The 70,727-nt window shown below is 33.9% G+C and overlaps 1 long non-coding RNA gene across 1 annotated transcript; it reads right to left on the bottom strand.

Annotated features, from left to right (window-relative positions):
* Positions 1-10,107: 10,107 nt before the first annotated feature.
* LOC134853037 (uncharacterized) lies at positions 10,108-37,461 on the bottom strand. The gene is made up of 3 exons (XR_010164310.1): positions 37,325-37,461; positions 35,397-35,805; positions 10,108-10,415 (listed from the first exon to the last, which is right to left on the bottom strand). It is a non-coding gene; the product is annotated as an uncharacterized LOC134853037 (long non-coding RNA).
* Between the last annotated feature and the right edge of the window lie 33,266 nt (positions 37,462-70,727).

The raw sequence follows: 70,727 nt of genomic DNA, 5'->3' as shown, positions 1-70,727 counted from the left end.
CTCCTTCCCTACCTCTACGCTATAGATCCATTACACCTTGAAGCTAAAGTGCTATTTGTAATATAATAGTCTGTGTTAATATGCTTAGCATTGGCAGTACTTAATAGCTAGTTATTGATCAAAATGAAGACTTCCAAAATTAAGACATTTTGTCGCAACAATATTTGCGACTTAGATTAGAAAAAAAGAGTTTACACTAATACAAAACAGGTAGCTTGAACAAAGTATTACAACATTTTTTTGGTGAAAGTTACTTTTTATGAACAATTTTTGGCCGTAAAAAGCGAATTCCAAGGTTATGGGTGCCAGCTGAGCGAGATTTATTTAGCCTACGCTGCTTTTTTCAACTGGGTGGAAAAATCTTTGAACTGAAACTGGAAGATTGGGGAAAAAATCTTAACCATTGCAATATACGATATAGTTTAAATGTGAAAAATTCTTTCGTTAATTATGAAAAAATATTACGTTAAAAAATAAAGATAACAAGCCTTTCAATCGCTAATGAAATCAATAAAAATTTAAATGCCATTTAGAATGATATAAGAAATCCAAATAGAGAATGTCAGAAAATCTATGGATTCAACATAATATCTACTAACATCTCAAATTCAAACGTTATATCTCTAATAACACAGGGAACCAGTAAGGGATTTAGGGGTGGGGGGGGGGGCGAACGCTCTCTTACTCTAACCCCCCTCAGGGCCTCGACATTATCGTGCATTAAAGAAGCCTAATTGTGCAAATTGATTGATCCACATTACTGGTGCAAGGTGGTCTGTGTATTAGTGGTAACGTTGAAATTCTGAAAACTATAAATTCAAATTCAAATTTAAATTTTGATTAAGTACGTCTGTTTTTTTTCTCAAATCGCTGGTGTTTTAGCTTTTAAATTACAGACTGCGTTACGGTCTTGTAAGGAACATTAAGTTCTATGATTGTTTATCGATTGAAAGTCTAACTCCTGAAATATTAACAAAATTCAGGTTTTGAAGGTACCTTATAACTCATACCAGAGGTCACCTGGCTGCACTGATAGAACTTCAAGTCATACCAACCCTTCATTTTTCATGGACTGATAGGTGTGATTTTTGATGAACAATGAATAGTATGGCTGACTTGAAGTTCAATATATGCAGCCAGGTGACCTCCAACATGAATACCATGGTCACCTCAAAAGTTACAAATTCGCTCAGGAACTCGAGTTTCACAAATTGTATATATATGGTACTGTCAGAAAGAAATTTCTTAGTTTTACAAATAAGTTCACAATTTAAAAAAAAAAACAAAATGTTTTAAAATTCAATTTTAATTTTTTCAAATATTGATAAAATTCATTATCATCTTTCGTATTCCTCCCCCCCTTATGTTGCCCAATGCCCAATTACCCACCCCCCCATAATGCTGCCCAAGTAACCCCTCCTTACTGAAAGTGGGGGTTTGCCTAGTTTCCTGGTTTCCTTTAACTTTTTAATTATTGGCTTCAATTTCTAAAACCAATACAATTTTTTCAGAATTGGTTGAACACTGTTTGAAGAAGAAGAGAAGAGAAACATACATACAAACATACATACAGACATACATACAAACATACATACAAACATACATATAAATAAACATGCAAACTTACATACATATAAACTATTTTAAACAGTAGCATTATTTTAAACTGAATAGTCGAAACGTATCATAATGAAGCAATGTAAAAAAAACCTTAGCGGCGCGATTGATTCTGAGAAAATCTAGGAAGTAGTCAACCGGAACAAAAAACACCTGAAAATGGGAAACTGAAAATGGGAAACTGAAAATAAGGAGGATTGTGCGAGGCCAAATATTCAATCAAGGAGCGGGGCTAAGTTCGGACTGGAGGAAAAATCGAAGGACTAGATATGACGGTACTCAAAAAATATGACAGTCTAGAAAATCCGCCCCTACCCCTCGAGAAAACCACTTCTAACGACTCTTATGATTAAACATAGGCAACAGAAAGTTGGAAAAGAAACAATGACGTACTGAAGCATGTTAAAAACCTTAGCGGCGCGATTTTTTCCGCAATCTAGGAAGTAGGCAACCTGAAGGGAAAAGTCAACCCCCAGGTCGTGGCCCCCTGAACTATGACTCAGAAGCAATCACAGGGTGGGATATTATTATCTATAAAAGGAATCATTGGAGCAAAATCAGTAAAAACTGCGAGTTAGAATTACTGTCAACCAATCAGGAAATAAGTAGTTGGCAAATAGCAAAAGTGGTTACGTCACTATAAAAGATGAATGAAAAAAAAAGAAAAGTCGGGAAAAAATTCTGAAAAATTATGTTGGGAAAATCATAGGGTGTGATATTATTATCTAAACAGGCATCATCGGAGCAAACTCACTGCGGAATAGAATTAGGCTCAACCAGCTAGAAAATTGATAGACGGCAATTCGTAAAAGTAGTTACAAAAGAGTTTTAAAAAATTCAAAAAAGTTTAGATGTCGGAAAAAATTTCTTAAAAATCTATCTTAGAAATGATTACCAAAAAAATGCTTCTAAAACTGTCAAATTGCTGCCAAAATGCGTTTGCAAAAAAACGACAATCTACTTAAGCTTTTCAGTGAGAAAATTGCAGCTTGAACTTAAAAACGGAAAGAAAAACTTTGAACTTAACACATGGTGAAATTCAAATTATTGTGAGCCATTTTTTCCTTAGAACTAAGACTGGTTAGAACATGAACGACAACTGCGCTTCATTCGCTGTGATGTTCACCTTAACGAGGTGCTCTAGATGGATTATACATCCGCCTGAAATCTTGGAGCATGATATGAGCGACAAGAAAGCTCCTGCATATCAATCGTCAATGCAAAAAAAATATTCTTGCCATCCATTCTGAAAATTGAAGGTATGCTTGCCTTCCCTCAAAACTTCCTTTGCACGTGATCTGAGATACAAAGGGGTGTTTAAGCTTACATGTAGTGGGTGTAACTCCACCTATGTCGGCCAGGCAGTCCGACATTTAGCCGCGAGGGTCGACGAACATCGCAAAGGTGACTCCCCCGTAGGGCAAGACTTGTTAGAATTCAATAAGGAGGTAGACGGTACTGCTAAGTTGAAGTCAGAGATTATATACCAAACAGCCAACAATCATAAGCTACTAACACTAGAGGCTTTGTATATTTTGAGGGAGAGGCCGAGGATCAACACACGCGATGAAATAAGGAGCTAATTATTTTAGATGATTAACATTAAAATTATATTTTTATGTATAGCATGGCTAAAAACTCAAAAACTGACATTTCAGAATCAAAAATAATCCCAAGTCGAAACTTTATAGTCATGAACGAACAAAAAAACTAAAAATTCACAGAAATTTACAGGAAAATGTTATTAAGTATTACGTTATTTTTTAAATTACGTTTGTTTAAATTTGTTGGTCAGAAAGTTTCAGAGCATTTTTAGACATGTTTCCCAGATCTTTTATCGTTTTGTAAATATTGTAAAAAAAATTTAATCCTGATGATGCACAAAATGTGCGAAAACGTTTGTATTAACATTTTAAATTTCTTATAAAACTATTCCTGTTAGCTCCAACAAAACTGCTGCTATTGTCCGGCCAAAATTTTTAACGAAGTTCTTCGCCCAGAGAAAAAACTGTTAAAAGCCATCACCCATTAACTTGTCATCACAGCTGGAACCAATTCAATGCGCGGTGCAATGCCTTAAGCAATAAATTGAAACCCGCAGCTTTTCTTGTAAGGTTGTCATAAAGCTTAGTGAAAATCTTCAGAAAAGCCAAACCAACCCGCAGTTCGAGAACGACAGTTGGCGTGATCGAAGCGTTGTACTGGAAAAACAGATATCATTGACTCTCAATTTTCGGCTGTGCGCTTTCTACGTTCTCTATTTCAATCACAGTTAGTGCAGGTATCAACCGTAGTCGACGAATAAATGACCAAATGGAATGAAAGTATTGACGCAGTTATAGCCTAGCTTTACACGAGGAAAGCAGAGAATCAACCGGGTTTGTCATTAAATATATTATAAATTAATGTATGTTGAATTTCGAAAAGAGCCGCAAAAAAACGTTTTTTTACTCAAAAAATAGAACAACTAGCAGAAGCATTGAAAGTCATATAAACGCCCTAGTGTTAGTTAAATTGCCCTTTAGGTTCCTCTAAGAAAAATATATCACAGTTAGGACAAAAAACATAACAGTTTTCCTCAAAAAATGAACAAAAAACAAAAAAAGGAAAAAACTTCATCGGAAAACATTTGAAAGCAAATATGGAAAAAATACTTCTGTTTTTCTAGGTTATTTTTAAATGTTCTTTTAAAAATGATTGTCACCCAATTGTTCTTTGAAGCTTCAAAATTATGTCTTTTTGGTATAAAAACTTGCTTTTCGGTGTTTGAAAAAAAATTTAGGCTACTTTCTAGCAGGTAAAGCGAGCGAGCAACCCCTTTAAGACCTACTCATTAGAAAACAGACTCAACCTGAGAATTTCCGGCTCAGTTTTTTCTCTATAGGGACAGGTTCTTAATTTTCGAGCTGGTTTGAATCACGTCCCAGAATTGTTCAAAAAGAATGTTCCCCGAACCATCCTAATGATTATTCGTGATACAAGATTTTTCCTGAAAAAAATTTAGAGTACATCCAGAGACAACACTACTCCTTAATTTAAATGGTCGCAGACAAACCGCATTGTCTTTCAATCCTTGCTAAATTAAAACCAAGAACGCCTTCTAGAAGTAGAACCTATCAAGATTTGTCATTAATTCTCGGAAAAACACCCGTGTTTTTTCTGACAATTTTGATTCCTGACAAAGTCTATTTTAAACAAACGAGTCATTGCAAACAGTTCACATCAAGTTCAAAAAAATGATGTGCTGATTTACCTACCTACGATCTGGAGTTTTTGATTCTTTTTTTCAAATTTGTTTTTTTTTCTAAAAAAAACGCTAGTCATGCAATTTTCATATATGGAAATTGTATGACTAGTGTTTTTTTTTTCAAAAAACAAAAATAAAAAAAGTCAAAGTTTTCAGTTGTAGCAGCCCAAAAAACGCTTAAATGCTTTGCCAGCAGTCGAATTGATTGTTCAAAGCGTTTTTTTTACAAAAAAATTTTTTTAAAAAATGCTAATCATACAATTTTTATATATGGAAATTGTATGATTAGCATTTTTTAATGATTTTTTTTCCTTTTTTTTTATGAAGAGATACCAATTTCGATACCAAAACAACAATAAAATACCTTTGAAATTCGATTAAACTAATTTTGCAAAAAAGTATGAAAATTCTATGATTAGCATTTTTCCATAGACTAAGTGTATGAAATTGTATGATTAGCATTTTCGGTCTATGGAGGTCATCCCGGGAGACCACTACATTGTTTAGTGTAATTTAAAAGGAAGGACGCGTCGTCAGTGTTAGCAATTTGAACCCCCGAACTGGTTTTGGCCAAACTTAAGTAGGTTGACCTGAATCCGTTATAATTAATGAAACCAAATTGTATATCTAAATGAAAGACTGACGATAAAAAATGAAAAATCAATATGGCTTTGAACTTTTTTACTATCTTTTATTAGCAAAAGCTAAGCCGTGAATTACATTGTAATTATAGATGATTATCAGCTGAAATAAGCTGTGACTGACTTCAGTTATGCACTAACCTAATCGCTAATCTGCTGGCAAAAACAAGAAGTAAAAAGGTTGATAGCATTGCTGATAGCTTCAAGATAACAACCCCAAACCAGCCTATGCCTTTGGTAAGGGGAGACTTAAGTTCAACTGACTTGGAGAATTGTCAACCGTGGAAATGATCTAGGTCAATCGGATGGACGCGACAGAACTTGATTTACTGGTAACAGAGCAGGGGAGTGCAAATGTCAACAGAGAACTGTATTGCCTTTTTGTAACTCAGTTTGACTTTTATTGGGAACATCCTGACTTAGTTTCGAAATGTAGCAAGCTCCAGTTAAATTCAAACTTGATTAAGACTTCAAATTTTAAATTATCAAGCTACTTCTTAAGAGTTTGCCTGATTGCTCACAGAGATGCTCTTTATTTTTTCAAAACATAATCTCCAACTAATTGAGTAAGTATACGAAACTTTATCAAAATTTACCAGATATCTGAATAATATAAAAGTTTGTCATCTAGATTTCACAAAAAGAATTAGGTGCAAGATAATTTGAGATAAAAAAAGATAGTTTTTTCATTTGTCGCTAATTGTCAGTTGAAGTAGACACTAATATAGATCATGTTTTTTCGCTTTTGAATTCTCCCAACACTAAGCAATTTAATTTTCTTCTTTTTCAGGTGCTTTCTCATAAATTTAACTGAATTTTTTCGCTCCTGTTCGTTATGAGGCTTAAGACTGCAAATTTTCATATTTGATTCAGCTTTTCCATTTTTGACTTTTTCACTATCTTTTTTGGTTTAGGAGGGTTAAGAGCATCAAATCTCATTTCTTTGTCAACTCTAGACTAAAATTATTGCGACAGAATATTTTATGTTGTTGGCGTGTTTAAGCAGAAGAATTTGAATAATTGCAAAGTGTAGTTCACTTCTGCGAATAGTTGAGCTACACTAACACAATTGTCGGTGAACTTTTCTATAACCTAAACATCATAAGAAATCCATCCTTAAATCTCAGCGGTGTCAATTTTGTCTTAAGGAGATAAGCCGAAGATTTAACCAAACGAAACGTAAGGTCCGAAAAAATTGGATTCAGCAGGAATCATGTATCGTGTCCTTTGTTATCAAGCTGAGGTGAGCAAAATCCTAAGTAGGGTGGTTTCCTCTACTTTGCAGGTGACTAATTACGTTTCTCTAGAAAATCCAAGGTTAAGAGCCTTTCGAAAATTTTCTAGGTTTGCGCTGCACCTGGGGAACCCGCTTAGAATGCTCTAATTCAGATTCGAAATAATCTTTTTCAGAACTGAAATGGGGTGTGAAATGTTAAAATAACGCTTGGATTATTTATGAATGGATTATTTCAGATCTAATTTCAGATCTGAAGTTTTATTTTTCTTGGCTATTTCAGATCTAGTTTCAGATCTGAAATTTAGTTTTTCTTGGTTATTTCAGATCTAAAGAGTCATTGATTTTGACAAAATTTTTGCTATTTACGATACTTTCGTATTTGATAGCTTCTGCTAGCTACCAGCAGTTAATCAGCAAAGTCTCAACTTGGAGGCTGCTAAAAAATGTTTCCTCAAGCATGAGAATAACGTTGGAATTGAAAGATAAGAAGCAAATTAAAATTCAGTTTGACTTTTATTGGGAACATCCTGACTTAGTTTCGAAATGTAGCAAGCTCCAGTTAAATTCAAACTTGATTAAGACTTCAAATACTAAATTATCAAGCTACTTCTTAAGAGTTTGCCTGATTGCTCACAGAGATGCTCTCTATTTTTTCAAAACATAATCTCCAACTAATTGAGTAAGTATACGAAACTTTATCAAAATTTACCAGATATCTAAATAATATAAACGTTTGTCATCTAGATTTCACAAAAAGAATTAGGTGCAAGATAATTTGAGATAAAGAAAGATAGTTTATTCATTTGTCGCTAATTGTAAGTTGAAGTAGACACTAATATAGATCATATTTTTTCGCTTTTGAATTCTCCCAACACTTAACAATTTAATTTTCTTCTTTTTCAGGTGCTTTCTCATAAATTTAACTAAACTTTTTCGCTCCTGTTTGTTATGAGGCTTAAGACTTTGCAAATTTTCATATTTGATTCAGCTTTTTATTTTTGACTTTTTCACTATCTTTATAAGTTTAGGAGGGTTAAGAGCATCAAATCTCAATTCTTTTACAACTCTAGACTAAAAGTATTGCGACAAAATATTTTATGTAGTTAGCGTGTTTAACCAGAAGAACTTGAATAATCGCATAAGTGTAGTTCACTTCTGCGAATAGTTGAGCTACACTAACACAATTGTCGGTGAATTTTTCTATAGCCTAAACTTCATAAGAAATCCATCCATAAATCTCAGCGGTGTCAATTTTTGTCTTAAGGAGATAAGCCGAAGATTTAAACGAAAGATTTGACCAAACGAAACGTAAGGTCCGAAAAAAATTGATTAAGCAGGAATCATGTATCGTGTCCTTTGTTATCAAGCTGAGGTGAGCAATATCCTAAGTAGGGTGGTTTCCTCTACTTTGCAGGTGAGTAATTACGTTTCTCAAGAAAATCCAAGGTTACGAGCCTTTCGAAAATTTTCTAGGTTTGCGCTGCACCTGGGGAACCCGCTTAGAATGCTCTAATTCAGATTCGAAATAATCTTTTTCAGAACTGAAATGGGGTGTGAAATGTTAAAATAACGCTTGGATTATTCATGAATGGATTATTTCAGATCTAATTTCAGATCTGAAGTTTTATTTTTCTTGGCTATTTCAGATCTAGTTTCAGATCTGAAATTTAGTTTTTCTTGGTTATTTCAGATCTAAAGAGTCATTGATTTTGACAAAACTTTTGCTATTTTCGTTACTTTCGTATTTGATAGCTTCTGCTAGCTACCAGCAGGTAATCAGCAAAGTCTGGACTTGGAGGCTGCTAAAAAATGTTTCCTCAAGCATGAGATTAACGTTGGAGTTGAAAGATAAAAAGCAAATGAAAATTCAGTTTGACTTTTTTTGGGAACATCCTGACTTAGTTTCGAAATGTAGCAAGCTCCAGTTAAATTCAAACTTGATTAAGACTTCAAATATTAAATTATCAAGCTACTTCTTAAGAGTTTGCCTGATTGCTCACAGAGATGCTCTTTATTTTTTCAAAACATAAACTGCAACTAATTGAGTAAGTATACGAAACTTTATCAAATATTACCAGATATCTAAATAATATAAAAGTTTGTCTAAAATTATTGCGACAAAATATTTTATGTTGTTGGCGTGTTTAACCAGAAGAACTTGAATAATTGCATAAGTGTAGTTCACTTCTGCGAATAGTTTAGCTACACTATCACAATTGTCGGTGAAGTTTTCTATAACCTAAATTTCATAAGAAATCCATCCAATTTTAAAAACATTTTCTGAAACTTTCATTTTTGAGCATTGCTTAAAAATTGAAATAAAAACTGAAACCTAGACACACCAAGATTGGACAAAATTGCAAAAATCATTACGGTCAAAATGCTAACTTTCGCTGAGATGCGTTTCAATATTTCAAAAATGAAATATCAAATCTTCAACATGTAAGATTTCTACATAAAAGGATTACAACCTCAAAAAGTGGAGGAAGGTTTTTTAAAAACAAAATTTTTTTTTGAAATCACTTAAACCAAAGAAACTATGAAGACACTTTTAGCTTTTGCACCTATTTTTTTTCAATTTTCTTAGAAAAAAAACCTTTTGGTTTCAATACTATTCTAAAAAAAATGAAGTGGTAATTGACGATTTCAGCGTTCATACTTTGAGCAGATTTATATATAACTCATTATTTTGTTTAATAACCATGGTTGTTTCTCTAAAAGGTCCCGAAAGATTTATCTTAATTTTTTGTACAAGCTCAAACTTTTCTTTGATCTTGAGGGCTTCCAATGACTCTGATGTTTACCCTCATTTCAAAAAAAAACGATTTTTTTATTTTCAAACTTAATGCATTTCGAGAACAACTTCGTGATCATCAAAATTTTTGAAGTAAAGTTATACCACAAAACAGAGTCACTTCAAAAGTTTTCATGATCTGCAATTCTGATTTTCCAAACAAAAAAACTATTGAACTTTAAAGTAGCTCAATTTGCCGCTTGAACTAGCTCAATCAGTGTTTTGAATTTCTCAGAGAAAAGGACAACTTGTACTCAGAGGAAATATTTATCGTTTGTTGACTTCATAGTATTATTATCACTCTCCTCAATTCTGGATGCCAGATTTTTCCCCTTTTGGTTCAATTTACAACAACCAATTCTTTTTTTGCATTGTTTAAAAATTGCCCGTGATATAATGAATCGATAATAGTGATCTTACAGTAAATTGATGAAAAAACATTCTGTGGTCCACTAATTTGCTCATAAATTAGTACTGTTAAATAACTCCATTGTGTAGCTGATGTCACTCACACTTTCAACATCTCGCATAACCATTGCGAAAACACTCATCTTCAAAAAATATCAACAACCGCAGAATAAACGATTAAATTCCTTGATTTAATTATTAAAATTTAGCAGCAAAACTTTCCGCAATTTCAAGCGGGACGTCCGAAAGTCGTTTTGTTAATGATTGGTTCGACTTATTAGTCCATCGGTTCTGATGCCTCTGCGGCCGATTACTGTGTGGTCCAGGAACTCAAGAATGGACTGTTGATCTGAACTTTGAACTTTCTCCGAATGTCTGGGAAGCCCCAATAGAACCTCTTCCTCATTGTGGAGCTAGTGTCCGGCGACATCTCTGGCGACAAGCCTTCCAATGATTGTCTCGTGTAATGTCCTAAATGCGCAATCGTAAATTGAAAACTTTAGTGAGTGGAAACTCTATAGTTAGATAATCTTTCTCTGTGTAAATTAATTTTTATGGTCAGGGGCGGATTTAGGGGTGGGGGTGACGCCTCCTTCTCAGAAATTAGACCCTGTGCCGACCCAAAGGGTTTTGTACTACTTTGAGGTATTCAATTTTTATGACGGACCCGAAAAAATTTTCTAAAGGCGCCTTTGGCACAAATATTTAATAATTTTGAGGGGAGCGCACGCCTACAAAAACGCGATTTTTGGCCTGTTTCCTCAAAATTTTGCCTGCGGCGCAGAAAATTTGGAAAAAAACAGGGGTTTTTTAGTGCTTCAGGGAAGCTCGAAAATTCAATTTGGTCGACCTAAGAAAGAGTTCGACAAAATTTTCGAAATTGTTTTGAAAATTCACCCCCCCTCGAGAAAATCCTAGATCTGCCCCTGATTATGGTGGTCAATATTAGTTATTTCAATGATTCTATTTTGGGCTCTTTTCCAGCTCCCCCGCTTTGATATTTTCCGAAACTTAACATAAAAAATCCTATTCAAAATTAATTTTTCATATTATAAACTGCGTTAAAACATGTCAGCGTGAACAAGTGAACAAATTTGTTCGATTTATAACATTCAAAAAGCCGTGTGAACAATTTTAGAAAAATTTTATTTTGCAATTTTACGAGGAAGGTGGAAAACTGGAAAAGAGCCCTATTTTGATTTAAAAACATAACCAAAACAATGTTTTGATATAGTTTTTTTTCTGTTATTTTTTGACTGCTTACTCTAAGAATCATAGGTCAAAGCAGTAGTGGATTTAGGATGGAGGGTTGTTCGCCCCTTTCTCAGGGATTTGACTCCCTGACTACCCAGAGGCTGCTTTAAATACTATTTTAAGAACTCCATTTTTGGCTAGCTGACATTAAAACTTTTCTAAAAGCGCCTTCGGCGCCAATAAACAATAATTTTGAAGGGGGAGCGCGCGCCGAAAAAAAAACGAGATTTTTTTGTCCAAAAGGCCCAAAACGGCCTGAAGAGCTTTTTTTGGCCTGATTTTCCAAAATTTACTAGCGGCTCAAAACATTTAGCCAAAACAGGGATTTTGTAGAGCCTTGGGAAAGCTCGGAGAGTCAATTTGGTCGGCCTTAGACTAAAAAACCGCAAACCCCTAGAAAAAATCCTAGATCCTCCCCTGAATCAAAGTATTTCAGTACTGAAAATGGAATTGATTTCAAAAACATATTAATCGGGTTTTAAAAGGTTGACTTATTTTAGATGATTTTGAAAGTACTTTAGAAAATTCATTACTTTTTTGGGCATCTCGGAATACAATTTATGTTTCTGAATTTCGATTTCCAGAAAAAAATTCAACTGGAATTGATGCCATTCTCAATAATTCTGTGGAAATGAAAATGAGTTATAAAGACGTTCTCCATTTATGAATACTTTTATCATTTTTTTTTCAAAAAAAAAATGTCTAGTTTCATTACAAGTCCAAACTGTTCATTTTTTTTCAGCGGATTCCGCAACAAGGCAGCTCCTTTTGTTCTTTTTGAGTTCTTTCATACTCTTTAATCATTCCGACAAAAATTTAACATGTTTAGAGATTTGTTTCTGAAATCCTGGAACATACACACAAAAAATTGTTTGCCTATCTAGTGCACAGTTTGGCCTCAAAATATTTTGAACTCAAAAAATGGTTGATTGAATGGTTTCATGGAAGTCAATCCATTTTCTGATTACTATTTCAACTGAAGTGAAAACCTTAAGATCTATAAACAAGCAAACCAACAAACAAACAGCATCTTGGAAAAAAGGAAGGGGTTGGGTTGTCTTTATCCTCAAGCTCTCCTATGCAATAATTTCCTCAAAAAAATCCGTTTGAGGAGATTAAGTATCTAACGATCTACTGGTGTTTTATTTATACCTGAACCTTGTGGATTGATTTACTATTCTTCAACCCTTGATCTCAAATCAAAACACCAACTAAGTAAGATAAAATTTTACTTAAATGTAAGTATACACACTCGAGAGCAGTATAAAATCATTTTAACGATTTGATATACTCTCTCCCCAACCCCCCGTCTATTCAAAATTAACGACAATCTACCCCGAGGATTAAGATAATCTCACAAAAACTGTAAGATCTACAATTTAGAAAATAAAAAGTAACACCCGGATTTAGCATCAAACTGAGGATAATTCGTCTTTCAAAGTTCTTTGTGTGCTTAGCTCGGGTGGACAGATGGAATAAAGACATATCACAAAGCTCATTCAAATGGTCTCCTCGCATTTAACAATTGCATTCAGTTTATAGATAATGCTATTTATCGAGAATGAACAAATAATATTACATTTATCATTTGTACAATAGCTTATCTATAAAACACCAGCACTTTTATTTCCTACGCAAAACTGTTGTGTTTAGTAATAAATTTTTTCGAGTTCATTCGCTACTTACAAAATGAATTCAACTGTTTATACATGTAATACAAATAACCTCAGATTGTATTTTGACCCAGATGCAGAATCTCGATTACCCCGACGGTGCAGTGTCTTAAACTTTCGCCAAGATTTCCTCAATGAGGTGAAACGCCACACTAGATTCAATGAAAATATTGTGGAAGTTACACTCTACAAAAGTCGTGAAAATTGTGTTGGTAACTCAGTGCAGAACGCGACGAAAACGTTTGCAATAATTGCATCAGATGGTCCCTGGAAGTTCTGGTCCCTGGAAATTAACTCCGAAGATGGGATTACGATTCAAAGAAGCACTAACGAAAAAACCCTTGCATTGACTTATCGCGGTAAAAGGCGACAGGATGAAATTTCGGGAATTGAAGTCATTCTATTGGGCTCCAATTGGCTGCAACCTTTCTACCTTGGAAACATGTTTACTGTCTTGGACTGGCGGAAAACAGTTTGCAATGAATCATCTTTACAACTTTCAAACGACTACCTAAACCTTGCAGAATATATGGAAAATTGGATAGATAAACAAACTTCACCGATTAGTGAAACTCACTCTAAAACTCATTCGCATATCAAAAGTTATCTGATTGAAAAAACAACCATAGCTCTATTAGATGAAACAAATCGTCAAGAAAAGATAACTGAAGCTTGCCATCAGTATTACTGTGAACTAGTCAGGTTGAAAAATGAACAAAAAGAGTTGATAGGTAACCTGCAGAAGATATTATTTGCCGTAGGTATATGTTGTTTTGGGCTTTTTTGCTTTGCTGTTCGTTTTGGAATTTGTTGTGCGTTTCAATAATCTGTAAAAACACTGTATGGCATGTGAGGCGGGCTCTTAATGATGAACTGTAATCTAACATATTCTCATTTTTTAATATTAAAATTAATTTAGTCTTATTATGTCCATTTCAACGTCAAATGTTCGCTTTTTTTATTAACCAGATAAACTAGAAATTTCTAGATAACAATTTTGACAAACTTTTTTCTACCATTTGAGAAACGTCGATAAGTTAAACTCAGAATGAAAGCAAATTTGTATCCACTTCTTTCGTAAAGTTATGGTGGCGTAAAAACTGTCATAAAACGTTATTCATTGGATAAATGAATCGCGCATTAATAGCCCTTTGTCTCTTATTGAATAATGAAACCCTCAAATTTTTGAGTGCGGAAAGTTTTTAAAGGGTGAAAATCTAATTGATTCCATTAAAATTATAATAAAATATACCTATTCCTTCCACAAACATTAAAATTATTTTGTCAAAAACTTTATCCACTTAGTTTTAAACTGATGCTGACTGTGTAAACCAAAAATTATCAAAAAAAAACAATAGTCAATATTAGATGAGCGAGAAGAGCTGCGGGTGCGAGGCAGACCCCATGCATTAGGTTTTTAGGTCAGCCTCGCTATGTATTAACATCAGGAAAAGAGTTTCCAATGTATTGAGATAGGGAACAAAAGTGGATAGGTTTCAGTGTTTGTGTAATGGCAAGATAATACAGAAATGATTTTTACCAATTAGATAACGAGTCCGAGATGTTTTGCGGAAAAACTAAAAATTTCTACACAAAACCACAAAATTACCATTTTTCTCACCATTCTCTTACCATTACACAAACACTGAAAACTTACCATTTCTATTCACTATCTTGATGCATTGGAAACTCTTTTTCTAATGTTAAAACATAGCGAGGCAGACCGGAAATTTATAACGTATGTTAAAACATGGGGTCTGCCTTGCAACCCCCCCCCCGCGCGCTCTCTTCACTCATCTACTTCTGTAGTCTTTGCTATGACAAAAAAAGTCTTGTAATGATGAATGTGAGACAAAATATTTCTGATCGTTTGAGTTTTTTTCCTGCGCTCAATTGTAAAAAAATATCTCGTCTGTCAATGATAATCCCAATTTTGCTCAGATGATGATTGTGCTCTTCTTGTATTCTGTAAACGTTGTCTATTGTTTTCCTGTCGACGAATTAACCTTTCAAAACATAATTGAAAAGAGTTATTTGGTTCTCACAATGAGATATTTGATTATGCATCGAATGTGGGCTGTTGAGTTAGGTTCGAGGTGTAACTCATAGAGTAACGTCACGCTATCTTATTTTCGGCCGGATAGATTCGTGCAACCTCTTAGTCTAATACCGATCCTAATCTTACTCTTATATCTACTAGTCTCAGGGTGTTTAACTAGTCTCTGCTAAGCTCAATAGATCTAGAGTACACTGGCTTATTGCGATTGCTAAAGGTCTCTTGGAGAGATAATTAATTTCTAAGTTAATTTCAAATCTCTCTGGTGCTGAAATTACAAGTAATTTCAGCAGTTACAAATAAGTAGGTTGTTGGTTAGGTGGATCGTGATTGGTTAATAATAAATTTTTATAAAGATAAAATATCCAATTTATAATCAATAATAAATATAGTTTATATCTGGTTCCACCCATCCGGGGTTTACAGAGTTTTTTAATCTTATATCTTCTTTCTGTAATGGAGGATGGATGATGACCGTTGATATTTGGCGAGCATCATTTCTTGTTTTGTTCTTGGAGAAGAGAGCTCCAGGAAGTTGGAGTCGTCGATATGAAGTTGTTAGTTATCGTTTGACAAAGACTGTGACAAATTTTACTGCTTTCGGGGTTGAAAAGTATAAATTGATTTTCATCTTATTTAAATTTACTACATTTGGGGAAATAATTTAGAAATGATTTTACTACTTTGAATTGACTTTTACTGCATCATTTAGTGCTGTTGGTTTAATAGAGTTTAATATGAAAAACAGAGTTTATATTTTTATTTGTCTTTTCTTGTTTTGAAGGTGATCGTGGTGTGAAGACTAAAGAAAATGCAAATTACTAAATAAAATGGTTAGTTCTATTTTAATTAGTTAGTTTGAAAATTATTAAATTCATAGTTACCTTAACCGTCGGGGAAAAAACCGTGAGGGAAAACATCGTGAATAGCGTTTGATGTAGTTAGTAATTTTGCTAGTATGCGTATGATATTTTTAGTTTGGAGCAGTGGCCACAGCAATTGTAGTGCTTGTATGGTTTTTAGTTCTTCGGTGCCTATTGCAAATTCATGAGGTGTATTCTGGATTAGATTGTAAATTTTATTATTGTACTTAGTGTTGTGGATGAATTCTGAAATGGCTAATTCTATTGGTTGAATATATTCATGCGGAATGATCAGGGGTCGGGATTCTTCGTCGTTGAAGGTCTTCGTGAGGGGACAAAATATAAACATTTGAGTGATTGGGTCATAACTCCGGAGGAGGCCTTGGAAGTTAGTATACTTAATGCAATACGTGAAGTTTAGGAAAAACGGTGAGCTGTATTTGGAATTGATGAATTGAAATCTGTGGTGAGGTTGTCGTGATGGTGTGTGTAAATGAAAATGATTTTGGTTAAAACGATAATAAGAATAGGTGTGTGTTTGCTTAGTTCTCAACATGATGTCGTGTGAGCAGTGCAAATCACGTTCTTTTGGTGTCAGGAAGTGAAAGGTTCGTACGCTTGAATGTCTGATAGTGCTTCTGAATTAATGTGATCATGCTTTTTATCTATTGTGGTGTTAAGGAGTGGTAGCGTAAGAGGGTTAGTGAAATTATAATAAGAGGTCCAATGAAGTGTGAGTATTAATGCATGTTCATCTACGAAATGATGTGGCTCAGGGTTAAGGTCGGATTGGTTTAAAGTGTATTGGGGAAAGATGGGTAGGTTTATTTGAAAGTAATTTCGAGTGATGGTGTGGTCTGGATGGTTAACATATTCTCGGGCAGTTCCGGGTTTGGATTGGAATGGGTGATTTGGGAATTACCGTGTAAAAGTTCTAAAAGTACGGCTAGTACTATTGGATGTTTCTGTTGAAGTGGATGAATGAGCTAATGATGGAGTATAATTTGAAATTGGTGTAGGTGTTGGTGGATTTGATGATGTTATTGTTGATGGTAATTGGTGAATAGTTAGAGTGTGCGGAGATAGCAATTGTTGTTGGAGTGTTATAAAATTATCTAGTTCTTCGGAAATTTGAATATTTTCTGGGGAGTTGTTGGTGGAGCGTTCATTATTGAATGGGGAGTAGGTTGGGGTTACTTGAGATGGAGTGTAGGGAGATGTATGTTGGCTTTGGGGTTGGATAGGTAGGAAAAAGGGTTTTGAGAAGGTTGTTGAGCTGGTCGGGGTATGAGTAGAAGGGGATGGTTCGGAATCTGCGAACTCATCGGGAGTTTCTATATCAGAATTATTGAATTGTGAAATTGTTGTATAAATTGTGATATCTGAGTTAGTGTCAGAATTCACGCCTGATGATGTACTTGTTTGTGTTGAATCAGGTGGCGGAAATGCAAAAAGTGGGATAATAGGGAGTGGATTTTGGAGGTTGGCAGGGTGGGAGTTTGATCGGTGGAGTGATCCAACTTGTCTGCTAATCGTGGGCTAAAAAAATGATTATTTTGAGACTGAAAAGTGGTGGTATGGGGCTGTTCAATGATTTGTTTGTATGTATTGTCAATTGGAGGGTGTTATGTCACTATATGTTGGATGGGGCTTTGTATGTGGCTGGGTCTTAAGGTCGAAGGGTTTGTGATTGTAAAGTTTCAAAAATTTCGTGAGACTAATGATAATGGATGATTATGATGTAGATTTGGCAAATGAGGTGCTGTAGGTAATACGTTTGTATTGTTATTTGAGTCATCGTATGTGTTGGGATTTATTGATAGTTTTGTTTTATATTCTTTAATTTGTGCATCTGGGATGATTTTGTTTATTGATGATGAAAATATTCCAAAAAATCCTGCAAATAATATGCGTGCTACGCTAGCTTGTCGATTTACTTGTGTATGTATTGCGAATGTGTTATAGATTCCTTTTAGTAATGAGAAAAAAAATCCAATAAAATTAAACATTGCGTATAAGATAGTCAATCTTTTTAAGATGTAATATGGCCATCCTAGAAAGGCTAAAACTTCGTTCTTGAGATTAATAAAACTAAAAATATTGATTCGTGATATATATCTTGTGGTCGCTACTTTTCACCATTTAGGTAAATGTAATCTTTAACGTATTGAAAATATCCGCTGTAATCTTGTGCGTAAAAATCTGAAAACCCTGCCGTTTCTGCAAGCTTACGTAAGTTTTGGTCTATTGATTATCGTTGTATCGTGTCCATTTTTGTAATTAGTTCCTGAAACTGCTGTGTACGTATGTGATGTTGTATGTCTGATTTTGAATTTAAACCTATCGATTATAAATCAATATTTGGATTGCGGGCTATAGCTCGAATGCTTTCAGGTGAAAACTTTTTCAATGGTGGCATTGATGTTGGGTATGGTGTTAGTAGATAGTTTATATCTTCGTCGGGATTTAATTGTACAACGTTGCGGCTGTTTTCTGATCCGCATGGTACTGCTGTGTCCCAAAAATATGTTCGTCTTGAGAGTGTATCAACAAAATATTCTTTATTTTTGTAGAATATGGGGATTCTTTTGTAACATCTTTTATCTTCAAAAACGTATAAGGGTGATACTTTTTTGGTACAAGTGTAATACCATAAAACATTTCCTTCATAATCAAAAAAATTGATCTTTTTCCGGATAACAAATATACTGCATATGGTTTTTTTAGAACTGCTAGTGCTAGTGACTGTAGAATTTGTGTTCTTTCAATTTCACATAATTGATGTAGTGTTTCTAATTCTGAGAGTGACATTTCTTGAAAAATTCTGCTTATTGTAAAATCTAATTTTATATCTGTGGTATGTATATTTAGGTATATTTTTGGTGAAATTTAATCATTCTAGCGTGTATCCTTGCTACTTGAAAAACTGTGCAGGTTTCTTCAGGAAACCAAACAATGGTTGCTTGTGTTCGTGTTGTAGGATCGCAAAATCCTTGGTCATTTTTGCAAAGAAGTCGAACGCCTTGGTAAAGAATTGTGTCGTCTTTTAAATCTCGTGTAAGTAGTACTTTTTCAAGTTGTATTTTCCAGTCAAAAAACATTATTTCTTGATATCCTTCATTTTTTGTATCTGCTTTGCAATTTGAAGGATCATTTATACCTATATGTGGTATCCAGTGTTTATCATGTAGATCGTATGTCAATCTTCCGTGGAAGGGGAAATTTGTGTCTAGTCTTATGTGACCTGGGTGTTTTTCAAGTACTGCTTGATGTTCTAAATCTGGGAAAACTTGAAATTTTGCAAGTTTTTTATTTGTTCCTACGTTTTGTGTTAAGTTTAATCGTCTAAGTTCATTCTTACAGTCTTGAGGGCTAAGATGTAGTAATCTTTCTATTTTATTCTGATAGATAGATTCGTGGTCTAGTCGGTTTTTATTTCCGTTTGAGACTTGCGAGCAATGTACTTTCTTTTCGGAAAATGTTGCTGTAAACTTGTATCCTGTTAATGTAGTTGAACGGGCTTTTGAGTATAGTGTGGCTACTATATTTGTTGTTTCTATGGCTTGTGGTTCGGATTAGCATTGTGTGACTTGATTTATAGCGTATTTGTGTAGTGTTTTTTGTTCGTTTTCTTCACAATCATATTGTGTTACTAACAAATCCTGAGGTCCTGTGCAAGGAGATGGATTTGTATGTTGTTCGGAAAAATTTAGAAAAAGCAGGTGTTGAAATGTGAATACTTTTAAAATATACGTGTATGATAATCCTGAGATGGGTTATAAAAGGTAATATATCCAATTGTGTTTTTGGTTTATCTATCGTTTTTATATATAACTTCAGCTGTTATAAATGGGGGAGGTAGTGATTGAGCTGTTATATTTGGTGGGCTCAAGGAAAAGGGGTGTTGAACAATATTGTTAAGTCTGACTGTGATTTCCAATTTTAATTGGAGATTATTTTGTTGAAGTATTTGAATGTTATGTTCTTGAATAACTTTGTGAATATCTTGTCTATATTGTAATCTACTTAGTGCCCAATTGTGGAGTCGGCTACTTTCTTGATGTTGTCCAAATAATGGGGGAGGTGCTACGAAGGTATTCCAGTCCAATCGTAGGGGTGTTTGTTGAAGATTGTTCTTGGTATCTAGCGTCGAGGTTAGTGGGAAAATTTAGAGGGAAGAGTGTTGGTGACATTTGACTTGAATATGGTGTTGATGGGAGTGAAATTGTTTCTGACAGGGATGATAACGTTGTATCAGAAGAAATATCTATTGGGTCATTTACTAAATTTGGTTCACCTTGAGTATATGAGGGTGTTGTCCAATATGGTGGTCTTTCGGTGATGTCTGGGGGGTTAAAAGGGTTTTTTCGAATTTGTTGTGAACCTAGGTAGTCTGAGGGAAGATTTGAAGTGCTATGTTGTGAAAGAAGTGTGGGAGTTTTTGGTAGTGGGCTGCTTGAAAGTTCTGAGGTAGCTGGTGTTGGTGATTGGGGTATATTAAAATGAACTCTGGGGGTTTGAAAATTTCTATTTCTTCGCGAATGTATAATTTGTCTATGTAACTCAGATGTATTTTGATTTTGGCCAATGTGTCTGACTCGATTGAGATTTTGTTGCAAGGTGGGATATAAGTTATAGGTTGGTTCACTCATAGATGCTTGGCGATTAACTGGTTCTAATAGTTCAGATAGTTGTGCGTTTCGTTCTTCAAAAGTGTATGGGTTGTCTTGAAAAGAAATGCGTGTTGATGGTTGGGGATTGTTTGTAGTTGTAGGTGTTATTGGACTGTCTTGGGCTGTAGATGGTGGGGGCTGGTTTGGTGGTGGTTGATTAGCAATTTTGGAAAGGTATCTGAGTTTTTAATTTTTTTTTGGAAAATTTGTGTTTATTGTAATATTCTTCAATAAAAAGTAGCAAGAGAATAGTTGCTAGGGCAAAGGTGACTATTGCTTTTTTTATACATTTGCACATTGTCATGATGAGGAAGATCAAAAATGTGAGGAAAATTATGAATAAAAGAAAAATATCTGTTCGACTGAAAATAGTTCGTATCATTTAAATAGATCTTACGTATTCGTACCTGTAGATGTGGTCAAAGATTTGGGAGAGTTGGAGGTATACTTCAAATAGGGAATAGAAACTTAAAAAAAGGTTACAAAAAATTATAGAAATGATTATTAGAGACTCAAAAGTTTCAATGAAAAAAATATCAAAAATTTAAATAGATTGAAAAGTTTTTTGGAGAGGTTTAGAAGTTTTTGTTTTATGTGATCAACTGTTATGGAAAGAAGCATTTAAGAAATGATTTGTTCGCCAAATAAATTTTAAGTTTTGAGACAAAATTTAAGTATGGTCGGATTATTTTTTGATTTTTTGACAAGTAGGTTGAGTTTTATCAAAAAATGTTAAAGGCTATTTTTTCGGTGTTCGGGAGGTCTTCATAGTATTGTTTTCATTTGAGGCAATTGTTTTCATTTGCCTCAGTAGTCTTCATCATGTGTGTGTAAGGGTAGATTATAACAAATTGAATCTTTGTTTGGTTGACAATAACCTTTTGTATTTTTATGAGCATTTGCTGTAAGCATGATTTGTTTTCGTGGTTTTTGATTAAAAACCATTTCGTATGGTGACATTCCTCGAGTTGTTGTGATTTGTGAATTATAGGATAATGGGAATAGTTTTACATCTGTTGACCATTCAGTATATCGTGTATAATTTCCATTAAAGATGCATCTAAGATATTCTTGTAGTGAACGGTTCACACCTTCGACTAATCCATTTGTCCAAGGTGCATGAGATGTACGTGGCTTATGTTTAATATTATACAGGTGGCATAATTTGATGATTTCGTTATTAATGAATTCTGTTCCATTATCTGTGACTAGTATTTCTGGTAGTCCGATTTTAGCTATCCAATGTTCGTAAAGCGTTGTATATGCGTAATAAGCGTTACAATGTGGTACCGGGTTGAGTGCTACGTAGTGCTTAAATGCATCAACAATTACCAAAATATAAGAATTTTGTTCGGAGAATGGTGAATTTGGTCCTTTTGTGTCAAATGAAATTCTATGATTGAAATATAGACTTTGTCCTTTAAAATCTTGTTTTGGTGCTATTTGTTTTTGATTTGGATAAGGTTCCTTTAATTGACATCTTATGCAGTCGTTGCATAATACTTTAATCCAAATTGGTGCAAATGGAAAGTAAAAATTTTGTGTGAAACTTGAATATGTCTTAAATGCTGTTAAATGCTACCAGCATCATACTGACGGGGAGACAGGGTACTTTAAAATCGGGTGTCTGATATTCTAAAGGTCTGTTATTTCAATAATAGTGGTATTATTATTTTTTCTAAAGTATCAGAGGAGTGTTTTATTACCTAATATTGTTGTATCAGCTTTTGTTGAGTTCGTTTTATACTTGTGCCATGATTTGAGTTGTCGAATTACGGGATCAAAGTTTTGATATTTTTGTATTAAAGGTATTGTGTCGAGTGGGTCATGAAGATCAAAAACTTGATTTATTGTGTATTTTAAATCATTTATTGGTGGTCCTGATAAATTTATTTTGTCAGTTAAATTTTCTTTTTGTATCAATGGAAAGGGGTCTTTTTCGTGTGTTTGTTGTTTGATTGTATTTTGTTGGGTATTGTTTTTAACCCAATGTGAATAAGGAGTTGGTTTGAATGTGGATGTTCCTAATAGATCTACTTCATAGTGTTTATTTTGACAATCTAAATAGAGTGGGAAACGTTGTAAGTTATTTATTTGTGACTAATCTATATCAGTTTTTACTGCATATTTGCATTCTAATCTTGGTGACGTTTCATTTTTTGCAAAATAGAATTTAATATTTTGTGGTATTTCAACTATAGTTTTTCGTGTAAGTAGTTCAGGTGGTGTATTTCTACTCAATGTATCTGGTGGTGCAAGATTTTTTCTGCTATCCAAACTATATGTAAGTTTGAGAATTTCATTAAAGTTAATTGAAATCTGTAAACTCTATGGTTTGGGTTTGATTTCTGTGTGTTGATTTATATGGTTTGATATTATAGGTTTGTGATCTGTAAATAGAACTGTTGGATGTTTTGATCCAAGTATTAGAAATTCGTATTCGGTAAGTGTGTATATTATTGGTAAGTGTGTTCATTTTGTTTGTTCCACTGTGTGATTGTAGTAATCCTGCGCCGATGCCAAAATTTGAAGCATCGCACATTGTGTAAAATGGTTGATTTGGATCTGGGATTGTATTTGCTATTTGTTCTTTTAAAATTTTTTTAATTTCTTCGAATCTTGTTTGATGTTCGGTAGTCCATTCGAAGTTATTTTGCTGTCTAAGGATGTTATAGAAAGTTCTTAAGTATAATTGCATTTTGTATACATATTTACTTAAGAAGTTTAACATTCCAAGGAAATCTTGGATTTTCCTTTTATTCGTGGGTGGCTGAAGTTTTTGATTTGCATGTATTCGTGATTTCAAGGCAGTTGTAGTGTTTTTTTCAATAATGTGGCCAAGAAACTTTACGCGTGTTAGGAAAAAATGTGAATTGTCTGGGGCTGCTTTCATGTTTTCATTTTTGAGTATTTGATGATATTGTTCTAAAATTATAAACATTTCGTCTTTCGTTTGTGACTGCATAAGAACATCGTCTAAGTATGTTTGCAAGTTTTTTGAGTATAAGTGGTCTAAAAATTTTACTCATAAAAGCTGAAAAAGCTGCTGGTCCTATGGAAATTCCATAAAATAATCTATTGAATTCGTATTGTTGATTTCCGATAACGACTTATGTTAACCGTCGTGATTGTTCATTTAGTGGCATTTGATTGTATGCGCTATTCATATCTGCTGTTGTGAAGTATTTACCATTTATTTTTGTTAGAAATACTTGAATAGGTTCAATGGGCCAATTTCATTTAGATTCGTCAATTAGTTAATTGAGGTATCTAGCATCTAGAACGATTTTTAGTGATTCTCCTTTAGCTAAGATGATAACTGGTTTGATAAAAGTTTTACCTTTTGGTTGTTCTTCTTTATTTACTGGTGATATTTCATATTGTTCTAAAATGTCAAGTTGTCTGTTTACTTTATCTTGTAAAGGTATCGGTATTTTACTTGCCCTTTGCTTTTTGAAAACTGCGTCAGCTTTTAAAGGTAATTGTAGTGGTGAACTAATTTTTCTAACATCAAACTTTGATGTTGCATAAACTGTTGGATATTTTATTAATAGTTCAGCTAATTTGTCGAATTCTTTTTGTGTTATTTGAGAACATTGAAAATTAAAAATTGTTAGAAGCTTTTGTTGTTCTTCCGTATAATGTGATAGTTTAAACGTTGGTTTAAAATATGGTGTTTTTGTGAAGTAGTCAGTGTTTCTTTTTTTCATGCTTATTATGTTGTTTATTGATAATTCTTCATCTAGAATTGTGGATTGGCATATATCTAGTAATTGCAATATGTTATTGACTCGATATGCGACTTCATTTGTGGTTAAGGTTGTGGCATTTGTTTCACAGTATCCTAAGAGTCCTAAGGGTAGTGTTATCTGGTATGGCGAATTGTTATATACGTGTAATGAAATAATATCTGACTTTGAATGTTTCATACATTTTATGGATGAAATTGTGATTCGGAAAAATTTATGGATGGGTTTAAATTCAATGTCTGACATAAAGAGATGTTGATTGTTTTGGTCTTTATCGTACTGGTGGACTTGTTTGATTGAAAAGTTATATACATTTCCTGATAGTGGTTTCAGGTATTTTCGTTCCTGGTTGTATATAGGATAAAATTTGGAGAAAAGTCGTGGTTGTTTGTTTAATCTTTGAAAAAATGTTAAGGATGTGTTTTTTGTTCTTGTGTATTTATCTTTTATATGAAAGTTTACTATTTAAAATGTTTTTTTGTGGGAATATACTTAGTTATAAATGGTATGCCAATGATATTGTGTTTTATGTCTGTAATGTGAAATGTTTGTTTAAATGGTTTGTTTAGTATTTTATTTTGTTCCATTGTTCTAGTGGGAACAAGGAAAAATTGGATTTTTCCATAATTTACAAATTTTGAACCTTGTGCTGTTGCTAAGTTGCTGGCTGTTTTTATAGGTGTTAGGATTGGATGTAACGTTTTGATTTCATTCCAAGTAGGGATGTTAATAATATTTGATTATGCTCCTGAGTCAATTAAAAAATCAATTTCAAGATCTGGTGGTTGAAACTCTTTACTTTTTGGGCTTTCTAAGAGAAGTGGGATTGTCCAAACTTTTTTCTTGGCTGTGTTTTTTTGTATATTTTGGTAAATGTGATTTGTACTCGAGCGTTGTTTTTCGTTATTGACTACTGTGTTTATTTCATTTACATTTTGATCAACTGGTACAATGTTTCTTTTGGGTCTAGTATAGTAGTCTTGACGAATTTCCGATTGATTTTCGTAAAGGTGTGAACTGAAGTGTTGTTCGTAGACAATGGGTTTGTAGTCGTTTTCGAATGTGATCATATTAACTGAGATTGTGTTATTTGTATCACTTTCGCTCTCTGTTGACTCACAATTAATGTGGTTTAATTGTAGTTCGGTACTTTTTGTGTTGTCAAAACCAGGGGGATCTGAAGTTGTTTCTTCAGTTGCTTGTACCTGATTAATTTTTCGCTGAAGTTTCGGTCTGTTACTTCTATATTGGTGTTGGGAATCAGGGTAGCGATTATTGTTTCTTTAGGGGGATTGAGAATAATTCCTTCGATTGTTACTATTGGAATTCCTACTTTGCGAGTTGTTTCGTGACCTATTATAGTAATTGTTATTGTTTCCCTGATAATTAGATCTGTTGTACGAATTGTTTCTTGATCTATTGTTTTGGTAACGTTGATTTCTATTGTTTGAATAACTTCTATTCCTATTATTTGAGTAGTTTCCATTTTTATTATATGATAAATTTTATGATCTATCGTTTGAGTAGTGTCTATTCCTAGAATTTGAATGAGAATTGGTATTAGATGAACATTCTCTTCTGTTTGAATTTGAACGTGAATAGTTGTTTCTATACTGATTATTTTGGCTTTTTGGTCAACTATATCTATTTTGTGGGAAATTTCGTGAACTTCTTTGTTCTGGTGATCTACCTCTATAACCAGAGTTATAGGGTGATTGATTTCTTGAGTAATTTGAATTATTTGGGAGTGGTTTACCAGAGCTGTTATTACTATGTATATTTTGTTTGGTAAATTTTGATCCTTTTTCATGTATTGATAGAATGATTTATTTGGTTCTTTGTACTTTTGTGGTTTGTTCTGGTTATCTTGTTGTTTTTGTCTACATTCGTATCTTCGGCAATAATTACACCATATCTTGAAAGGTGGTTTACCTTTGAAATTGGGATTTTTCTCAGATATGTAATTTCTGTTAGGTCTACATCTGAATCGTGTATGTTGTTTATATGTGTAGTATTTGTTTTGATTGTATTAACGTATTGTAGTTTGAGAATTTCTGTTCCTTCAAGTTTCATTGTATTGTCTGCTTGTTCTAGATTGTCAACTAGTTTCCTAAAATCTGAATCTGGTTCTCGAATTGATGAAGGATGTGATGCTCTTTTTTTAATAGCTATTTTTCTTAATTGCGGTATTAGAGTCATCAATAAAATTTTTGTCATTTTCGTGTTTTTATTATCATGAGTGTTCAGTGAATATGCTTTTGGAACTAGTGCCAATTGTTCTTACTGCCAATTGTTTAATTGTCAGTAAGAACAATTAAACTGACAATTCTTACTGCCAATTGTTTAATTGTTTCGTTTGGTAGTCTGCGAATTTCATTGCATAAAACTCTTTGGTGTTGTTTATTTCTTTCAGAATCAACTATTTTTGAAAATTCTTGTAATCTTTTCCAATCTGTTTTTGTGTCTATTGATGATCCACCTATGAGGTATGGATTCATAGTCATCTGTAGTGATTCTGCGGCATTTGGCATTTGTGAAAATTTTGTCAGTTGATTTTTTGTTGTTTCATGTTGTTGTAATAATATAGTAATGGTATTTCTTTTTGCATTTGTGTTGGTTGATAAAAATCAGTGTTTACTGGGTTTTGCCTTTTTATTGGCTGATATGATGGTGTATAGATTGGATTTTGCGTTTGCAACGGTTGGTGATTTTGTGTATTAGCTAAGTTTTGTGGAGAAAAATTTGTATTTTGGGATGCTTGATTTGGTCGGAGTGGTTTTGCACGGTATTCTTGTCTATATGGTGCAAAAATATCTGGTTGATAATGATCATCATCATCTGATGATAAATAATTAGGTGCATAGTAAGGTGTTTTTTGTTTATTTTGGTATGGCTATTTACTATTTTTATTCTGTTGAAAAAATGGATAGTTTTCACTTGGGTCTGTTGGATTTCGTGGGTTTTTATTAGCTTTTACGAAATTTGATGTTTGTTGTTGGAAATTTTGTTGTTGGGAAAATGAACGATTATGCGGGTTTGTACGAGGAGGTTTAGATGTTTGTGATCTATTTACGTAGTTATCATTTTGTTCTGCAATAATAATTCTGGTGAATATTCTTTGTTTTTGTGGTGGTTTGGTCATTGGTCTAAATGTTTGGTAATCCATTAGTGAATATTTGGGAGCAACAGAGGGCTTAACCGTAGATTGCAAGGTTACTTGTGATAATATTGAAGTCTTTGGTTTTGGCGTTGTGAGGTTTGGATGTATTGGTGAAATACTTTGCTGTGTAGTTGTTACAATTTTATCAGCTATTTCTTCATTTATAAAATGTGATGGTGTTTGAAAATCCTGTTGTGTAAGATTTCTAGTTCAATTTAAATTTTCTTGTTGTACAAGAGTTGAATTTAAACTATTATTTCGTCTTCTATCGGGTAAAAATGAATTATAATTTAAAGGTGTTGCATCTGTTGTGAGTGGAATTACTTTTACATAATCTTTGTGAATAGTTATTGTACTGATTGCTTGACTTGAGATGTCTATTGGAATGTTCAGGAATAATGGATGAGACCAATCAGGGCCCCAAATGTAATCTGATTGTTCGGCAATGACTGTGTCATCATTTGTACTTTGGGGTCTAAAATTCTTTCTTGCTTGTGCAATTAAACCTATATTGTAGTTAAAATAGTCAATTATAAACCATGCTAAGATTTTTTTGTATATCGTGTTTGACATTTGATGAAATTTCATTTTTTGAAAATTTTTCACAATTGTGTTTAAAAATGCTGAGAATGCGGCAATTTCATTTCCTACATTTGTGTGTCTTGATGTTTGAACCGGTGATGTGCTTCTGGTTTCTGTTCTTTCTAGTAAGATAAATAATTATGTATTATTGCAAAAACATTGTTAGTGAAAATTGAATTAAATGTTGTATGTTTTCAATGTATTCTGTGAATACTTTTGAAAATTCTATATCGACATCATCTCTTTGGATAACATATTTGCCATGAAATTTACTTGCTGTACTGAGTTCTATGGTGTAGATTCCATATTCTTGTGTTAAGTTACATATTCTTTTTATATAAAGATCGACAATTTGTCTTTTGATTTTTATTTCTGGAAATTCTGCTTTACATGGGCTAATGCCTTGTTCAAATATATATTTGCAATTAGATTATGGCAAAATTGTATTTGTCCTCTGTCTTGAGTGAGTGAAATGATGATAAATGGGAAAACAGAGTCCTCGTCTGGACTTTCTTTGCCTGGGCTTTGGCTCATTTTTTCGTTTTATGACTGTTAGTGCGTAATGTTCAATGTGTCTGATTGGTTGGTTCCAACTATATAAACGTACTGGTTTGTTTTTGTATATCTTTTGTTTTCTTATTTTTCCTTGTTTTGATGAATGTGATGTAGCTTCTGAGTCGGAAAAGTATAATTGATCGCGAACTGGGTGATTTTATATATCGTGTCTTTGAGTTTGCAAAGTGCATCTAAATTGCTGACTTCTGATTCAGAGACTGCGTTTCTACGCTTTGAAAATCTTTTTCGTGTGATTTGTCTTTGTTTACTTAAAATTTTTCTTTTTATTGTTTGACTTTTTGTGCGAACATATCCGATTGTTTGTTTGTGCGGTGTAATTACAAGGTTGTAAGCTTCGTTATTTATTTCACAATTGTGTAGTACGATTGTTTGTTTATTTCCTAAATTGTTCAGTGACATAAGGTTCAAGATGAAGGGTGCAAGATTGTTTTTAGTGATTTTAATATCCTAGAATGTTAGTCCTTACGACTTTTTGGTTAGCTTAGATTGGGTCTTTTATGTAGGGTTGGAGAGAAAAGTATATATCGATTCTGAAGAATGATTTTTACTTTCTCGAGGCTATTCTAAGCAAAGGTGTTAACTTACTTAATCTTACTTAAGGGTAGTGATTGTGTTCAAAGGTTGGAGAATAGTAAATCGATCCACAAGATTCAGGTATAATTAGAACACAGGTAATTCGTTAAATACTATTTTAATACTTACTAAGGTTTAAGATTTAGCCTGGGTCAGGTAAGAGGAGGGATTAAGTGAAGGATGAATAACCGAAGTTCTTCACTGTTTAGCTGAATTTGAATGGTTAGCGTGATTGAAAATTTTCTATTAGTCCTGGGTCTTTGAAAGGGTTGGGTAGTGAATCGATGTTTGAGGTCGTTAGACACTTTATTTATTTGGTGGGGGAGAACAAAATTGTTCTATTTGATCCATGGATAGGCCTTGATAATCAGGATGTTAATTTTTATGGTGCAAAATGGGTTTAATTTTAATTATTTAATAGAGATCCAAGGAAAGCCTTGATGATCTAGTTTAAGATTGAACAAGTTGAAATTAAATAGAGGTAAAAATTTGGATAAGCCTTAAAGATAATTTAAATTTATCTGATAGAAAGGCTTAGTATTTTATGATATTAGTGGTTTAATGATTGCTGTTATGATTTAGGTGATAAAGCTGGGGATACCAGGATGATTTATATATACTAACAATTTATGATCATGTTCACTAATTTTTATTTTTAATTTTCAAGAAATATATTTGTCAGACATCTTTTTTAATTTTACTTCAGTTTTAGAGGAAACATTTTGAGTTGTTTTTTTTATAAATCGTTATTGTACAATAGTTAATGGGATTTAGCGCCTGAAATAATCAGTGAAGACTTTTCTTCGAGGTTCCTATGTTTGCAGATGAAAATCTAAATTCATTGCTAGTAAAATTCTAAATATAAAAGATTGGTCTGGCTTTTGCCGTACGACCATGAAACTTAATGGTAAGTTTCTTCGTAGTCGTAGATCGTCTGTTGTCCGAGGCCTTCTTCCAATGCCTGGTATTTCTCGTTTTGTACGGAATAGCGGTTCTGGTCTATTAAGTCGTAGAGACATTTCAATTAAATTATTATCATGTAACATTTTTGAAAATGTTTTTGTCTAATTTTAATCTATCTGTTAGTTCTAAGCTAATTTATTTTTTAAGGTCTTGTTCGAGACTAATGGTCGCACCAGATGAGTTAGGTTCGAGGTGTAAATCATAGAGTAATTTCGGATAGGATACACCGTCTGCTCGTCACGCTATCTTATTTTCGGCCGGATAGATTCGTGCAACTTCTTGGTCTAATTCCGATCTTAACCTTACTCTTACATCTCCTAGTCTCAATAGATCTAGTGTATAGTGGTATTTGCGAGATAAGAATACAGGAGCTGTTCTGGATAAGAACGACTGTTGGCTATGTTACATTTATTTTGTTCTGTTGCTGAAATTATGAACAGTTTCAGCTATACATTTTATAGTAAGTGTTAGTTATGGATCATTATTGGTTATTTAGAAATATTTTATAGAGATTTTATAAAAATATTTGGATATAAAATCTAATTTTAAACTTCTTCACCCATCCGAGTCTAGAGAGTTTTAAGTTGAATATTTATTGTATTAACATCAGGAAAAGAGTTTCCAATGTTTTGAGATAGGGAGCAAAAGTGGATAGGTTTCAGTGTTTGTGTACTGGTAAGATAATACAGAAATGATTTTACCTAATTGATAACGAGCCCGAGAGAAAAACTAAAAATTTCTACACAAAACCACAAAATTACCATTTTTTTCACCATTCTCTTACCATTACACAAACACTGAAAACTTACCATTTCTATTCCCTATCTTGATGCATTGCAAAATCTTTTTCCAATGTTAAAACATAGCGAGGCAGACCGGAAATTTATAACGTATGTTAATACATGGGGTCTGCCTCGCAACCCCCCCCACCGCGCGCTCTCTTCACTCATCTACTACTGTAGTCTTTGCTATAACAAAAAAGTCTTGTAATGATGAATGTGAGACGAAATGTTTCTGATCGTTTGAGTTTTTTTCCTGCGCTCAATTGTAAGAAAATATCTCGTCTGTCAATGATAATCCCAGTTTTGCTCAGATGATGATTGTGCTCTTCTTGTTTTCTGTAAACGTTGTCTATTGTTTTCCTGTCGACGAATTAACCATCCAAAACATAATTGAAAGAATTATTTGGTTCTCACAAGGAGATATTTGATTATGCATCGAATGTGGGCTGTTGAGTTAGGTTCGAGGTGTAACTCATAGAGTAATTTCGGATAGAGTACACCGTCTGCTCGTCACGCTATCTTATTTTCGGCCGGATAGATTCGTGCAACTTCTTAGTCTAATACCGATCCTAATCTTACTCTTATATCTACTAGTCTCAGGGTGTTTAACAAGTCTCTGCTAGGCTCAATAGATCTAGAGTATACTGGCTTATTGCGGTTGCTAAAGGTCTCTTGGAGAGGTCACTAATTTCTAAGTTAAATTCAAATCTCCCTGGTGCTGAAATTACAAGTAATTTCAGCACTTACAATTAAGTGGGTGGTTAGTTAGATGGATCGTGATTGGTTAATATTAAATATCTTAGAGTGATAAAATATCCAATTTATAACCAATAATAAATATAGTTTATATCTGGTGCCACTGTAGTCGAAGTGTGGATAGAGTGAAAGTTACAACAAAAAAGGACATTTTTGTTCTATTTTCAAATGTATATCGAGCTTTCAAAATTTCAAAATACAGATTTTAAGGGAAGTCGAGCACTTAAGGCTTTGCTCCGATTTGAGCATTCCTTTTTTATTTTTTACTGATCTTTTACGCGCCCTTCGACTAGACTTTGAATGGATTGCATCATTTCTTTCATTTTTTTTGCTTTTACGAACTTGCTTTTATAAAATAATCTTTTGCAGGGCAGTTGTATTTTCATATAACCAATACTTTATATTCTAAGATTTGATAAGAAAAAATGATATTTGACTTTTTCAACACTCTGAATAAATATTTGAAAAAAGCTAAATTAGAGACGTAAAACGATCAATCTGTTCCTTCCCATAAAAGTTATTCCTCAGCAGTATATTTTCAATATGCGAAATGGTACTGAGAAAAAAAAATTAAAAAATTAATAGGTACAAGAAATCAATCTCTTTTTGAATGCCATCTTTCTAAAACTTTTTTGTTCAGAAAATTTTTCATGTTGACAGCTGTTTCAAACTCTTTTTCGATAAAAATCAGTGGATGAAAGCCTAACTATAATTGAAGCCTTGAGCCTTGTTTTTTTGTTTAACTACAAGATAATTTTTTGCACTAAAATGTTTTTTATTTGAAATGCCGATTTCAATGTCACTCTTTTTGTTTTTTCTAATCAAATGCTTGAAATTCTAAGAGAAAAAACATCAAAAGACAAAAACACTAGATTTCTTATTCAGGATTGTAACTCTATCAACGCCGCACCCATCACCCATGGGTTTTTTAAATATTTTTCTTAGTTTGTCCTTTCACAGCTTGTTATTGGAATGGAAAAGATTTGATGACGAGCAAAAACTATAGAAAAATTGTGAGTGAACAAAAAGCTGTTTTACCTATGAATTACTAATTTTTCAATTTGTTTTGTACAATTTGAACCATTTTACCCAGACAATTTTGTGCTTGCTAACATATTCGATTCCTCATTTTAAATTATTAATTAACTACTATTTATTTAACTTATTTCTGTTAAACCTTACTAACACTCTAGTTGCAAAAAAAAGTTTTTTTCTTTTTGTTTCTTATATGTACCTATAGAACTAATCAAATTAAGAGTGAAAAACTGTGGTTATTTTCCGATTGTGATAAAGTTTTCGTATTGTTCTGCGGAATGCAAAAATGTGTAAAAAACAACTTGGAATAAACCGTAGCTGATCATCGAAGAGGTAAGCATCAATGAAGTACACAAATAGCATAGCATACGGAAACATTGAATAGTAGACCAAAATGAACAAAAATTTCCGTATCATGTCGACACCATGAGATTCAGAGTGCCCACAAACAACTATGGAAGAGTAGCGTTCAATTAAAGAAAAAATGGCGATTTTTTTTTAAGTTTTTCTTTCAAAAATCCTCCTTTTGCCTTATTTAAAAAATAAAATCTTAATTTTAGCATATGTTAACGTATTAATTAGAATCAATAGCTTCAATTTTAGTTGCAAAAATTTATCAGCCAGATTTATGAGCCAGCTTAATCGATGCATACACTTTATTAACCACGAAATATATCGCGCATTAAATATCTCAATTTCGCCAAGTTGCCAATTTTAAACTCATAACTTTGCGAAAATAGCTTTTCAAACTTGAGCTTAGAACGCTATAAATTTTTCTGATGAAGTCAAAAATCCGTCAAAAATGGCTGGTCAAATTTTTTCTGAAGAAAAACTATCCCGAGCACAATAGTTCCGTCACTTTATTCGAAAGACGGAGCAAAAGCGATATGCATTTCTAGAATCAGAACAAATACCAAATCTTGCCAAAAAAGCCAATTTATCAATTAGACTATTTCAAATACTGATCAATTATAGTTATTGTTATTACAGTGAGTTCCTAGAAAAGGGCCAAACTCAGAAACTGATATTCAGTTACAAGCTTTCTAAGAGAAAAAATCCAAAGTTAAGAAGATTAAAAAAACTGAAATTAGCGCGGAACTTGTTGAGAACTTTTCTATCAGTCTATCAGAATTTGAAAATGGATGAAACAAAATTATAAAAAAACCTTTCTTTTCTGTTAGAATTACTCTACGCTTTTGCCAGCGACTTTCACCATCTTTCGGTTTGAAGAGCCCTATCTTGTTTCTACCAAGTGAAAGTCCTAAATTTTCGAGTTCTGGAAACCCGGGTCGCTGTTTCCGATTTATGTTATGACCAACTCGACCAAAAAGTGTATATTTTGACCGTCTCGACCCACGCTCGATATGTTTCGATCGACTCGACCCAAGCTGTCTATGTTTTAACTATGTGTCAACCGAGGAACCACATCATTTTGACCAAGTTCGACCGAGGAAAAACTTTTCGTACGAGTTCGCCCGAGGAGTTTTTTCCACCGAGAAAAATTTCGACCGAGAAGAGTTTCGACCGAGAAAAAACAGTTCGACTGTTTTTGACCGAGGAAAAACGTTTCGACTGAGTTCGACAGAGCAATTTTTTGACCGGGAAGAGCTTCGACCGGGAAGAACTTAGACCGAGAAAAATGTTTCGACTGTGTTTGACCGAAGAAAAACGTTTCGACCGAGTTTGACCGAGAAGTGTTTTCGACCAAAAAAAAACACATTTGTGTTCGACTCTATGTTTTGACTTTGTGTTTGATTTTATGTAATCTCGACTGAGATTAGTTTCGACTGCAAAAAATATTTGGACTGTTCGACCGAGCGAAAACGTTTCAACTCAAAAAAACCTTGACTGTTGTCAATGGTCGAATACATTTCGTGCGCTAAAAAAGCAAGTACTTAGGTTTAAAGTTTTAATGTATGTATGTATGTAGGTAATTATGTATGCATTTGTGTATGTATCTAAGTATGTATGTAAGTATGTATGTATGATTGAATGCATTCCTGTTTTTATAATGTATGTATGCATAAAAAGATGTTTGTATACAATTATGTTTTTATGTAAGTATCAATGTATGTATCTATTTATGAATGTATGCATGTATGTATGCATGTTTGTAAGTTTATATGTAAGTATGTATGTGTGTATATGTATGCATGTATTTACGTACGTTTGTATGTATGTATGTTTGCATGTATGCATATATGCTTTTTATTTTCCGACATTGTGTTCGATTCTATGTTTCGACTTTTTGCTCGACTTTAGGTTTAGACTTTGTGTTCGACTCTATGTTTTGACTTTGTGTTTGATTTTATGTAATGACTTCGTGTTTGACTTTTTGTTTTGAATTAATGTTGGATTTTATGTTTCAACTTTGTGTTCGACTTTATGTTTTGACTTCGTGTGCGACTTTATGTTTTGACTTTGTGTTCGACTTTATGTTTCGACTTCGTGTTCGTTTTTATGTTTCGACTATAGGGCCTTCTCGGCTATAGATTTTTGGTCGAACTCTGACATGTGTTAATTCCGCCTCGTTCATAACATAAATCGCAAACCTAGACCCGGGAATCAATGATCATCGTTTTTGGTCTTTTCGTATGGATGGTTTTTTTTTGCCGAACGTTCAACCTTGTCGAAGTGCACTAGAGCCAAAGTTTGCAATCTAGGCTCTCCAACACTGTTGTATTGTGTCGTAACTGTATTAGTAAGCTGGAATGATGGAAAAAAATTGTTAATGATAGGGAACTTATTCTAACTAACCTTCGTATGGTGACAGTTGGTAGTAGTAAACAGGTTCACTTCTCGCCATCGAACTGATAAACAGAAGCAAGCAGAAAACACTTACAAATTTAGGAGGCATTTTAGAGATGTTAATAGACGAAGTCTTAGCAAAATTGATTTGATTTCACTATGGTCAGAAGTTGTATTTTTTCTTTGAATTGAAATGTTATTTTTTGGTAAAATAAGAAAAATATCTTCAAGCAGCCAATGGTGAGGAAAAATTGATTATCAGAGAGGGAAATTGATTTCGATTGGCTCAAAATAACGCAGTTTGACAGGTTAATTCAGCAATAAATTAAAGCCGTAATCCGTCCGTTTTTGCAGTGCGCCTTTAAATTGAAAACACCCTCAGTATAATTTCCGGATAAATGTGTGAATGTTTCTCAACCTAAAACAGGAAAAATTTCAGCTTTTCAATTCTTGGATTAGAGACTGAAGGTTTTAAATTGAAAAAAGTAAGAATATACAAGATAATCTTGGATTTCACTTCACAAAAGCTCATAGAAAATTATAATATGCTATAATTCTGTAAATGTATTGGTCTGTTCACAATGAAATTTGCCAAAAAGGACAAAAACGTTTCGGGTTCTCAAACCAATTTTAAAGAAGTAGTTTAGTTATGCACGAGTAAAGTTAAACATGATTTGCTTTCTAATGAAAAAGCTTTTATTTATTCTGAAAGCTTTAATATCCTTTAGGATATTTGACTGCAAGTGCTTCAGGGAACGCCTGAATAGCTCGTTAGTGAAATTTTTCTTAATTTTTTTCAATCACTCTTTCGATATATTTAATTAGTGCAATAAAAGATATTACCGCATTATTGAAAAGGGAGTTTTGTTTCTTTTGAAATTTCTATTCCTTTTTGGGAAAACGTCAAAATTTTTAATTTTTCCTTAGCCTGTCACCTGATCTGATTTTTAATTTATTCTTGCAGATAATCCGTCAAAATGACGTTTATAGTCTCAGGCTCCAAAGTAAAAGGAAACTGCTTTAATCTAATCCACAATTCGACGCTCGATTAATTTCAAGACAAATTAATCGTCCAAATCAACCACTGAAAAAGTCAAATTCAGGAATCATGTGACCTTTTTAAAGTTGGTTTTGCATTTTCCTCCCCTGATATGGGTAAAGAATTTCTATTAAAATAAAAGTTTAACAAGACTGCTCATATCAGGGGGAAGCCCTGAATGTTCCGACTGCCTTTTAAAGTCTATGCAGCAGTGATAACAAAAAAAAATATGTAAAAAAAATGAAATGTATATATTTTTTAATTTGAGAATTTTTGAGAAAACCATTCCCCTATACGCCATATACAGTACAAAGTGATAGATTTCACTCCTAGTAGCAAATCAATTATGCCAAACAAGCTTCCTTGAACCAATTTGGAACGATTTCTAAGATTAAATCTCCGCTTACGCGTTAATTGCGCGAAATATATCGCGCGTTAATTGTCCAAAATTGGCCAAAACGGCAATCTTTAAACCCCCATAACTTTACGAAAAATGATCACAGGTGAAGCATTTTTCTTTCAAATTTAAGCTCAGGACAACAATAGTTTTCGAAAGTTATGAAAAAATTCAGTCAAAAGTTCCGCTAGTTAAAAAGTCGAAATTTGTCTGAAGAAAAAAAAATCACCACGAGCACGCATAATCCGTTATTTTCGTTACGAAAGTCAGATTAAAAATCGAAGTTTATGCAGATATGAGTTACGTACCTATTAACGATCGCGATCTCTTTACCCCTCTGAAGTGGAAGGGTAAATATAGTCAACAATATTAAAAATTGAAAACTTTGAGCCCTTGAAAAGATCTAGTTCGGGGTCACTGAGCTAGCAACGACTTCCTAGGACCAGTAGAACAATGTCGAACAGTAGATTTGAAATTGTTATCGGTCACAAAATCTCTCACCTGAATCAACTGATCGTTTGCAGATAGATTACTGATTCTGACCACCCGTGGACTGAAGTAGGAAGATATGAGAGTAAAAACGAAGCAATCTGAAGGAATTAACTCTGACCAGTTTCCTTAAAATGGAGAATTAGCCCAGCCAGGTTCTTCCCCCTTACCGATGTGATACCTTTGTCAAAGACTTAAGCTCACAAAGTAGACCGGGAAAATTGCCGAAAATCAAGTAGTAGGAACTTTTATCGGCGGAGCAGCTTTTGTTAAACAAAAGAAAAAATTAGATTTACAAAAACTGAGTAATTGTGGAGAATTTCATTCAAACTTTAAATTATTCGTTTTTTTAATCGGTATCTATTCTGCTTGAAAAATACTTTGAGCATTTGAAAAGAGAATTGTTCCTTTAAAAGTCTTTGAAAATTCGTCCAGTCGTTCGCCAATTTTTCGACCATCTGCACTTTCGGGCAAGTCAGCTATCAATTGGTTTCGCAAAAATGCATTAGCAGATAACAATCTTGAATTAACATACCAAAAAAAATTACTGCCATAAGTTAAGCCGCAGATCTTATTTTTTTCACTTGAAAGAACCCAAAAGGTACTGCAGAAAGTGCACTGGACCTGAAATGAACTTCTGGCATTTTAGTAACATTGTTTGAGCCGTGAATTAACCTCATTTGAATATCCAAATTCCCCTGAGCAAATTTAGCTGGGGCAACTGCCCTAGGGTAAAATACACACAAAAATCAGATATCTTTATGATTAATTAAACAAGAAGGTAAACAAAAACATGGAACAAGATGTTACTTAACACATTATATTTACGATCGAGCGTTTGCTAAATCTAAAAAGTTTTCATCTCAAATTTCTACATTTAAAGATTCTTGGGTATTTGGTTCGACTACAGATTTTTTATGACCAGCATTTTGACTAGTTGCATCGTATCTGCAGTGGAAAAATTTTCAGCAGTTGGTAGTTATAGAGTTGTAGCTAAGTCCACATTTTTCAGGTAAAGTTATTCTACCCAATACTGGTTTTATTCTTTCAGGCTGCCATTAAAAGGGCTGAGATAAGATAAACTTGCTCGCAAAATTAAGAAACCAGAGCTTTTGATTTAAAATGGAAATCGCTTTCATTTATCCCGCAAAAATGTAATTTTATCTTCAATTGACCAGTTTATTCTTTGTAATCCTTCTTGATGTTTTCATGTTACAGAAGAATAAATCATTTCAAAAAAGGTCAATAATATCAACATGATCAAGGATTTCTTAAAAATGTCTTTAAACTTGGGTACCGCGACAACTCTCAAGAAAAGACAACCCGTAAAAAAGACCAATAGCAAAAATTAAGGAAACAAGCGACAACTCGGAAGCTTTCAAGTAAAAGCTGAATTTTGGTGTAAGGTCTCTGATAACTGGCTGTAAATTTAGCTTTAGGCCATACCCTTTTGCAACAGGTTTGCGCAACTGCGGTGCTGATAATTTGCGAGTTGTCTTTTATTGCGAGTTATATTCTATTGCAAGAGGTTTCAGTTAGGTAAGCTAATACAAAAAAGAGCATCACAGGCTGATCTACAACTTTCTCGAGCAGGTTTTTTTTTTTTAAATCATACCGATTTGATTTTCCCAGCTCTCATAATACCCGGGTTGACCAAAAAAGCTAATCATACAATTTCTATAAGGGAAATCATAAAAATGTGGAAAAATGCGAATCATGCACTTCTCATGCTTTTCATACACTTTTCATGCATAATTGTTACCCTGTATTATCTGACAACCAATTCTCACCATGTAAAAACCCTAATTGTCACCATGTATTCTTTTATAACTAATATTCCTCATGTAAAGTTTTGATATATTATTGAGTATTACCACTGAACGTTGTGTTTACATGTTTGGTGTTAGAAAGGATTTGGTTCTTCTTCTTCGACCGCTTCATAATCGAAAAACGAATCGTTGAAAAATGACGACTCGTTCTCATCGGAAGTATTGGCCTCCAGATCGGCGATATCCCTGCTATCTATATCACTGTCGTTAGTTTCTGCTGCCCGAATCAGACCGGGGTCTGGAGTTTGCCAACTGCTATTCACCTGCTCCATCAATTGTCGAAGCGAACGATGTGGTTGTGTAGTTTCATCAGCAAAGCTATCCTCAGAGTAGTCATCATCAATTTCCGGGTGGTACCAATAATGTTTCGAGTGTTAGCGAATTCTTCAGACACCCCATCTAGGAATCCTCGCAATCCCAAGACACTGGCTGTTGACCATCTTCAAAAATTGACTCCAATTTTCTAAATTGTCATCATCAGTTGGATCCGAATTTGCATTGGCGGCGTTGTCATTGCTATCATCAATGCCAATCGCAGTTTGACCCACGATGTTTTTGTGACATTAGGGAAGAGTCTGCTGGCCATCATCGATGATGTAACGTTTGTCATCAGAAGCTGATAACGATGTTCACGTCAAAGTCACAGTTTGCAGATTGTAAGACTCGGATGCGATTCAAATGTATTCAGTTTTGAATAACGAGCCAGAGGTCAAGGTGTCGCGATATCGCTGATGAGTCAGCGATTTCTGAGCAGCTTTTGATACACCCATAGTTTTCTGCAGTCGAAATCTATAAATAGATGATTACAAACCCATTTAACGACGATCACTAAAGTGTGGTGAAAAAATAATGGAATTATTTTTTGTGGCTACTACATCAACTTCAAGTCCAGGGGCACTAAGAAGTGACCTGATGGTCAAATGTGGCCTTAAAAATCAGTCATCACAAAAAAATTTCCAAAAACTCAAAAAAAATTCGCCGACAAAATAATTTTTTTTCACAAGAAAATCCCCGACCAAAAAAATTTTTTTTAAAACAAAATTAATTTTTTCACCGACCAAAAAAATTCACGCTGAAAAAAAATTTCAAAAAAAAAAACAATTTGTGCCAAAAAGTAAAATAAAAATTAAAGGCAGAATAAAATGATTATGATTACCTCTTGACAAAACGCAATAAAGCTTGGATTGGAGAGATATAAACTCGGTTATTATGTCCCCTGGAAACTCGTCCTTGAACTTAGAAACAACCCTTTTGTTTTTGTTTTTTGGATCGAAGAGAGGTTGGTTCTTCGGGTAATTTGACAGGTCAAAATCTTTCAAAATGATCTTTTTTCGTAAATTTTGCGCTATAAATCTCCACTTTTGATTTCGTACATGAGACTGTCCGTATCAGAATAGAGAAGTTGACATTCAAAACTTAATTTCATTATATCATAATTAAATTTATACATGTGAAACTTTGCTAATTCAAGAACACTAGCTCGTACAATTGTCGGCACTCAAATTTTTGTTGGATTCGAAGTCAACACTGCCAAATTTTCCCCAAAAATTTTGTAGAATTTGAACTCGACTGCACTAATTTCTTGCAAGGCGGCTTGATAATCTCTGACTATGCGAATGAGCATCCGTTTGCGCTTTGACTCGCATATTTTTCCATAAGCACAGTTGTTTAAAAGTTTGTTCAAATCCTGCTCAAACTTGTTTCTAGCTTGTTGTCGTTTAGTCGTGTTCAGAGTGATATATGGTTCCAACCATGCTTCTTGTTCAAACTTCAGCACACGGTGCTCTTTTAAAAACTTTTAATTTTAACCAAACATACAATTGCGAATATTTGTAATGCATTGTGTAGTTTGACTTGTCATGCAATGTCTGTAGTAACTTCTTGGTCTTACCAATTGAACGTCTTGCAGTTTCTTGATTTCTCATCTGCCCGATTAAATTTGTTTGGTAGGGACTCAACCAATTCTGGGGTACTATTTTTTTGGCAGGAGCTAAAGGGTTAATCTTGATGACTGTCATGTAAATATTCTGGGTACTCGAGATCAACTTCTAATATAAATCCAATCAGAGAGTCTTCAGAATTTTAAAGATTTAATTCAAAATTACCTTGTCTTCTATATGCTCTATTAATTCGAAGTTTGGCACCGGTTTTTTTTTCTGTTTGCATAGCGCCACCATAGAGGTTGTTCGCGTCGATCATAAGCCCGTAGGTGCTAGGTTGATCTGGGTTGATATCGGGACAATCATTGTTGTTTGCTTTGAAAACGCGACTATGGAACACAGATACAGTGCCACCTCGCATCACATTCTCGACTTTTTCGAAATGCCTGCGGTCTGATATGGGCTGAACATTTGAGTCTTTGCAAATACGTTTGAAGCCGCCTCCAGTTAAGTTGGAAGCACTAAAAAGGTGCGTACAGTCCAGGCCATAAGTTTGGTGATTAATTTGACGAAACTCTTCAAGGACGCAAGCAAGAACGAGTGTGTCACTCTTGAAATACAAGTTGTGATAATCCTCCAAGCTCTTACAATTAAACTCTCTAAAAAACTCCTTGTTTGTTGCAGATCCGCATCTGAAACTGCAACTTTTCCTTTAATCAAAACATCGGACCAATGCTGCAAGGGAGGCAGCTTCTATTCTGCAAATTTTTTTCTATTAGCCATGTACGAATAAAGGTAGAAACCTTTTTGTCGTATCAGACCTTGTTGCTCCACCGTTTCGTTTGCAAAATGCTCGTTTAAAAATGACATTTTTGCAGTGGTACATTATCAACCAATTCTTACAAGCAAAAATTTTAGAACTTGCATGAGTCAATGAATCTGAGGTACTCGAAAACTTTTTGATCACTTCCGTTCTTCCTTTTTATAGTTTTAATTAGGCCTCCAATGCTTAAGGATAAAAAATTTCGTCGGTGCTGGGTGTAACACTCAATGTACTGGTTGGCTCGCATTCATGCAATGCGAGACAAATAGGGTGAAGGTCGTAGTTCTGGATGTTATGTCCAATGGCTAGGGTAAAATTCACATTTTGTCTTGCTAGATTGCTTTTTTCATGTGCCCATATCATAAATTTTCCAAAAAATGACAATGGTCAAAACATTTTTAGTGCTTATTGGTAAAAATGTATACAGCAAATCCAACATATTGATGTGTTTTCTGTGTTCAACGATTCTTGACTTCCAAGGAGTTGAGGAAATCGTCGCGTTTGATCATATATCTCTCTCGCTAATTGATGCAACTGGTTGAGAAACTTTTTCTTGCATTGATCAGAGCCGTCATAGTCAAAGAAATAAGCCAGTGAGTTAACGTGGTCAATTACAGATTACAGCAAATGAGTATCCACATGCTTCATGTTTTCGTACAAATTGGGTTATGATCACGAAGGATTATCAGGGCAAGTATGTACAGGTAATAAAAATAATTCAAAGTCGAAATAAATTACAAGTGGTACAAACCACAAGGCCTGAAGGTTTTTGAACTCGTTTGTTACCTTTTTCTGCTGAAAGCATGACAACTAGGGCGGGTTCATGGTTCCTTCAAGACTGGATGTGTTGCTCATGAGTTTCATCACTATAACTAATGTGAAAACAGTTTCTACATAAGTGCGTGAATGCGCGATGCTTATATCCTTTGACTTCACAGATGAATTTTGGCAAATTGGTTATAAGTACATACTTTGTAGTCTCATAAAAGAGAAGTAGGTCCATTTCAAATATCTCAATTTCGGTGTTGGTATCATTGTTTGGTCGTTTTGATATATACATAGGCAGCAAGTCTCCCTTTTGGTACTGGAACACCTTTACCCGCACATCATTGAGTTGTTCAAAGATTCCAATTGATGTGGAACTCATGGGCAAATCAAAGTTACCTTGGGCTTTGTGTGCACTTTCAGCATTGTGTGTATCAGGTTGTGTTCACGCAGCTGCTGAGTTCGCTTTTTGCTGATCAGTCAGAAGTAGGTCAATACCATGCCTCAGACTATAAGCAGCCGTTCGAAGCAAAGTTCGAAGCAATTATGATCGTCGTGATTTCTAATGTTTATCAAATTCTGGGATTCACGAATTCGAAAAGGCTAGTCAAAATAAGATGATCCAGGGATTGGAGGAACCTTTGCAAGGTTAACAAAAATTTTATATTTATGTTGCAAAACTCAACTGCTTCCATAAGATGCAAAATTATCAAAAACTGCTTGCTTTTTTTCGAACTTTTCGAAAAAGTTCGTCATCTTCTAATCCCAAGCCTACCACTGGTTTCATGTCGGAGTTTGCTTAAATTTCAATACCCCGTCGGGTTCTAAATTACTAGAATCGATTACTGCTCTGGGTTTTACAACACTCAAATTAGCGCTGAACTGAACTTTTCTAGGTCCTTCTGAAACACGTTCCACTATGGTTTTTTGAATTTGATCTTTTTTTGTCTTGCCTAATATTCAAAAGATCAATCGACTGAATTTCATTCGTTCGTTGGTTCCCGCAGATCACATATGTCTCATGAACACCAAAAAAAGTAGACTCACTTTTTTGGAGACTTGCGCCATTGATTTCGTCTCCATCAGCAGTACGCACATCACCGAGAGCAGCATCAGCAGCGGCAGATGTAGTAGCTAAGTCAGCAGAGGTAGCTTCTATAACATGTAGACAATAGGTTGTTAGTAAATGAGTTGACAAATTTTTTTTGCCAAAGAAAGCCCAAAAGGCAAAAGTCACGGATACCTCCAAGATGACCATGAGTGTAATGATTATGTTTTTTAAATTTGAGGGCATTTGAGCTGTGAATTAACACTAATTTTATCGATAAACAATAAGGCTTTTTTCAACAAAATGTTTGTCACGCTCAAAACGACTTCTATTCCTCTTGTTTGCGTTTGTCAGTGAGCATATGAACATTTTTCGAAATCTTTTAGGCAATTGGTTACTCGAAACAAGTAGAAAGGAATAATCTCATCATATAATCAAATAAAACAAAAAGTAGAAAAACATAATTGTTCGTTTAGCATTTGTTGAATAAATTCAAATTTTCCGCCCTAATGTACGGGCTGAAATACTATTGGTTGTAATAGCTTGATTAAGGTGAATTATTTAGGCAACTTTACTGATAAAAATTAATTAAAAAAGACTGTATCAGAGTTACTTGCTCAGGGAAATGATTTCAAAATCCTTAACTTAGTTTTGAGTTTCACATTTCAAAGTATAAGTCACGAAGTAGTAGGGAATACTTAAAAATTTCAAATCTAAACTGAGCAACTTTTAATAAATGTACTGACCTTGTGGTCATACAGTTATGTCTAAAGAAGCTAGTGCGTTGTTTGACCATCGACTTTATTATTTGAAAATGTCGAAACACTTAATCAAGTACACATAGATTCGTTGAGCCAATTAGTTGTTGTTGTTTGTTATCTTTTTTTTTAAAAAAAAAACTCCAACTATCACTAATTTGGTTACTGAAAATAGCGGAGGTTTCCAAAAACTCCGTGTTCAAATAAACTGTGCGACTGAAATCTATCATCCAGGAAATTTCATCAAAATTACATAATATTAACAAAGATGGGTTTGTTGTTTTAAGGAGGAGTAAGGGTTTTAGTGTTATCCTCCAAACTAATGAGAAATCTTGTCATTTTTTACAAGCCAAAGAACGTGAAATTAGGAACAAATTGTATTTCAGGCTCTGTGCTAGTGATTTTCAACTTACTACCATTTTCCAGTAGAAACATCCAATTTTCTTTACTAAAAAAGAACTATCAAAAACGCTGTTTTTTTTGGAGTTGAAAAGTTGATCTTTGCAAAAAATTGCATTTCGGGTTCTGAACCCTGGCTAAAAATTGCATAGCTTGGTGATAGCAGCACAATGAGAAGTCGGAAGCCTAATTTATTCGGACCTCTTAACAAAAAGTCATAAAATTGGTATAGGGTGAGGCTTTTTCAAAAAGTCAAGTCTGTATCTTTTCAATGGACGGTCTGAAAATAGTCGTGCGACATATCAAAATGCTTCTCTCAACCAGTTAATCATTTTTAAGCAAAAGTTCAAAGACTATAGGACCTCAAGTTTATGAGATAAAATTTCAAATTTTTTTCCGAGATTTGCAAATGTTAATTTTTTTGTATTTTGTTTAACGACTGGCCCAACAATCGCTTATAAAGTCGCTCATTGTGCTCTCTTTTTCCTAGCAACATGACGAGTGAAGCATTAAGAGGCACAGAACTTTAATTAAGAAGCTGTTTATACACAATAAAACCAAATGAAAGTTATTAAAACTCACTCTCATTTTTAAATTTAGATATATATATATATATATATATATATATATATATATATATATATATATATATATATATATATATATACAAACTCAAAAATTGAAAATCAAACAAAAGCAATCCTAGTTTCAAAGTTAAACAGGATCCAAATACTTTTGAGCTTTTTCTAGTGCTGTCAGCTTTCGCTTTTTCTGTGGCACAAGACATAGAGAAAGAGTCATGTTTCCCAAGTGTTTACCCACTGTCGCTACAGGGGTGCGCGTTGGAGTTGAACAATCTGGCTCATCAAGCCATGGTGAGCCTGTAGGAGAAAGACTAGCTTTCGGGGTATTTAAAAAATTGTGACTCACATTGCTCCCATCCCCAAAAACTGTCAAAAAATCATTTTCTTCAAAGTTATATAACTGGTTTTCACACATCGGAGTAACATCACAACCGTATTTATACCAAACTTTTCTTTACTGATTTTGATAAAGTTGAATTAACAATCTGAAGAGCAAGAGGCTCGTCAAGATCCTTATTTTTTCCAGAATTTGTAGGGTAGCTCAAATACTTCGATTTGAGTTCCACGTCTTCCTTTGACATCTTAAAGGAAAGTTTACTGAAAGAACATAAAAAGTTTTTGGATATCATGATGTGATTTGTACAAGTCCATCCATCAGAATTAAAGTTTTTTTTGCTTCGTGAAATTATTAGACAAAGTCACCATGAACAGCTTCATGAAAAATAGTTCTTTCGTGATTAGAAATTCCCGTAAGAATATAGCAAGGCATTTTTGAAGTAAATTTAAAAGAAATTATCAAACGTAACGCGGAAAAAAATGAAATTGAAATGAATTGTGAAAAATTCCTCAAGAGAATAAAAAGGGATTATTTTTCTAAAACTAAAAATATTAGGACCTCCAATGTAGTTTCCTATCAGTTTACTAAAGGAGGGTGTGTAAGTTATTTAGGTTACATTACACTGCATTTTTTATATATCTAGTTTGCATTCAAAAAAAATAGCTTGTATAAAATACTACGTTTGAACATTGCGACCTATGACGCCCATTAAATTTTGTATCAGATGCGCATGCTTAAATCCCTAATCCAATTGAACCAAATTGCAATCGAAAACACTTGCGATATAGAGCACTTGTGTGCTGATGTTGAAGTAGGTACAACACTTTTTTTGCAAACTTATTCAATCGATTGAAATGCTTTCTTACTTATCAATTTTTAAGTCAATTTTTTTTCGAAATTTACTCATTAGAAAAATTAAAACGAAAAAAAAACAACACAGCAAACGCAGATAAGGAGTTTGGCGATTGCTATTTCGATATTTTGGAAAACTGTAAAATTTTAGTTCGTGCTACATTGAAAACATATGACCAAACTATTACTTATGTCTTCTTGAAAGTTTTCAAAAAAGCAATTGATAGCGCTGAATTCGAATGTGTACAACAACTTTCCTTAACCAACGAAAAATTTTCAAAGTTATTAAAATCGGGAAAGTGAATCCGAGCGCAAGTGAATGAAAATTTTAAAACTGTTCAACCAAGGACAAACCACAGTCTAATTGTAAACGTGCAAGTAAATCTCAAATTTCCACAAATCAAGCACGATTCGAATTAATTTTTTTTCTCAAAATGGCAGAAGCTATGTTCGAAGTTAAGTTACCTGATTACTTCAAAAAAATTCAACCAATTTTCAAATTTGTTCTTTGTGAAAAACTTCCTAATATATGTTTTTCCAAAAACTATGCTTTAGGAAGCCACTTCAGATCTGAATATTGCCCTTTTTTGCAGTTGAAAAAGAATAAAAATCCCATTACTTTATATTGATTCACGTAATTTTATAGGAACAATAAAACAAATTTTTACTTCCCAAAATTGTTTCAGTGTTCCTTACATTTTCACTTGCGTCAAAACTTTATTTTCTCCTGCTAAAGATGTCAAAGGAAACACTGAGTTATTTGACGAGCTTAAGCTAGCTCTCACTTATTCATCACAACCTGCTGCAGCCAGTCTCGATTTGTTAGAATTTACAAAAATCAAAAAACGTTTACCCAATTTATTGGTTTCTTCAACATCATCTAACACACAAACTTCACCAAATCAAAACGTCAGCAAAAAAAATCTCCTGCCGTTGGAGGACAGAAACGAAATGATAATACAGTTACGCCTGCTGCATCATAGACATCAAAAAAATCCGCAAGAGTTTTGACTGCAGTTTCAAAGAATTACATATAAAGCAGACAAACTCAAACAGATGAGATGAATACAGAAACACTGGAAAGATACGAGAATTTATTATCTGGACCCCATTCAGCCGCTTTTCGTAAAATAATGGATATTTTGACTAGTGGATATTCAAATATTGATGTGGAATAGACAATTTGTTGCTCAAAAACTTTCAAAACAAGTCAAATTTCTTAAATTACATGCAATATTGATCCAAGAAAAAAATCATACCGGACTTGGGTACACATATGTTTTGCCTTTTCAAATAAAAAACCGTTACCTACTTCACGTGGCAGGTTCTGCGTTTTGCTTATTTCTAAAAGCATTCAAACCAAAGTTTTTTCATTTGTTGGAATGGTGAGTGAAAATCATGTTAACCCAAAGAAAGAAAACTAAAAATTTGTTTTTCAACCGTCCCATTAGTTTAGATATTGAAGAATTTAAATGCGACAAGAAACCTTTCATCATAAAAAACTTTCCTTTTGCTCTGCTAACACAATTATTAAAATTCATTTTCTGCCACCAGTTGCAATCAACAAATTATCAAAAGAAGAGTAAAAAGCTTACAATTGGGTATTTAAATTTATGCACGGCTTCGTTGAGACGAAGTTGAACACTCTTACTCTGACTTTGATCAAATTTGTGACAGTAATCGTTTGAGAAATCGAAACTACCCAAATTTTTGCTAAAGGTACACTTTAGCGGAAAACTTGCAATTACCCGTGACAAATTTGGAAGATATTGGCTGCCCAAAAGTTGAACAGTTATTAGTTCTAATAAAACATATTGGTAAACGACATTCTCTTTTAATTCCCTCGCATCAATTAATAAAACACTGTACCATTTTAAAATGCAAAGTTTTTATTTGATTCGAGACAAAATGAACAGTCTATTGATGCAAACAACCTTATTTCCAGTTTTGGTGGCTTACGCTTCAATTACCCTTCAGGGTCCTGAAAAAAGTTTATTTCCCAGAATTAAAGTTACTTTTACGCGGACAGGCATATTAGATTGTCGACTAAACCTCTCCTGCAAAGAAGCCGAGCAAATTACACTGGGCAATATCGAAATCGATAAATTACGGAAAGTCTTTACCGTTCTTGACTACTTTCACCTGTACAATGTCCAGACTCTAGGGATTTCCACAGTCATTTCAGTTGTTCAATATCAACCTGGAAGGGCTGCAATCTCAGCTGGTACAGAGAAAACAAGTCCGTTTGCTTGACCAACAGCTTCCAGCGGAACTGAGGAATTAATCAAAATTGATAACTTTGCAGAAATACATTTAGTTCAAGCCACTATCAGAGTTCCTGCTTGTTTTGCTGTAAAAATCATAACTAATTGTAACCATGATAAAATCACAAAATATCAATTCTTCTTCATTGAACGAGGAGTTGATTTGCCTGTTGAACCGAAACAAAGAAGCAAATGTATACCAAGCTTTGTGGATATTAAGAAAAGTATATATATTGGGTGTCTTCATTATTTTTGATCTTGTGTGATTACTAGTTTATAACATGTCGTGTTTGAAAATTCAAAATTTCAAAAAAAATTATTTCGGCCTATAGAAAACACACAAAATGTGAATTTAACAGGTGAGAATTTACCAAAAGAGTTATTGGACAAAATCAGAACCGGAAATGTAGAAACAATTACTCGGGTACATATGACAGATAAAACCATAGCAAGACTTATAATAAAATACAAACCAAACGGCAATCGGTCAGGGAGAAAAAAAGGCGATTGGTATGCAGTTGTAACTATCAAACTTGATACAAGCAAGCAAAAAAGTCTTCTATTAGACATGGAAAACGAAGACACCACTGTCGAGAACAACGATTGCGACATTGTAGACATTGGTGGTGTCGAACAGCCTTTATCTGACGGAAACAGATATTGGAAACTTTGTAATTCTGTTTCTCTTCCGTCCGCAGAAGTTGTCTTTTTCACACAAGTCTGTTTTACTTCATTTTGTTATCTTTTTCCATTTCAAAATTGTCTTTTTACAACCTAAGTTGTGACGAGATTGCCGATACTGCCAAAGTTGTGACGATACTGTTCATTACAGTTGGTTACATAATGCCAAATCCCAAGTTGTAATAATGAATAAGACCTTTTCAACAAAAGATCGTCTGCTTATGGCAGATTCAGATCCCTCGGCAATGGCAGATGTAGTAGCTAAGTCAGCAGAGGCAGCTTCTATAACAGGTAGACAATGGGTTGTTAGTGAATAAGTTGATAAATTTTTTGGCAAATGAAAGCCCAAAAGGCAAAAGTCACAGACACTTCCAAGATGAGCATGAGTGTAAAGATTATGTTTTTTAAATTTGAAGGCAATTGAGCTGTGAATTAACACTCATTTCATCGATAAACAATAAGGCTTTTTTCAACAAAATGTTTGTCACGCTCAAGACGACTTCTATTCATCTTGTTTGCGTTTGTCAGTGAACAAAAATTGCATATGAACATTTTAAAAAATCTGTTAGGCAATTGGTTACTAGAAAGAAGTAGAAACGAATGATCTCAATATATAATCATTTAAAACAAAAAGTAGAAAAACATAACTGTTCGTTTAGCATTTGTTGAATAAATTCAAATTTTCCGCCCTAATGTACGGGCTGAAATACTATTGGTTGTAATAGCTTGATTAAGGTGAATTAATTAGGCAATTTTACTGATAAAAATTAATTAAAAAAGCCTGTATCAGAGTTAACTGCTCAAGGAAATGATATCAAAATCGTTAACTTAGTTTTGAGTTTCACATTTCAAAGTATAAGTCACGAAGTAGTAGGGAATACTTCAAAATTTCAAATCTAAACTGAGCAACTTTTAATAAATGTACTGACCTTGTGGTCATACAGTTATGTCTAAAAAAGCTATTGCGTTGTTTGACCACCAATTTTATTATTTGAAAATGTCGAAACACTTAATCAAGTACACATAGACTCGTTGAGCCAATTAGTTGTTGTTGTTTGTTATCATTTTTGAAAAAAAAACTCCAACTATCACTAATTTGGTTACTGAAAATAGCGGAGCTTTGCAAAGCTCCGTGTTCAAATAAACTGTGCGACTGAAATCTATCATCCGGGAAATTTCATCAAAATTACATTACATTAACAAAGATGGGTTTGTTGTTTTAAGGAGGAGTAAGGGTTTTAGTGTTTTCCTCCAAATTAATGAGAAATCTTGTCATTTTTTAAAAGTTTAAAAGCCAAAGAACGTGAAATTAGAAACGAATTGTATTTCAGGCTATGTGCTAGTGATTTTCAACTTACTACCATTTTACAGTAGAAACATCCAATTTTCTTTACTAAAAAAGAACTATCAAAAACGTTTTTTTTTGGAGTTGAAAAGTTGATCTTTGCAAAAAAATTGCGTTGCGGGTTCTGAACTTTGGCTTAAAAATGCATAGCTTGGTGATAGCAGCACAATGAGAAGTCGGAAGCCTAATTTATTCGGACCTTGTAACAAAAAGTCATAAATTTTGCAAAGGTGAGGCTTTTTCAAAAAGTCAAGTCTGTATCTTTTCAATGGACGGTCTGAAAATAGTCGTGCGACATATCAAAATGCTTCTCTCAACCAGTTAATCATTTTTAAGCAAAAGTTCAAAGACTATAGGACCTCAAGTTTATGAGATAAAATTTCAAATTTTTTTCCGAGATTTGCAAATGTTAATTTTTTTGTATTTTGTTTAACGACTGGCCCAACAATCGCTTATAAAGTCGCTCATTGTGCTCTCTTTTTCCTAGCAACATGACGAGTGAAGCATTAAGAGGCACAGAACTTTAATTAAGAAGCTGTTTATACACAATAAAACCAAATGAAAGTTATTAAAACTCACTCTCATTTTTAAATTTAGATATATATATATATATATATATATATATATATATATATATATACAAACTCAAAAATTGAAAATCAAACAAAAGCAATCCTAGTTTCAAAGTTAAACAGGATCCAAATACTTTTGAGCTTTTTCTAGTGCTGTCAGCTTTCGCTTTTTCTGTGGCACAAGACATAGAGAAAGAGTCATGTTTCCCAAGTGTTTACCCACTGTCGCTACAGGGGTGCGCGTTGGAGTTGAACAATCTGGCTCATCAAGCCATGGTGAGCCTGTAGGAGAAAGACTAGCTTTCGGGGTATTTAAAAAATTGTGACTCACATTGCTCCCATCCCCAAAAACTGTCAAAAAATCATTTTCTTCAAAGTTATATAACTGGTTTTCACACATCGGAGTAACATCACAACCGTATTTATACCAAATTTTTCTTTACTGATTTTGATAAAGTTGAATTAACAATCTGAAGAGCAAGAGGCTCGTCAAGATCCCTATTTTTTCCAGAATTTGTAGGGTAGCTCAAATACTTCGATTTGAGTTCCACGTCTTCCTTTGACATCTTAAAGGAAAGTTTACTGAAAGAACATAAAAAGTTTTTGGATATCATGATGTGATTTGTACAAGTCCATCCATCAGAATTAAAGTTTTTTTTGCTTCGTGAAATTATTAGACAAAGTCACCATGAACAGCTTCATGAAAAATAGTTCTTTCGTGATTAGAAATTCCCGTAAGAATATAGCAAGGCATTTTTGAAGTAAATTTAAAAGAAATTATCAAACGTAACGCGGAAAAAAATGAAATTGAAATGAATTGTGAAAAATTCCTCAAGAGAAGAAAAAGGGATTATTTTTCTAAAACTAAAAATATTAGGACCTCCTATGTAGTTTCCTATCAGTTTACTAAAGGAGGGTGTGTAAGTTATTTAGTTTGCATTACACTGCATTTTTTATATATCTAGTTTGCATTCAAAAAAAATAGCTTGTATAAAATACTACGTTTGAACATTGCGACCTATGACGCCCATTAATTTTTGTATCAGATGCGCATGCTTAAATCCCTAATCCAATTGAACCAAATTGCAATCGAAAACACTTGCGATATAGAGCACTTGTGTGCTGATGTTGAAGTAGGTACAACACTTTTTTTGCAAACTTATTCAATCGATTGAAATGCTTTCTTACTTATCAATTTTTAAGTCAACTTTTTTCGAAATTTACTCATTAGAAAAATTAAAAAATTAAAACGAAAAAAAAAACAACACAGCAAACGCAGATAAGGAGTTTGGCGATTGCTATTTCGATATTTTGGAAAACTGTAAAATTTTAGTTCGTGCTACATTGAAAATATATGAGCAAACTATTACTTATGTATTATTGAAAGTTTTCAAAGAAGCAACTGATAGCGCTGAATTCGAATGAGTACAACAACTTTCCTTAACCAACGAAAAAGTTTCAAAGTTATTAAAATCGGGAAAGTGAATCCGAGCGCAAACGAACGAAAATTTTGATACTGTTCAATCAAGGACAAACCACAGTCTAATTGTAAACGTGCCAGGAAATCTCAAATTTCCACAAATCAAGCACGACTTGAATTAATTTTTCTTCTCAAAATAAGTTCGAAAATAAGTTACCTGATTACTTCAAAAAAATTCAACCAATTTTCAAATTTGTTCTTAGTGAAAAACTTCCTAATATATGTTTTTCCAAAAACTATGCTTTAAGAAGCCACTTCAGATCTGAGTATTGCCCTTTTGCAGTTGAAAAAAAAATAAAATCCCATTACCTTATATTGATTCAAGTAATTTCAGAGGAACAATAAATGGAATTTTTCCTTCCCAAAATTGTTTCAGTGTTTCTTACATTTTCACTTGCGTCAAAACTTTATTTTCTCCTGCTAAAGATGTCAAAGGAAACACTTATTCATCACAACAACCTGCTGCAGCCAGTCTCGATTTGTTAGAAATTACAAAAATCAAAAAATTTTTACCCAATTTATTGCTTTCTTCAACATCATCTAACACAAAAACTTAATCAAAACGTCAGCTAAAAAAATTCCTGCCATTGGGGGACAGAAGCGAAATGATAATACAGTTACGCCTGCTGCATCAAAGACGTCAAAAAATCCACAAGAGTTTTGACTAAAGCAGACAAACTCAAACAGATGAGATGAATACAGAAACACTGGAAAGATACGAAAATTTATTATCTGGACCCCATTCAGCCGCTTTTTGTAAAATAATGGATATTTTGACAAGTGGATATTCAAATATTGATGTGGAATAGACAATTTGTCGCTCAAAAAACACTCAAAACAAGTCAAATTTCTTAGATTACATGCAATATTGCATGACGCAGCAGGATATTTGCAAGAAAAAAGTCATACTGGACATGGGTACACATATGTTTTGCCTTGTCCAATAAAAAAACCGTTACCTACGTCACGTGACAGGTTTTGCGTTTTGCTTATTTCTAAAAGCATTCAAACCAAAGTTATTTCATTTGTTAGAATGGTGAGTGAAAATCATGTTAACCCAAAGAAAGAAAACTAAAAATTTGTTTTTCAACCGTCCCATTAGTTTAGATATTGAAGGATTTAAATGCGACAAGAAACCTTTCATCATAAAAGAACTTTCCTTTTGCTCTGCTAACACAATTATTAAAATTCATTTTCTGCCACCAGTTCCAATCAACAAATTATCAAAAGAAGAGTAAAAAAATTACAATTGGGTATCTAAATTTCTGCACCGCTTCGTTGGGACGAAATTGAACACTCTTACTCTGACTTGGATCAAATTTGTGACAGCAATCGTTTAAGGAACCGAAACTCCCATATTTTTGCTAAAGGTACACTTTAGCGGAAAACTTGCAATTACCCGTGACAAATTTGGAAGATATTGGCTGCCCAAAAATTGAACAGTTATTAGTTCAAATAAAACATATTGGTAAACGACATTCTCTTTTAATTCCCTCGCATCAGTTAATAAAACACTGTACCAGTTTAAAATGCAAAGTTTTTTTTTGATTGGATACAAAATGAACAGTCTAATGATGCAAAAAACTTTATTTCCAATTTTGGTGGCTTACGCTTCGATTACCAATCAGGGTCCTGAAAAAATTTATTTCGCAGAATTAGAGTTACTTTTACGCGGACAGGCATATTAGATTGTCGATTAAACCTCTCCTGCAAAGAAGCCGAGCAAATTACACTGGGCAATATCGAAATCGATAAATTACGGAAATTCTTTACAGTTCTTGACTACTTTCACCTGTACAATGTCCAGACTCTAGGGATTTCCACAGTAATTTCAGTTGTTCAATATCAACCTGGAAGGGCTTCAATCTCAGCTGGTACAGAGAAAACAAGTCCGTTTGCTTGACCAATAGCTTCCAGCGGAACTGAGGAATTAATCAAAATTGATAACGTTGCAGAAATACATTTAGTTCAAGCCACTATCAGAGTTCCTGCTTGTTTTGCTGTAAAAATCAAAACTAATTGTAACCATGATAAAATCACAAAATATCAATTCTTCTTCATTGAATGAGGAGTTGCTTTGCCTGTTGAACCGAAACAAAGAAGCACATGTATACCAAGCTTTGTGGATATTAAGAAAAGTATATATATTGGTTGTCTTCATTATTTTTGATCTTGTGTGATTACTAGTTTATAACATGTCTTGTTTGAAAATTCAAAATTTCAAAAAAATTATTTCGGCCTATAGAAAACACACAAAATGTGAATTTAACAGGTGAGAATTTACCAAAAGAGTTATTAGACAAAATCAGAACCGGAAATGTAGAAACAATTACTCGGGTACATATGACAGATAAAACCATAGCAAGACTTATAATAAAACACAAACCAAACGGCAATCGGTCAGGGAGAAAAGAAGGCGATTGGTATGCAGTTGTAACTATCAAACTTGATACAAGCAAGCAAAAAGTCTTCTATTAGACATGGAAAACGAAGACACCACTGTCGAGAACAACGATTGCGACATTGTAGACATTGGTGGTGTCGAACAGCCTTTATCTGACGGAAACAGATATTGGAAACTTTGTAATTCTGTTTCTCTTCCGTCTGCAGAAGTTGTCTTTTTCACAAAGTCTGTTTCACTTCATTTTGTTATCTTTTTCCATTTCAAAATTGTCTTTTTACAACCTAAGTTGTGATGAGATTGCCGACACTGCCAAAGTTGTGACGATACTGTCCATTACAGTTGTTTACATAATGCCAAATCCCAAGTTATAAAAATGAATAAGACTTTTTCAACAAAAGATTGTCTGTTTATGGCAGTTTCAGGTCCCTCGGTATCCGGCAAAACTGATTTATTTTTTCAAATGCTTGTCATAGGTACATTCTTTCTATCGTATAACAAGATATTTTCTTTTTATTTTCCGGATCAACCCAAATAACGTTCCTGTGTTTCACACATCAAATTTGATTTTGAATTTTTAAAATTGTCCAGCTTTGAAAATGCTAATATTTTACGGGATTGCATGATTGTCTTTTATGATACATGTAAAAGAATTTTTAATGAAAAAGATTTTGTCAAATTAGCTACAGCAAGCCGACATAAAATTGTTATTTATGTTCAGCATAAATTATTTCAGCAAAGTAAGCAATCACGTACAATAAATTTGAATACTGTAGTTAATTTTGTTCAAATCACCACAAGACATTTATCAAATTGATTATTTAGGCAGACAATTGAAACGCTAAATTCTTCCGTCATGCGTATGACTTGGCATCGAAAGATAATTTCGGTCATCTGTTGATAGACTTAGATCCCAAAACTTCAGAATATCTTCGTTATCCGTCAAATATAGTTCCACCACCGCCAACCATTTTTGAATTTACCAATCTCAAAAGCAGTCATCACAGCTCTTGAAAATGAAAGAGAAATATTTATGTATATTGAAGCAAATGCTCAAAACTCACTATTGTAGGTCAGTTTTGACGAGAGCTGAATCAAATTTTTTTAGATTTCTTCGCGATTCTTTTGTAAATGAATTTCTTGGGCATGTTTCAGCTAACAAAAGTTTCATCGAGAGTAAGAAAGCACCATTTTAAAAATTAGTGACCCTAAGTTTAGTATCCGAGAAAAACGAAAAGTTTTGGCAAACAGTATTTCACTGCTTAAATCAATAGGAAAATCGTGTTACTTTTAATTGAAAAACTAAAAAATAAGGCGTGATTGCTGAAGAATTCATCCTCATTCCTCGCAAGACATATGCTCCAGATGAAAAAACTGTACCATAATCTGAATTCCTTCATAATCCATCAATTAATGACATATCATCTTAACTCACTTACATCCAGCAATTTTGAGAACGAAACACCAGCCGTGACTCTCCGCCACCACTAAACCCAACTCCTATTCCTTTAATCCTTCACCAATTATTCGAAAAAGAAATCCATCTGAACTTACTAATTTCAGTGGAGATGGTGATGATGAACGAGAAAAAGATGTTGATTCAGACACTTCTCAGCAGTAAGCAAATTCAAAGAGAATAGAAAAAGACTATCAAAAAATTAAAGGAAAAACAGCTGAAGTGTTTTGAAAGGTTATGGAAACCATTCAACCATTCAAGACCTATTAGGAGCTAATTAATTAGAAAATGCAAACATAGTGCTGAAGCAGTTCAAAGTTAAATCCTCGAACTTAGATGTTGAAGGATATGTTTAAATTCAAGGAAAGCCGGCACACGTTGAAAATCAACCTTTTTTCTATGATACACAGCAAAATACAAAGACTCTTGAGAGTGTGTTTTATCCACAAGTTTTGAAAAAACTGAATCTTGATCCTAGCTTAGTGTCCAACACTTATGCCAAAAAGGTTCTCCGCTCGCTTAAGAGCGAAGCATCTCAGCCCTCAACTTCTTCCTTTGCCTCCGACAGTCCGCGACAACTGAACAATCGAATAGATCAAAACCGTCGTCTTCGAAGACTCGATTGACAACTCTCAAACTCAGAATCAAGCAATACGACAAAAGAAAACCCAGTAAGAAGAGTTTTTCCCACCAAAGACGACGGCGACGATAAAAACTACGAAAGCAGTAAAGAATCGTTTGCGATGTCAACAAAAGAATGGGATGTTACTATCACTGAAGAATAGAATCCCAAATTACTCTACTCGAAAGGTCCAGCTGCATTTGGTACCGTAAAACGTTTAACAAGGGCTAGTGGAATCTCATCTAAAAATTTAGAAAGTTTCTGCGATCTCAATCAACACATATAAAGTATGAATTGTTTGGTAGAGCATATCCTCGCCTGAAAGTAATCGTTAATGATATCAACGAAATGTGGTCTCTTGACTTGGCAAATGTGGAAAAATGAGCCAAGTATAACCGAGGGGTACGATTTTTTTTGAGTTGCTGTCGATTGTCTGTATCGCTATTTACGAGTGGAACCGAACCTCTGAAGACTAAATATGCTAGAGAATCAGCCGAAGCTTTCAAAAAAAATGAGCAAAACGAAACAACCAAAAAACGACTGGGTTGACAAAGGCACAGAGCTTAAAGAAGAGTTCAAAAAAATATGTAATAAACGAGAAATAAATAAATACAATACTCACAATGAAAAAAATCAGCGTTTGCCAAACGGAACATCCGATCGCTCAAAAATATTATCTACAAGTACTTGAAGTTTGAATGGAATTACAGATTTTATGAAAAAATTACAGCAATTTGTTGAGACGATCCTCTCAGGCATGAATAGAGTAACAAAGTTGGCTCCCAACAAGGTCACAAGAAAGCATGTGGCTGCTTTAGTTTCATTAATTGAAAACTGTTCATCAAAATTGGTAAAGCAACAAAAATTTTATCTTGATGACCTTGTGCTAATAGCGAAAACTTACTTATAATTTAGAAAAAGTTAATAAAGAAAAAGTAAACAAGCAAATTTTTACAGACAAACTTTTTCAATTAGTTGCCATTCTTACTTAATTTCCAACAAACAGTCTCATTGATGCTGAGAAGGAAGAAATCAACGGAAAATTTAAGGAAAAAGAACATAGTTTGATTGGGAACAAATCTGATTATGGCGAAGATGGGCAATGATGAGTTTACTGTACTTTTGATTTCAACAGCTTCAACGCATTTTTTTTCGGTCAACATTTTTGGCCAAGAAATTTTTGTAAAGAAGAAATAGCTTTAGACGGAGATTGGAGAGTTGCTCTCTCAGAAATGAATAATTTTTCCAACGAAATTAAACAAGGTTACTGATAGGAATTTACGTACTTCAGAGCATCCCAGGTAGTAGCCACTGAATCCGACGCTGGCAAACGGAATACAATCTCCTCACCTCATTATGGTGAAGAAGTTTTTATCAAATCAGGAGAGTGCACTTTAATAGAACACTTGATCAATGAGTTAAAAAAAAATCAAAGACAAAAGTCATTTCGATGCAAGTCCGCAAGAAATCACAAAAAACATGAGCATTTAGTGAAGGAATTGCATTCACAAGTTCCATTTACCCAGTCTGTTAGGCTACAATGCAATTCTTGACGAGAACGGTGAATATCACCTTAGTTACAAAATGATACCCTCCTTCGATGCATCTTATGAGGGAAACGAGTTGAATGAATCTCATTTTCCATACAACTTATCAAGTAGGACAAGTCTAATTTTTATCTACATTTATCCGATACCAAACTGTTGCAGAGGCAAGGAGCCCATTGTTGCGCATCATTGATTCAAAAACGCATCAAAAACGGTAGTGCCTGCAGCATTCAACCTAATTATCGAAAGAACTTCACTAATTTAGACTTCAAAAAATTATTCAATTTATCTGTACAGTCAATATTGGTACAGTTGCGCACAGAAAATGGAACACTATTGCCCTTTGCAAGAACTGGTAAAGTTGTGTTGACTCTAAAGTTCGAGCGCTTTGATTGAAACCAATGGAACAATATTATGCAAAGCAAGCTTCACTTCCTCATTTCTGTGGACGCTACCGACAACGCGGCAGTGGGATTGGCGCTTTGGCTGCTGGTATTGGTCGTGTTTCTATAACGTTTGCACGACGCGTTATTCTACCGGCTGCAAAAAAAATGGACAGAGAACATTTGATGAGTGCCGCGCCAAAACTGATTGAAAAACACTGTCACAAAAACTGCAAGAAAACCACTCGGTGTTGGTAGAAGTCGGCAAAAGACACCCAAGAAAGGGTTACTAAGAAGAAAATCAATAGGAGCTCGAAAAAGAAAAACAACCACTCGAAGAAAAACTAGACCAGTTAAAAATCGAGCAGATTTTTTCTCAAAACATAAAAAATGATCGCTAATTTGTAACCTAATGAAGCCACCCATAGCTCTCTGGATTTGTTTGAGAAGCAAATTCTTTTGACAATTCTTGAAAATGCTTTTGATCAAAAAATTGGACCTGTCTATTCATCTAATGGACCAATGCTTGAATTTCAAATCACCGTTGACCGTAACAATTTTGTTGAACTGCAAAAAATCTATTTGGAAACACGATGCAAAAAAACGCAAGCAAATGGAGCTGATCTCAGATACGACAACACTGATTCTCCTGTGTCTAATTCACCGTTCCTCCTAAACAACTCCATGTATTCTCTTTTCTCTGACTGTATTCTCTCTGCTACTCTGCTAATGGACTAAAAATCTCAAAAGCTAATAGTGTTTTTGCGCATCAAAGCTTTATTGGAACAGAATTTTCTGACAGCAAAGAAGCCAAAAACTTATGGCTCAAAAGTCAGGGTTATCAATTTGAAAACAATCCCGCTGCGATAGACACAGCTGGTTTCGCATCTCAAGGAGAAATGGTCCGCGAATCGATGGAAATTTGGTTATATGGAGCATCTGGAGTCAATTAATTTTACCTGTGACAAGCATTTGTCTAGCATTGCTACCCTCAGATCTTTCTACAGACGCTCTCATGAAGACGTTCTGATGATATCTGAAGATGCTGCGAAGCAATACAATTTGCAAATACTTGAAGCCAACCTGTGTGTTAGAAAAATGAATGTGACCGACCATGTGCTCTCTGCCAATGAATCAATTTTGCTTGCAACAGCTGCTCGTGAACCAGTGAGACAAATTATAGTAGCAATGAACACCAATACAGCTTTTCTTGGAACAAACCGAGCGAATCGTTTTCATTATCAAAAGATTGGATTGGAAAAAATTACTTTGAGGCGGAACGGTTTGCCAATAGCAAGTACACCATTTAGTACACAAGGTTCTAAACGTCTCTTGTTCAGGACACTATCAGCGCTGGATTTGTTGTATTGCGGGCTGGGAGTCACTCTAGATACCTACCAGCAGCACTTTATTATGTGTTTTGAACACACGAGCACCCAGCAGGCAGCTCATGACTTCTTGCATTCAGAACTTACTAACTGCTCAGTTTCACGCGATCTTCAAGTCTCAAACGCTTTGACAGAAAGCCTGGAAATATTTGGGGTATACGCTCATCCAATGTTTTCATTACAATCGACCGCCAAGTTCCAAGAACGTTCTTCCAATTTCGACAGTCTGAAAAAGGATGAAATCCAGTTGCAGGATCTCATTCAGAATTGTAAGCATCTGAAATAAAAGTTTCTTGGAGTATTTGCAGCCGACAATTTTCCACCTCACATCCCAAACAAAATCATAATGATTGTGGAGTCTTCAAAATCAGATTCTCTGGTTACCCATTGGATTCTGATATGCAACCGAAGAACTTTTCTTTACTTTGCTGATCCTCTTCGGTCTTCCTCTTTGGTAGTACACCAATCTATCTGACAAATTGATGACAAATTTTCCCATGTAAGTCTCAAACTCTACTTTGTGCGGTTATTTTTGTATTAGTTTTGCACATTTGATTACTGATAAAAATTCAGTGGTGATGCTTCTGATTTTGTTCACATAAATGATCATGTCTTCAAACTTTTCTTAACTCACAAATTTTCCCATTAACTGACTATTTAATATGGCTTATTCGTATACTTTTCTGTTTAATTTTAAACATAACCTTTTTCAGTAGTTGACAATTTTACTCAATTGTTAACTAAATAGCAATAACCGGAGAAGATAGGCTACTATTAAAATAAAAATTACAAAATCGATCTATGGTAGGATATCACCAAACCAGCAACTGGGGCCTTTCAGTGCCTTTTTCGGACGCGTTTCGATAAGCCGCCTTTCGGCTGAGATTCGAGCGCCGTGCGTTTTCCTCTGCTGGGACCCCAAGAAGATTTATTCTATCTTCAATTTTATAGTAACAAGTTAGGTACAAGTTTTGACATAACTGAAGGAACATACACAATATTCGATTATAAACAAGACTCTGATATGCCTCCGAAAAAATGTGTTATATTTTGCACATCATCTCGGTCTCCCTCTATTTAAATTCAGCAACATCTATCAAAGGATAAACGAGAGTTTCAATCAAGTCATAGAACTGACGACAGGAGTTTCAATGCAAAACTCAAACTCAACCATGTTACACTTAGTTAAATTCATAAAGTGTTTGGTAACGATTGCAAATACAAACCACTGCAGATTAAATGCGGATTATAAGTTAAAATTTAAAACATGTTGAAAAATAGTATTCGTACATGGGTGGGGACTATTAGGTATAAAATAATACATGGTAACATTAGGATATTTACATCGTGACCATTAGTTGTCAGATAAAACATGGTGACAATTTTCATCTATACCTATTGGTCATCCATGTATGATAGCCCCCCATCATAAGGTACTTTATGCATACTACTGGAGCATACTTCTGTGGAGCATTTTCCAACTGGCAGTAATGACCAAGAAGAACATCGACACAGAAATCCTTCTGAACCCGATAGAAAGATATCATCCACAACCACAGCTTTTGGAAAGTCTACCGGACGGCGAAACAGAATCACAGAAAACGTCTTGCTAGGCAGAAACTTCCGAGAACAAAACAGATTTGACGATAAAAAGACAGCTTCTATAAAGACGGAATCGAAACGATTCAACGGTATGAGAATCGAAGAAGCAGATAAAAAACGCCTATCAGTTTTATACTTAGCCCACGGAAACGAAGGAAAAAAGATTTTCAGCCAAAAATTCACACAAGTACAAATCCTCCTAATTTCTTTCAAAAAGTTCTGGGAAATATTGTCAGTAGCATTCATGAGGAAGGCAAACGTTACGTTCGAAAGACCTGATTTCTTAAACTCAACCATGTTTGAATCTTTTTGTATTTTTATTGCACATTCGGTGGTTTTTAGTACAAAGTCTAATGCGGATACTCCGGATGTTGTATTCTTTAATGACAATATTTTGAAATTTTTATTGACTCATATGCTTTCTCATTAATTAATTCATACTAAAAATGGTTTAATTTCATACAAATTTCAAATTATAGATTTTGGCGTACTAATTAATTTTTTTGTCCAAATTTTCTGTCAGCAAGGAAGGAAGGACTGAAAGAGTGCAGATAGCGCAACTCATGTTAAGCCAAATTGCAGTGACAACTGTAAAAATTTTACACTTAGTTAATTTCATAAAGTAATTGGTAACGATTTCAAATAGAAACCAGTGCAGATTAAATGGGGATTATAAGTTAAAACTTAATACAATGTTGAAAAATAGTATTCTTACATGGGGACTAGGAGGTATAAAATATTACATGGTAACATTAGGATATTTACATCGTGACCATTAGTTGTCAGATAAAACATGGTCACAATTATGATCTATACCTATTGGTCATCCATGTATGACAGCCCCCCATCATAAGGTACTATATGCATACTACTGTGGAGCATACTACTGTGGAGCATTTTCCAGCTGGCAGTAATGACCAGGAAGAACATCGACATAGAAAACGTTCTGAACCCGATAGAAAGATATCATCCACAACCACAGCTTTTGGAAAGTCTACCGGACGGCGAAACAGAATCACAGAAAACGTCTTGCTAGGCAGAAACTTCCGAGAACAAAACAGATTTGACGACAAAGAGACAGCTTCTATAAAGACGGAAACGAAACAATTCAACGGTATGAGAATCGAAGAAGCAGATAAAAAACTCTTATCAATTCTATACTTAGCCCTCGGAAACGAAGGAAAAAAGATTTTCAGCCAAAAATTCACACAATTAAAAATCCTCCGATTTTCCTTCAAAGAGTTCTGAGACATATTGTCAGTAGCATTCATGAGGAAGACAAAAGTTACGTTCGATTGACGTTAACTCTTAAACAGGAAACAGAGAGATAGAAAATCGCTGGAATAATTCTGGGGAGACCTCGCCGAAGTGGCAAAGAAATGCGACATATCCGCAGGAGAAGACGAATGGATGGGAGATATTTTTATCAACAATATAAAAACCCAGATATCCAACGGAAGCCCTTTACAGAAACTCCTCCACCTCTAGAAGCACTAAAAGTGGCTCTAATCGTCGAAAAAGGAATAACGAACCACATGAAAATGACGAATAATTTCAAATCCAACGGACCTTCTTTAAATAAACCTTAGTCTTTTTCATTTTAAAATAAAAAGGGAACCAATTATAAATATCAACTGGAGTAACAACTGTATGAAACGGACACCTAGCGATGTGTGCATCAAAGGACAGAACCTGTACATCTTGTAAATATCTCGTACACTTCACCAGACTATGCATATCCCGCCGTAAAAATGTAAATATAGTAGATAGTCGAGTTGAACATAACACAGATTGTAATTATCCTTCGGAACAACCGGACGTAAATAACGATTGTGTAAATATAGAATATGGTGGAGTGATCAACGCATGGTCAGAATCCGACAGAGCGACAACGATGATTACTCTTTAATAAATGTAACAATTTTTTACGACAACCAAGGAAAAGAACTCAAAAAAATATCAAACATCAGACTAGAAAATAGATAACCAAACAATTCTCAATATTCAAGACGACTCAGCCAGTCCCATGAGTTTCGTCAAGCAAAATGTCCTCCGCGAATTAAAGTAACGAGACCCATAATTGAAGATTTATCCAGTGGGCCAATCGACGAAAGATTTATGCTGTGGACTTTCCATGGTTAATCCTTCCTAGATTTTTGAACGGATGGTCCCACAGCGAATGTTATTTTTTTCTAACAGAGGGCCTTTAGAGGAATATTCTTGGAAACGATAATCTGCCGAAAGTGGTAATTGAAATCTCTCAGAAGCACTTTCCGCACTATGTAAACACGAGATTTTGTTAATCCCCGGCCGACAAAGAAAAACAAATAGATACTATAATTAAGACTATTTGGCAATTTTTATTTTGGATTGGAAACATAAAAAGTCGGACAAAAATCACTCATTTCCACGGTTCAACAAAATCAATACAACTAAAAGATATACGTGTTCCCCTCCATTTACTCGAGGTGTAAAGGCACAACTTCACCAACTCAATCCAACGGACGCAGTAAAAAGTATGAAAATTGCCACGATGTTAGATTTATTAGCCCAATAGTTATCACTTGCAAAAAGGACAAATCGATTAAACTAGCACACAAATCTACAAGAACAAATATTAAATGCCTAATATGCACGAATAAGTCAATTACATTGCCTCACAAATATCGAAAGATTTCACCGGAGAAGTTTGGTTTTACCAAATTAGACTTAACGAATGCCTATAGTCAGTTTTCTTAAGACAACTTCACCAGTAGTCAGTGCGTTTTCAGCTTGGTAGGCGGCGACATAACCGGCACATATGAATTTTTAACAGGTTTTTAGGGACTTGGCGATATGTCAAACGAATTTCAGAGAGTCATGGACTCAACAATCGGAAATATTCCTTTTACAATTGTTTTTGACGACATTTTAGTTGCTTCCAAAGGAAGTTTTACAGAACACAAAAATATCATTCATAAATTTTTTTTGGATTCAGACGATTATAATTTCGCCGTCAAATAGTCGGAGTTTCAATCCGTGTGGAAAGAAATAGATTGGCTCGGATTCAAATATCAAAATCAGGAATGGCCCCATTAATCGACAAAACCAAGGCCAAAAAAGACATTCTAATTCCTATAACTTGAAAAGATCATTTTTTGGTTCAACGAATCAAAATATTAATTTAAAAGCATGTGAGAAGATAAATTAGACATAGTCAACCTTAATGAAAACGCACATTTGGACGTAAAGTGAAATACGAGAGTAAAGACAGATGCATTCCATAAAGGACTCGGTGCTTCACTAGAACAACTCCACGGGAACGACTGGAAAACAGTCTCTTTCGCATCATAATTTTTTAAATCCGCACGAATCCAATTATTCCACAAATGAGTTGAAACTTTTTTGGAGCTGTCTGGGCTGTTGAACACTATAAGCATTACCTTTACGGCTCGGAAATTGAAATCATTAAGGGTCAAATAGGCCTTTTCTCAGCACTTCCACCTAATCACGAAAAAAATATATATCAAATTAGCTTAAAAAGATGGGATGATCGTCTTCTACCGATAATTTTTACAATTAATTACTTAGCAGGGAAAGACATGGGTTTTACTGACTTATTTTCAAGATCTCCATCAAGAAAAGCAAAAGGTAAACTCCCCATCTCAAAACGACGAGGAATTTTTAGTTTTTACAATCAAGAAAACCAACGTTTTAAATCCAACGGATAGCAAAAAATTGATCTGTAACGCTATTGGCTCAAATTTGGAAAATTCCAATTAAGCAAAATTACGTAATTATGTTACTGCTTCAGACATTTATGTTCTTTCACTTGACTCTTCCAATTTGCAATCTAAAACATTACAGAACTGAACTTTGTAATTGTATTTTAAATGTATTCCTTCGGATTTTTCAAACATTGGTTCCACAAAAATTTCTTTATCAAATCTTAATTAATGCCTAAATAATAGTTCACAGGATCTTAAAATTGTAAATACTATAAATATGTATCATAGCCAAATTATAAATAGTCCATCTACTTCCGGTATTTAGGTCGCAGTTGAATTTCCTATCTTATCCGAACACGAAAAATTAGTGACTAAACACCGTGAGTTTTTGAAGCTACCAGAACGCCCTTTGGACTTAAACACGTTCTTCAATATTAAACTGATAGCCCTATTAACAGAGGAAGACCCAAATTTAAGTCCCATCGTTGAGGCCCTTCAAAATAAATTAGGTAAGATTAATGCTAATTCTCCCTAATTAAATCAATTCTGTAGAGATCTTCATGAATCCGACGGATTATTATACATGGATGGAAAACTTGTAATCCCCTTTACTCTAAGAAACGCGGTTATGAAGATTTTACACGAAGCTCAACCAGGAGGTGTAACAAAGGAACATTTTATCAGGGCGGAGCAAGGGGGGTTGTGGACGCCTTTCTTTAGGGATTCGACCCCTACCGACCCAAAGGGTCACACCTTTGTAGTGTTTTGTGATATCCATCTTTGGCTAACTGACCCTAATATTTTTTTAAATGCGCCTTGCGCTCCAATGTATACTAATTTTAAGGAGGGAGCGCGCGCCAAAAAATTGCGATTTTTTGGCCAAAACTTTCCAAAAAAATCTTAAAAAAGCATTTTTTGGCCGGTATTTATCGAAAACTTTTGGCGTGTGAACATCCTCTCAAGAAAAAGCTAGATAGGCCCTGAGTTTGCCACAAGCTAACCTATGACACTCTAAGGAACTATGAGTTGAGTGTAATAACAGTTTTACTTAATGTTTAATTCAAAGTTCTCTGATCTGTAATATGTTCTTAGAGAGATAGCTGCCGAGTTACGCTCTAGCATAACACAATCTGCCATGTGTACATCGCTGCAAGATAATTTTTTTCATTTGAGCTTGACCTAAATATATAATACATTAAATAACAACTACTAAAATCAAGGCATCATTAATAGCATCAAGGTTACTGCATGCGCAGTACCACATGACCGAAGGAAGTGTATCCTAAGTACATTTTTTACAGTCATGTTTTACTTGCCTCAAGCTAAACTTTTTAAACAAATTTTACTGAACATCACTTGCGAAACATTCGAGCTATATCACATGATTCGTCAACATTGATGCTTTATTGTTTTCTAATTAATTTCAAAACGTTGTATTTAATTAAATTAGATAATTTTTTCATCGAGTTTCAAACTGTTTGTTACGGATTTTCTTTTTGAAAAGCGTTTATTATAACCACATGATGCAGCGACTTATATTGAATCTCGAAATTTCTTCCTAATTCGTATCTGCGTATCTCGGTTTGCATTACAAAATTTCTCGATTCAATTCATTTGATTTTTTTTTACGCTCAACATAAAACACATGCATGTGTGCAGTAAGTTTTCGCGCCAAGTTTGAGTTGCTAAGCAATAATTGAAACATAAATGAAATGTTTGATAACTAGAGCAAAATTTGAAGCAATACTGCATTACTTTCACCAGAACAATCTAGCAAAACGAGGTGTTGTTGTTAGATCAACTGCTCAATGCCTTTCTAATCCCAAACTTCAAAATGGGACGAATGATTCCTTAATGGCAGCTCATAACATATTTTTGTTGAAAGAAGAAATGAAATATCGCTCAAATCATGATTATATGAGCTTGGGTCCGTGGGGCTCTTAATGTTAAAACCATCAATTTTTATGCAAAATTTTGTACTGCAGATAATCACAAGGAACATTTTATGCTGTTACCATCAGCACTTGGATTTTTACATGGCAATTCATTACAAATGTTGGAACATCGCGCTTTTTTTAGGAATCAAAAGTCGCGCAAAATTCTGGTGAAAAATGAAGCTTCAAAATCGATAAGATTTTTCTCCCAATAAAGCAAATATTATACACAGATTTTGATTCATGAATATACTGGGAAGAAAATATTGCAATTATACAGATAAACGAAAACAGCAAAACGAAACAAACCATAAGTTACTTCACTTGAATGAGATATTCATCAGTTTTGATTCCCGTTTGGCGTTTATCCCAATATTTTTTTTGGTTATCAAAAAATGCGTTATGAAAAACGCAATCATTCAAAAATCGTTTTTTTTATTTGTTCCGATTTTCACTATCCCCTCGTCTGAAAAATATTTCAAGGGTTTAAAAGTTAGCTTGTGTGATTTTTTGTGAAAAAAGATCTTAATATATGCAATCTTCGTATCTGCAATTTCATGTGTGATCAAGACTTTTGGTTTTTACTTTAGCGAAGAAAAGCGGAAATACCTATTCTTTAGAGAACTTAAAAACAAGTTCATCGAAAAATTGGTAGCTTTATTTTGATTATCTAGCATACTGTATCACAAGAAACCACAAATTCTTTCCATTAATGTGAAGATGTTGTTTGTTATTTTAATACCTCTGATTCTGATATTCATTTCAATCGAGTCGTCGACTTCTGGGATACAACAAAAGTTTTACGTGCAGGTCACTTCTCACTTCGGAAATGGAACAGAAGAGCAACAGGAAAATTTTTGCCTCAAAAAACCACCGCTTTGCTGAAAATGATTTTAATCGTTTTCCCCATTAGACTTCATTCATTTTATTCGGACTATATATCACAGGCTTCATAAAATATCTGAAAATTAATTTGTTGCATTAATTTTTTACATAAACATATATGTATCTATTTTAATGTTAAAAAAATGCAACAAAAAAATTTTCAAAGCTTAAAAATTATTGTATTAAGCCTGTGATTCTCAAACTTTTTCATTCCTTGTGTAAAAACAGCACGTTATGAGCACATTTTAACTGACTTTTTGGAATTGAAAAAACTCAATTCTGATAAATGAGCCTTATACATCAGAGGAACAAACTTTGTTAAATTTCGATCCGGTAGAAACCAGTAAGTACTCGAAGTTTTAACCTCATTTTGTGAGAGATTCCCCGCATCAAAGCTTAGGCAAACTTAATTCATATTAACGGATTATTATGTTAATTTTTGAAAATTTTTATTTCATTAAAATTTTTAATACTAGGTGTTTAAAGGACTTATAATCGTTATAATTTCCAAGAGAACGTAATATCATATTATCCATCATAATTAATTTAACACTAATTGAAAAAATTGAGCTCAAGTTCACGATTCTATTCTCTCAAATGCCTGTTTTCACTGTCCATTTTAGGCAACATTGGCTTCAAATTCGAAACAATTATTATATAGACCAAGAGCATAAGATAAGAACTACCCTCTATGAACCTTTTAATATTTGGCATCAAAGGCATACAATGTAATCCGCGATTTTGTCAGTTTTCCTGATCTCATCTGCATAAGTTTCTTACTTCGCGTGAAAATGTAAGAAACAGCTTTTTTACTCCGCTTATTCAAAAAAAGGTTTACAAGCGATTCAAAGCTTATAACTTAATACGGATGAGCAAAACTGGCATTTTCAGACCCGGATTACAATGGCATTTCATTGAAACCAAACATTGAAAGTTTCATAGAAGCTAGCTCTGATCGTTTGCTCTTGTTCAATCTAAAAAATTTTTTCTGAATTTCGAACGAAATGTTGTTCAAAATGGACATTTAAAATAGGTATCTTAGAGAGTAAAAAACCTGAACTTGCGCTTAGTTTTGTCCACTAGTGGAGCTCATACAAAAAACTATAATAAAATCTCATATTTGGTCATAATTTTGTCACACCAAAACTCAATTTTAGTTATCTTCTACGAGTGAGTTTTTTTCTCTCAATAACAAATTCTCTAAAAGCGAGGTGTCTTGTCAACTTTTACAAAAGTCTGAACAAAAAGTTTACCACGAAACAAAAACTTCATAGAGATCTTTCTTTTTTGTTGAAAGGTTCCAGAGCTATGTGAAAAATAATTTTTTTTAAATCATGAAATTAAAGCAATGTGCTGAGGTTTTTTTGGTTAAATTAATTGAAATTTACATCATGAAACAACTTTAACGGAGAAGAATTGAAAAAACTTAAATTAATTTTCAAATTTTTTACATGAGACAACGTTTAAGGAACGCATAAATTTTAAGCAACGCGGATGCATGGTCGAAGACAAAATGGGCAAACAAAAGGGAAAATATCATATTATAATCAATTATTATGTTTTTTTTTCGTGCAAAACATAGGAATTAAAAAATGGGATAAAATTATTCAACTATAGTCAATAATAATTAGCCATAGTGGTATTGAAAACTAGATGGAAAATTATTTGATTATTTTGGATTAAATTGTATTATAATTGAATATACTTTGATTTCAAGAAGAGAGAATAAATTTGATTAATAATTCATTAAATTCAAATTTTCTCAAAGTTAGTTAGACTGGTTTTAAAAACCATATTTTAATCGATTATTAACGTTTTAAAGTGGAAACAGGGCAATTTTATGTTATATTTTTTTCCGCAATTTAAAAAATTT

The sequence above is a fragment of the Symsagittifera roscoffensis genome, chromosome 8 (genome assembly GCF_963678635.1).
Source record: "Symsagittifera roscoffensis chromosome 8, txSymRosc1.1, whole genome shotgun sequence".
NCBI classification, from domain to species: Eukaryota; Metazoa; Xenacoelomorpha; order Acoela; family Convolutidae; genus Symsagittifera; species Symsagittifera roscoffensis.
The sequence above is the reverse complement of the archived record's forward strand: the minus strand, read 5'-3'. Positions and strand labels throughout refer to the sequence as shown.